This window comes from Pocillopora verrucosa, chromosome 1 (assembly GCF_036669915.1).
Source record: "Pocillopora verrucosa isolate sample1 chromosome 1, ASM3666991v2, whole genome shotgun sequence".
Lineage (NCBI taxonomy): Eukaryota > Metazoa > Cnidaria > Anthozoa > Scleractinia > Pocilloporidae > Pocillopora > Pocillopora verrucosa.
The window spans coordinates 35,850,944-35,904,756 of record NC_089312.1 but is presented as its reverse complement, the minus strand read 5'-3'; the positions used below and the strand labels follow the sequence as shown (position 1 = coordinate 35,904,756).

Below are 53,813 nucleotides of genomic sequence, written 5' to 3'. Positions count from 1 at the left end.
ACGCTCGTGACAAGACGAAAAAACATTTTATCTTATTTTATTTACAAATACCTTCTATGTTGGACATCAAATGGAGAGGTATTTTAGACGTGCCTGTCAGGTGCCTCCATGGACTACGGTGGGGTACTTTTTTTGTAATTTAGGTAAAAACCTCTCGTAGCATCTCTATTATCTTTGCTGTTCATTTTAATTTTTTTTGTCCCTTAGCTTTGCTTTATGTCTCATGTGTAGATGAAATTGTCATCCTTGCCGCCGTATCCTCAATCACCACGAACGTGAAGCCTCCTCCAAACGTTGGTTTGGTGATTCATCCTCCAGATGTGTTGCATTTTCAATGGGCTTCTATTTGGTTTTTTCGCCAGGTTTTGTTTACTGATTGCTGCTGATTCTCAGAAAACGTTTTTTTTTCTAGGAATATTTTGGTTTAAGTAAAATCACTCAGGTCGGATAATAGAGGCACTCTGATTGGTTGAGAACCACGTCGTACCTTGGCCTTTCTTGGCTCCGCACGAGTTTATTATGATAAGTTTTTATATGGACTTTGCATAATACTTGCTGAAATGTCTAAAGAAGAGGATAACACGACATGCAGATGCTCTAATATTCACCTGAATGAAGTGACTAATAAAAATAACTCTCCCTAACCACGATGGAAGTATCCAATATGAGTGTTACTCTGCGGCGGGTCGTAATTTTGACAAAGCGAAGTAAACAATTATTGAACTGTTCCGATCGACATGACCCTACCCCGATGCAAAATTAGTAGGCCTTTGGTTTCTGTTCGACAATGAAAGTGCAATTAACGTTGATGACTTTGACATTTCGCTTGCATTGTCGATAATTACATTAGCTGACTCAGTTCCACGTTGTTTCGTTTTTTAATTCCACTTTCCTTTGTCGGTAGGACTTTACCATGTCTATCACGTTTGAGGGTTTAAGAAGCACTGTGTCAACATTTTGAGTGAACTTCATTATTCATTATTTGTTTCGTGATAGAAAATCAACTTCCTGAATTCTAGGAAAAGCTCCATCTTTCTGGGAAGAAAGACGCCTATCAATCAGACAATAAGAAGCCCGTCCATGAAATGCGATTGGTTACAAATCATGACAGATAATCAAATCAATCCTTACGATTGGTTGGATCTAATCATAATTTTATCGGAAAAAGTAAAGGTTAGTCCTTGAGCTTCATCACAGGGCGTCCGACTTCATCATACAATCTACTTCTTGGCGTTCCAGACGAAAATAAAGGAGAGGCATTCAAGTTATAAGATGAAGTTACTTTTCGTCATTACCTTTTTCCTCTGCATTTCTGTTGGTAAGTTTGAACTCAACCCCTACTTTTTTTCACCCACCAATTTTACTGTTGCTTAAGTTACAAGCTTGGGTAAAATGCACGCGCTCGGCTCTTGGCGCACGACGAGTTGTGGTCGGTTTATATCTTCAATTTTCCTTCATTACCTGGTTTTGTTCGGAATTTACTAATTAGAATTAGTGCACGGTTCTCGGCATAAAGAAAATTGAGGGATTAGGCGCGACTATTTACGCATTTACACTTAACATCCTGTAAAACATACAAGTAATTTACATTCAGCCAGCGCCCATTTCTAGCGTGTTATTTAACTGAACATCAAACTGACGAATTCAAAGGATATTTTGAGTCCAGCCTCGTCAATTATGTCTTGCTCGCCATGGGAAAGCAGTAAATTGACTGATTAAGATATGGCAGAAAAAATTGCGCAACAAAGTGCTTATTAGTCAATTCTTCATTTTTTTTCCCAGCAGCATTGCGTCGATGAAATTCTGTAGCTGTCGCTACAGAATTCTTTATTTTCCGTTTTATTTGAACGTATGCTTGGAGAGGCAACTGCTAATTTTCGTATTGAGTGTAAATTTCGTTGTGGGCGTACATCACAAATGATGTTTCGAAATACGCTAATCGCGAGAATATTTGAGAAGATGAGGATACTTAAGCTAAAACCATTCACTTTCTAGCGGTAATTTCTCGTCCCGGTTGTGTCGCACTGTCGTCGCCATAACCCATCTTATTGAAGATGGAAAGACGAAGAAACCACAATGTTACCCAATAAGTTGTTTGTTCTCCTTTGTTTTAAAGAAGTAATTCCATGATGATTCATCTCAACTTTAAGACAGAATCACGAGTCCCATTTTTTTCTCTTGAAAGGATCCAAAAATCTGTATGAATCAAAGTGAATAACATGCAGCTATTTCAATATAACTTTGCGGAAACAATTTCGTATAACATTTCACAACTGAAACTAGATCTGAAGAGCTGCCAATGAATTAAAAATTATTTTTTCCTACCTTAGGATACGGCTTGAAGTGTTACAAATGTGTGACCACCAAAGGCTGGGATGACTGCAAGGACATCAAAACAGAAATGGATTGTCCTGCCGGATACGATCGCTGCTTCAAAGGATCTGCACACGTAAAAGATGAAGGTGCATCCGTTGAAGAATATGGCAAAGGCTGTATGACTAAAGAAGCTTGCGATACTGACCTGAGCACAATCGGCTTCTGTAAAGGCAAGGGAAAGTGTAATCTGGATTGTTGCTCCGGTGACCTGTGTAACGTTGCCACACTACAGAAAGTCAGCGCTACTGCTCTTATCGCATGCACTTTAATGGCTTTGCTGTATTAGAATGAAAAGATGCAGTTTTCATAGTTGTTGTTGAACTTTGTAGCTATAGACAGAAACTAAAGCAGCTGTTATTAATATCTTTTCCAATGTTTCATTTTTTTAAACATCGCAAGCAATACTTTAACCAAGCCTAAGAAACAGATTATTTTGAAAAGCTGTTTAATGTTTTAATAAAGGTTAGTTTAAGGTTTTAACTGCGATGATCTTTGCATAATTATTACATTACTTTTCTTTAGTAATCATTTCATTCAGTCAAAGGTGAAAGCAAATCTAGGTCAGATTAACCAACAACGTATTTACCCTCTGCTGTTGGCAAGAGGACTGCATAGTATCCCACAACCATCCAGTCAATAGAGCTTAGTTGAGAATGTTTTCTCAAGCCACAAAAGACCAATTCCACAAGGCCATTCCATCCTTCTTGAGTATCTCGCTGATAGAGCTTTTTCGGGAGAAACAGCGAAATCGGCCTCGAACAATTCTACAAAAACCCCATGCCCCAGCATTTTCCTACAATACAGTAAACCCATGACATAAAAGTACGATAGATTGAAAATATTGTAACATGCTTTAAGATTTAAAGAGACTACTCTATCGGATCCCAAAAATAGACTCTGAGAACAAAACCTATAGCACACAAGGCCTCAAGCTTTCGCGCGGGACTTAAGAAACTATAAATATCAGGCTCTGACGTTCACACAATGCATCAGAACCAATAATACCCTTACCCTAACCACCTCCCTACTCCTCCCCTCGATGAAAAGAGTGATATCATACACTGAAAATGCAACATACTAGGACAGAATACAATGTAAGATCCTGAACAGTAAATATCAATCACAGATTCAACATCAGAGCGCACGCTTATTCGCGCGAGACTATTGCTTTTTTTTTTGTGAGCAGCACTAAAATTGCGGGAAAAAGGTTTCGATCTCCTTTGTGTTTCTTCTGACAAGAGTAACGGCCTTATCTAGCAATCAGAAATTATTCGGTAGGTGTTACTCAAAAGTTCTGTACATGAGTGACATCATTTTGTAAATAAACCTCTTCAGGCGGCTGGAAAGACAGCTGATAATATCCACGGCTAAGAGATTGCCTCATCGATCCCTTGATTTCAATGAACTGTAAGTTTATTTACCGGTGAAAGCTTCATCAGAGTAGCGTAGTAAATTCCTGGCACATTTCTTGATGAAAATCGGTCGTAATATAATTTCAAGCCTTCAATATAGTCTTCTTACTTTGCGCGCGAGTTGGTTGGTGTCATGTCTGTACAGATTTTACCAACGTAATAAAAGTAGATGATAACAGTGATAGTAAAGCAAGCTTAAAACGGCAGAAATCGCCAGAAACTACAACGGATACACTGGGTATGAGTGAGTTTTATTGATTTTAGGAGAAAAATCTTCATATTTCGAAATATTTATCGTTGTAAATCGACCTTATTTCGTTCCCTATACTATTGTTCAAATTTTCAACGGTTCCTCTCGTAACTTAATACCGAGTCACACAACGCGTGACGCGTTCATGAATTAATCGTTGGCTTTTTGTCGAGGCGTGAGCTTGGGCTACCTGTGACAAGACAATTGCGTAAAAAATACTTGACATAATAACATTATACAAAAAAAACACATGATTTTGGATTGTGTATTTATTAAAAAAGAATGTCCATACAACTACAACGAAAACAAACGTAAGATTCACCTTTCTGATCGTGAAATTAATACCATTCGCACTGTTATCGTAGCTACGTTCCCTGGCATCAAGTGAATCCAACATGCCGTCTTTCTTTACAATCAGTTTGCATCCACTTGTGCGGTAAAGAATTTTAAAGGGTACCTTCAGATACACACGAACCTAAAAATAACTGATAAACAAACTCGAATGAGGTAAACTAGAGAGGAAAGGGAAACGGTTAGAGATGAAAAGATCACTGAGGTGTGAACTGAACAAATTGGAGAACAAAGGCGGCTTCATTTTAGAGGTGATCTTGGAATACAATTTTGTTTTGTTCCTTAATTATCAACGCCTATTGACAAGCTATTAATGAAAACTTAAAAAAACAAATTGTGCAGATTTCTTGGATTAGCTGAAAAAGTTGAATTACTTTATCTAGATGACGCAGAAAATACATTTTGTCATCTCCTTCTTTATATCCCGCTTGAAGAAGGCGTACGCAATGGGGTTAACAGCAGAGTTTAAAATAAGGATGGGTATTTTATATCCTTCATCATCACATGTTTTTCCTGTTTTGAATAATAATATAAAACCACATCGTAAAGCAAATGTGTTCGCCAGAAGGAAAACTCCTATAACAATTGCCATCATTTTAACTGCAGATTTCTCCTGGATTTTGAACAGAAATAGATGATTAAAGTGGAGCTGCTTTGCTAAGACGCGAGCTGCTCGTTCGTGCTTGTTAACAACAAGTAACATTGAAGCGAAGCAAAAGATAAGTCCACAGCATGGTAGAAACGCCAAAAAAAATATGTTCATCGAAATAATTATGTCATATAGTAAACATTGGCCTAGACAAAGCCGATCCCTTTTGAAAAAAGCCAAAGCAGTAATAACTGGAATCGCCCAAGAGATGAAAATCACCAGGAAAACGCGGCGACGCTTCATAAAAGTCGAATATTTGAAATTCCTTAATGACAGTGGAGACACTGTTCCTGTTCTAAAAATATAATTTCATTGAAACTCAATTTCCTTCTTCTGGAAAAAGTGTATGGCGTTAATGATCTTTACTACGTGGTCTCGGCCTCAACGCAAGTTGGAATGAACGTTTTCGATGTATTACGTTTGCAATGATTTCATCATAACGGCTCTGTCTTGAAATATCATTGTGAATCCAAAACCAAGTTTTTATTTTGCAATAAGAGTAGTTTTACTCATATAACTTTCCAGAGACTTGTCATGGACAAATAATCAGAAGTTATTACTGGGATACCTGTGGTAGCCCAGTCATAAAATGCCTTTGTTTTTTTGTCGTCTTTTTTTTTTTTTACTGGGATACCTGTGGTAGCCCAGTCATAAAATGCCTTTGTTTTTTTGTCTTTTTACTGGGATACCTGTGGTAGCCCAGTCATAAAATGCCTTTGTTTTTTTGTCGTCTTTTTTTTTTTTTTTTTCCTCCGCCACAAAATGGAAAAATTGCGCAATAGTACCCAGAGGTCATTGGGCCCTCAACACCATGACAACTAACTGTGATCCAATGAGGTGTTCACATGCTGATCACGCGTGCTATCTTGATGATGATTGACGTTGTCATGCACGGACAAGGCCGGGTCACATGACGAACACGAGATTTTTGCCCATAAAACTCTTTTGTCAGTCGTATTGTATTTCAATGTGTTTGGATTACGATCATCTGGAGCATTATGGCGCAAACGCTCAAAATACCTATAGACGCATACACAAGTGGTATTGTTCGCGGCCAATCCACACAAAAAGGTGTTATTGAGCGGTAATTTTGGAACGGACTGAATCGCGAACGCTTGAAAGCCATGAAAGCATTGAATGCCTTGTAATTGTCTTGTATGCTAAGTATGCCAATGTCTTAGTTGAAAACGTTACCTCGTTGTAAAAAGCAAAATCTGAAACCAAACTGCATATACCCTATGCAATCTATTGAACAACACTATTACCGTGAGACTGAAGAACAAAATTCAAATGGATGCAAACTGCTTGTGAAGAAAGACGCCATGTTGGATTCACTTGATGCCAGGGAACGTAGCTACGATAACAGTGCGAATGGTATTAATTTCACGATCAGAAAGGTGAATCTTATGTTTTTTTCATTGTAGTTGTATGGATATTCTTTTTTAATAAATACATGATCCAAAATCCCGTGTTTTTTGTGTATAATGTTATTATGTTAAGTATTGTTTACGCAATTGTCTAGTCACAGGCGACCCAAGGTCACGTCTCGAGAAAGAGCCAACGATTAATTCACGAACGCGTCACGCGTTGTGTGACTCAGAGTAAGTTATGCTAGGAACCGTTGAAAATTTAAACATGTTATAAGGAATAGGGAACGAAATATGGTCGATTTACAACAATAAATATTTCGAAATATGAAGATTTTTCTCGTAAAATCAATGAAACTTACTCATACCCTGTGTATTCGTTGTAGTTTCTGGCGATTGTTGCCGTTTTAAGCTTGCTTTACCATCACTATTATTCACGTCATCTACTTTTATTACATTGGTAAAATCTGTACAGACATCCCACCAACCAACTATGTTGAAGGCTTGAAATTATATTACGATCGATTTTCATCAAGAAATGGGCCAGGAATTTTCCACAATAGTGTAAATAATCGTGAAGGCTGATCGCGGAAAAGCGATTGTGTGACGCTCGGTAGGCTGTAAGATGACATGTTATTATATACCAGACGTAAAAACTCTTCAGATTCTCAGTCTGCATTTTGTATCCGGTCTGCAGTCTGCTGTCTACATTTTGGACTAACAGGTATCCGCGGCACCAATACAGTTTATTTTTGGTTACATTTATTCGCACAACACACATAACCTACCACAAAATACCTGTGTGTGAGGTAATTCGACATTTTCATTCTTTCCCGCGTTAATAATCTTCTTTCCTTTTGTAAGAATGTAGACCACTTACAATGTTTCAAGTAATCCACCCACCCTACAAAAAACAACTCTTGCATGCATAGCATGCCTATGTTTTGAGACAGGTGTATGTCTTTGGCCAGACTTGAGCTCACTATTTCAGTATACTAGTCTGACACGCGTAGTATCACTACACTTGATTCCACGGATCCAGTACCATCCAGGTATCCCAGTTACCCTGCTCACAGGGTCTAGTTTTTTTTTTTTTTCTCCGCCACAAAATGGAAAAATTGCGCAATAGTACCCAGAGGTCATTGGGCCCTCAATACCATGACAACTAACTGTGATCCAATGAGGTGTTCACATACTGATCACGCGTGTTATCCCTCAACTCCATGACAACTAACTGTGATCCAATGAGGTGTTCACATGCTGATCACGCGTGTTATCTTGATGATGATTGACGTTGTCATGCACAGACAGGGCCGGGTCACATGACAAACACGAGATTTTGCTTATAAAACTCTTAGGTCAGTTGTTTTGTATTTCAACGTATTTGGATTGCGATCTCCTGGAGCATTATAGCGCAAACGCGCAAAATACTTACAGACGCATATACAAGTCGTATTAATCGCGGCTAATCCACACTTAAAGATGTTATTGAGCGGTAATTTTGGAACGGATTGAGTCGCGATCGCTTGAAAGCCATGAAAGCCTTGAATGCCTTGTATGCTAAGTATGCCGATGTCTTAGTTGAAAAACGTTCACTTGTTGTAAAAAGCAAAATCTGAAATCTGAAACCAAACTGCATATACTCTATGCAATCTATTGAACAACGCAACTACCGTGAGACTGAAGAACATAGCTATAAGGGATGCAAACTGCTTGTGAAGAAAGACGACATGTTGGATTCACTTGATGGCAAGGAACGTAGCTACGATAACAGTACGAATGGTATTAATTTCACGATCAGAAAGGTGAATCTTACGTTTGTTTTCATTGTAGTTGTATGGATATTCTTTTTTTAATAAATACGTGATCCAAAACCCTGTGTTTTTTTGTGTATAATGTTGTTATGTTAAATATTGTTTACGCAATTGTCTTGTCACAAGCGGCCCAAGCTCACGTCTCGAGAAAAAGCCAACGATTAATTTATGAACGCGTCACGCGTTGTGTGACTCGGTGTTAAGTTACGAGAGGAACTGCACGTTATAAGGAATAGTACAGGGAACGAAGTATGGTCGATTTACAACGATACATATTTCGAAATATGAACATTTTTCTCGTAAAGTCAGTAAAAATTACTCATACCCTGTGTATCCGTTGTATTTTCTGGCGATTTCTGCCGTTTTAAGCTTGCTTTACCATCACTGTTGTTCACATCATCTACTTTTATTACGTTGATAAAATCTGTACAGACATCACACCAACCAACTCGCGCGCAAAGTAATAAGACTATATTGAAGGCTTGAAATAATATTGCGATCGATTTTCATCAAGAAATGGGCCAGGAATATTCCTCAATACTGCAAATAATCGTGAAGGCAGATCGCAGAAAAGCGATTGCGTGACGCTCGGTAAGCTGTAAGATGACATGTTATTATATACCTGACGTAAAAACTCTTCAGATTCTTAGTCTGCATTTTGTACCCACTCTGCAGTCTGCAGTCTATATTTTGTATCCGGTCTGCAGTCTGTTGTCTGCATTTTGTACTAACAGGGGATTCCCTGTGGGGTGCCTCAAGGTTCTATTCTTGGTCCCTTATTTTTTATCCTGTATGTTAATGATTTGAACAATGCTTCCCTGCTTGATGCAATCTTGTTTGCTGATGATACAAACTTATTTATCTCCCATAATGATCCTGTTTACCTAATTAACACATTAAATAGAGAATTAAACAAATTGTCAACCTGGTTTGCAGCAAACCGGCTCTCCTTGAATTTAGCCAAGACTAATTTTATGGTATTCAAGCCTTGGCAAAAGAAGCAATCCTTTGAATTTCAAGTTTTCATAAATGAGCAGCCTATTCTTCGTGTTTCTGAGACCATGTTTTTGGGTGTTTTATTAGATGACAATTTGACCTGGAAATCGCATATATCCTTAACAGCAAATAAATTATCCAAATCTATAGGTGTTATTCATAAATCTAGGTTTTTTCTCTCTACTCACTCCCTTCGTACTTTATACAATTCTATGATCCTTCCATATTTGTATTATTGCAATTTAGCTTGGGCTGGTACCTATAAGTCAAACCTTCAAAGAATTGTAACCTTACAGAAACGTGCGTTAAGAAAAGTAAGCAATTCTACATACATTGCCCATACTGGCCCTATCTTTAAGGAACTTAAACTCTTAAAATTTCATGATATCCATTCGTTTCAATTAGGTACTTTTATGTTTTCATTCGTGAACTCTACACTCCCTTCCAAATTCAATAACTTTTTTTTACTGAATAGTCAAATCCACAATTACAATACTAGGAATGCTCAGTCCTTCCGCTTGCCACTGTGCAGAACGAACACCAGGAAGTTTTCAATTTACTTTCAAGGTCCAAACTTTTATAATTCGCTAAATTCTGACATAACTAGTTCTCCCTCCTCCGCTTCTTTTAAAAGAAAGCTTAAGGAATTTCTTCTCTCTAGGTATTAACTTCTGTAAGGCAGTAATTCTTAACTAACTTACTTAATATGTGTGTGCGTGTGTGTGTGTGTGTATGTGTGCGCGGTCAAAGTTAATTACCATAAGTCCATATTGTAATTCTAATATAAGATTAGTTATTTTAAGTGAGAAAGCCTGACTTGTTATAAGCCTCGTGGTTTCTTCCAGGTTTTCTCGCCATTTATTCTTTGTCATCAATTTTCTTCATTTTTTTTTTCCATCTGTAAATGTCGTATATGGCAAAATAAATATTGTATTGTATTGTATTGTATTGTATTGTATCCGTGGCACCAATACAGTTTATTTTTGGTTACATTTATTCGCAAAACACACATAATCTACCACAAAATACCTGTGAGTGAGGAAATTCGACATTTTCGTTCTATCCCACATTAATATTCTTTTCTCCTTTTGTAAGAATGTAGACATCACTCACAATGTTTCAAGTAATCCACCCACCCTACAAAAAAGGAACTCTTACACGCATAGCATGCCTATGTTTTGAAATAGGTGTATGCCCTTGGCCAGACTTGAGCGCACTATTTCAGTATACTAGTCCGACACCCATAGCATCACTACACTTGATTCCAAGGATCCAGTACCATCCAGGTATCCCAGTTACCCTGCTCACAGGGTCTAGTTGGTGTAATAGACACCAACATCGTTTACTCCTGCCACCAAATACAAGTGGAGATAGTGTTCTTCAAGATCTATTTGGAAGAGAATTGTTGTGGAAAATTAAACTCATGTTTGCGTTAAATTTAGCATCCTAATAACCTACAATGAGTTCACTTTATGTATTAGCATATAACAGTAGCTAAACTCTATACAGAGAACTTTTTATTTATTTTTAAACAACAGAATATAAACTGTAAGCGGAACTTATCCCTGTGACCCATGATTGTTTTTTTAGTCTATTTTTAATTTCGCACCACGCTGGGAAGTTATTCTTTTCCATAACTCGAATGATAACGCGGATAACGATCTCGATATCGAGAAAGATGTTTTCGTCTTGTCACGAGCGTGGGACAAAGAGAAAATTCTGAGTCCCCATGAGGAATCGACTCTCAGACCTTCGGATTCCGCGCTCCGATGCTCTACCATTGAGCTACAGAGACTCCACGGTGAGGAAGGGATGGTAAGTTTTGAGCTCGGTAAAGAAATAGAGAAAGGTGTATTTTCGTCTGGTCATATCTTGTCGATATCATCTGTTGTTGCAGTTTCCGGTGTTCAAAATTTAAACTAGTTTTTAAAAACTGTTACCGCTCATTATCGAAACAAATTTCTAAATGTTTTTCTCGTGCACCATTCGAATACTTACCTTCAGTGATTTAAAGACAAACAGATGTATGAATCGTATTCTCTTGTTTTTGAATGTTTATAAGTCTTTTAACAGCGGGATGGGAATATTTGCATTATATCAATCCTCATTGCCTAAATTAGTAGTGAATTCGCAGAAACAGAAATATTTTCAAAGTTACATATCAAAACTGCACTGGAAAAGAACAATTACCATCATGCTGACATCCATAACTATGTCTACGTACTAAATACAAACCTTGGGACCTCCCTAAGGTAAAGTGGGACCTGTTTTGTTTTGTTTTGTTCTTTTTAACGTGCAAAAGACAAGTTTTCGCAAAAAACCAAAGGGAAATAATTGTTTCTTTATTTTCTCTTACCTGAGCTAAACTGACAAAGCGATCGATTGGACTATCTTAATTTGCAAGTCAAGATGGCAGATCAACAGTCAACAAAAAACCCGCGCAGGAATTTAAATCTACTGCCGTTCTTCCTTACATAAAGGGTGTATCAGAGGTTCTTCGCCGCTGCCTACAACATCAAGGCATACGGACCGTTTTAAAAGTCTGACACAATACTTAGGTCTCATTTAGTACGACTTAAAGACGCCCTGGAATCAACAAAAAAAAAACGGTTTCGTTTACAAGATCCCATGTGAATGCGGCAAAGTGTACATCGGTGAAACAGGGAGATCAATGCGAGAAAGGATAAATGAACATGACAGAGACATACGGTTTGCTCGTACTCAGACCTCTGCGGGAATAAAAGAGGAACAAAGTTGAGAGTATCTCCTCGTTCGTCATCTGACATAAAGAAAAGAATTAATTCTAAGCTGGGAACGTTAGGAGTAAGTCAATAACTTGTCATATAAGAAGCAGGCCTTTAAAACATAAAGATGCGCACAGAAGAAAACGTTAAGCAAGTTTTGCAAAACGCGTCTTTTGAAAACTTTTTAGGATAAAAAACAACAGAGGTATTCAAGGAAGAAATGAACTATTTTACGCACGCGAAACAGTTATCAAGGAGGATGGGTAAGAACATGCTATACCCTAATAGAAAAATATTTTGCTTTGCTCATATTGAAAATTGCATCAAAAATACTCTCGACACGCGGTTTTTGCGAGGCAATCGATTATATTCTTAGTTGTGTTTAATCGAGCCTTTGGCTTGCCTTCTGTACATAACATGTTAAAAACCGAACGTTTTTCGCCCTGTTGAACTCCCTCTACCTTGCTACTAAGAAAACACAGTAATCCAACTTCCTGTAATTCCATATTTCTCAGTTGGGCCTGCACACTCTAAGACCAGGTACTAAACACAGCAAATTGAATGTCTCTTTTCATAGGGAGAAATTATTTATTTTTAAACCAAGTCACCCGAGCTATAAACTGACAAAACGATCGATTAAAATATCCTAACTTGCAAGTCAATGGTGACAGATATAATTTCAGCATAACCAGAAGCATTTTATTTCTCTTGTCACCCGAAAAATTCTACTTCTAAAAGTACTTCTACTGAAGTTTGGCAGACGTAATTAATATCAACAACAACGAGTGCATGTCTAACAAAATAATCAATCACAACGAGATGAAAACGTTCTGAAAAAATGTCTTAAATACGCATGATTCATATACAGAAAATCTTGCTGGATAAGTTCTTCCTTTGACAGGTTAAAACGGTTCAATAACGTAAAAAGGATTTACTTATAATCCGAACTTGATTCGAATGTAAAAGCTTCACTGATTAAAAAAACTAAATTTATAACTCTCTCAAAAGTCCACCGGCGGTTTTCCAAGGCAATTTTTTGGTTATCAGTGAACACTTGGCTTCGTGAGACTTTTCTGAATTTGCTCGTCGTGGGGCATTGTTAAAAAAATCTTCCTAGGACAAAACGACAAGTAAGCGGCAAATGATCCAAGGGACGAATGCGGAAGGTGTTTTCAAACGCATATCAGTTGTCCAACTTGATTGTCCAAAGTCTCAAAAATGCAGTTCACGGCACAAGACAAAAGAAATTAAGCGAACCATTTCTTTCGATTGTTTTTCCTTCTTTTAGTCCAAGAAAAAAAAATCATTGTAAGTTAACTAAAATAATCGTATTCACGTTTGCGAACGACAAAATCCATACAGCGCTAGTACTATGTTTCACCCGCTCTCCGTTGTATACACCATCGCTTAACCATTAATTAAGTCCGCAAATAAACACGTTCTGCATACGCCAAATTAACGGTTCATCACGCATCTAAGAGCATATCTGTTTGACTCAGTATCTCCCCATGTTCATTTTAAGTAAGACCTTAATGTTTGATTCAAGATTTAACAATAATACCGTAAGGATAAGTTTGGTGCTAGTCCAGTCTTAAGGTTTAGGATTAACTCAGTAATTCAAAATTGGGTTGTTTGTTATGCAGGATAGCTAGAATTATCTCTTCCAGTAAACCAGCTGATCTCAACCGACATCAACATCAGAACTCATTTGCAATTTATTCCGGAAAAGTACTAATTTTTTTTCATTTGCAGCATATACATACTCTGCCGGGAAAATCTCAAAGAGTCAATTTTTAAAATTTTTAAAATTTTTTATTCTAAGTCCTCCTTGCACTTTTAAAAACCTGCGCAAATTTAGGCCCACCTTTTCAAGTTCCACATGTTACCAGAGTCACTCAGCATGGACAGATAACTAGCTCATTACTCCAACTTCTATGTTCTTGCTCAGTCTTGTTCCTTAAGAAAATTTAAACGCAACTCATTAAAATTAGCTTTTTCGACAAAGTAGAATTACTCGTTTTTCAAAACAACCTGATCTCAATTGACATCGACACTAGAACTTATTCATTTGCATTTTTTTCTCAACGATACAACGTTATTTAAATAAAACACGAGTATAACATTTCATTTTGAGCTTTACCAAATAATTTGAATCCTAAAACTATACAACTTGTTCCCTGCTTATAAACATTAATTTATATAATAGTTAATGCTTGTATTGCGTTATGATCGATCCAATAAGAAAGTTATCAATTTGGACAAAAATCTGTTTCTTGCTTTTACTTTAAACCAGAAAGGTCAGAAAGAACATAAAGCGACCTGTCAGAAATGCTAATATGGGCGAGTTGCGTCAAGCTCTTGTCATATGCAGCGAACTTCTGAAGGAAATTTTGACACAACACTGATAAAATTTTATTGTCGTCGCAGCGATGCCTACTTTAAGTCCGATTCGCACTTTTTGCATCGTGTACATACCTAATGTGAAACTCTTCCGCCCTGTTGAGTCGTATCCTCTTTATTACGGGCGGAGGGATAATTATTAAACTACATGATAACCTTTAAATACTTCGTTATCGCAAGGGCTTCATGTCACAAAGTGAAGTTAACGCTTGCCAAGAGCTTGGACAAAAACATTGAAAAAATAGGAAAAGGGTCGAGTCTTCTACTAACACTCAGAACTGCAGTATGGCGTGTCATGTTTACTTTGCTGGAGGCCAAAACAATTAACTGAGCTCTTGTTTCCTGACAGAAAATCAACTTCCTGAACTCGGAAAAGCTCCATCTTTCAGGGAAGAAAGACGCCTATCAATCAAACAACAAGAAGCTCGCCCATGAAATGTGATTGGTTACAAATCATGACAGATAATCAAATCAATCCTTACGATTGGTTGGATCTAACCATAATTTTATTTGAAAAAGTAAAGGTTAGTCCTTGGACTTCATCAGAGGGCGTCCGACTTTATCATACAATCTACTTTTTGGCGTTCCGGTCGAAAATAAAGGAGAGGCATTCAAGTTGTAAGATGAAGTTACTTTTCGTCATCACCTTTTTCCTCTGCATTTCTGTTGGTAAGTTCAAGTACTTTTTTTCACCGACCAATTTTACTGTTGCTTAAGTTACAAGCTTGGGTAAAATGCACGCGCTCGGCTCTTGGCGCACGACGAGTTGTGGTCGGTTTATATCTTCAATTTTCCTTCATTACCTGGTTTTGTTCGGAATTTACTAATTAGAATTAGTGCACGGTTCTCGGCATAAAGAAAATTGAGGGATTAGGTGCGATTATTTACACATTTACACTTGAAATCCTGGAAAACATACAAATAATTTACATTCAGCCAGCGCCCATTTCTAGCGTGTGATGACTCACTGAACATCAAACTGACGGATTCCAAGGTTATTTTGAGTCCAGCTTCGTCAATTATGCTTTGCTCGCCTTTGGAAAGCAGTAAATTGACTGATTAAGATATGGTAGAAAAAATTGCGCAACAAAGTGCTTATTAGTCAATTCTTCATTTTTTTCCCAACAACATTGCGTCGATGAAATTATGTAGCTGTCGCTACAGAATTCTTTATTTTCCGTTTTATTTAAACGTATGCTAGGAGAGGCAACTGCTAATTTTCGTATTGAGTGTAAATTTCGTTATGGGCGTACATCACAGATGATGTTTCGAAATACGCTAATCGCGCGGATGTTTGAGAAGATGATACTTAAGCTAAAACCATTCACTATCTAGCGGTAACTTCTCGTCCCGGTTGTGTCGCACTGTCGTCGCCATAACCCATCTTATTGAAGATGGAAAGATGAAGAAACTACAATGTTACCCAATAAGTTGTTTGTTCTCCTTTGTTTTAAAGAAGTAATTCCATGATGATTCATCTCAACTTTAAGACAGAATCACGAGTCCCATTTTTTTCTCTTGAAAGGATCCAAAAATCTGTATGAATCAAAGTGAATAACATGCAGCTATTTCAATATAACTTTGGAAACAATTTCGCATAGCATTTCACAACTGAAACTAGATCTGAAGAGCTGCCAATGAATTAAAAACATCTTTTCCTACCTTAGGATACGGCTTGAAGTGTTACAAATGTTTGACCACCAAAGGTTGGGATGACTGTAAGGACATCAAAACAGAAATGGATTGTCCTGCCGGATACGATCGCTGCTCCAAAGCATCTGCAGACCTAAAAGTTGAAGGTGCATCCATTGAAGTATATTACAAAGAGTGTTTGACTAAAGAAGCTTGCGATACTGACCTGAGCACACTCGACTTCTGTAAAGACAAGGAAAAGTGTAAACTGGATTGTTGCTCCGGTGACCTGTGTAACGTTGCCACACTACAGAAAGTCAGCGCCGCTGTTCTTATCGCATGCACTTTAATGGCTTTGCTGTATTAGAATGAAAAGATGCAGTTTTCTTAGTTGTTGTTGAACTTTGTAGCTATAGACAGAAACTAAAGCAGCTGTTATTAATATCTTTTCCAATGTTTCATTTTTTTAAACATCGCAAGCAATACGTTAACCGAGCCTAAGAAACAGATTATTTCGAAAAGCTGTTCCATTTTTTAATAAAGGGTAGTTTAAGGTTTTCATTGCGATGATCTTTGCATAATTGTTACATTGCTTTTCTTTGATAAACATTTCCTTCAGTCGAAGGTGAAATCAAATCTAGTTCAGTTCAACCAACAACATATTTACCCTCTGCTGCTGGCAAGAGGACTGCATAGTATCCCACGACCATCCAGTCCATAGAGCTTAATTGAGAATGTTTTCTCAAACCACAAAAGACCAATTCCACAAGGCCACTCCATCCTTCTAGAATATCTCGCTGACTAGAGCTTTTTCGTGTGTTTTGGGCGAGACAGCAAAATCAGCCTCGAACTCCAGCATTTTCCCACAATACAGTAAACCCATGACATTAAGGTACGATAGATTGAAAATATTATTACATGCTTTAAGATTTAAAGAGACTACTTTATCGGATCCCAAAAATTGCGAACAAAACCCATGGCACACGAGGCCCCAAGCTTTTGCGCGAGACTTATGCAACTACACATATCAGGTTCTGACGTTCACACGCTACATCAGAACCAACTAGACCCTGTGAGCAGGATAACTGGGATACCTGGAAGGTACTGGATCCTTGGAATCAAGTGTAGTGATACTACGGGTGTCGGACTAGTATACTGAAATAGTGCGCTCAAGTCTGGCCAAGGGCATACACCTATTTCAAAACATAGGCATGTTATGCATGCAAGAGTTACTTTTTTGTAGGGTGGGTGGATTACTTGAAACATTGTGAGTGATGTCTACATTCTTACAAAAGGAGAGAAGAATATTGATGTGGGAAAGAACGAAAATGTCGAATTACCTCACAGGTATTTTGTGGTAGATTATGTGTGTTTTGCGAATAAATGTAACCAAAAATAAACTGTGTTGGTGCCACGGATACCTATTACTACAAAATGCAGACAGCAGACTGCAGACCGGATACAAAATATGGACTGCAGAGTGGGTACAAAATGCAGACTAAGAATCTGAAGAGTTTTTACGTCTGGTATATAATAACATGTCATCTTACAGCTTACCGAGCGTCACGCAATCGCTTTTCTGCGATCCGCCTTCACTATTATTTGCACTATTGTGCAATATTCCTAGCCCATTTCTTGATGAAAATCGATCGCAATATTATTTCAAGCCTTCAATATAGTCTTCTTACTTTGCGCGCGAGTTGGTTGGTGTGATGTCTGTACAGATTTTACCAACGTAATTAAAGTAGATGACGTGAATAACAGTGATGGTAAAGCAAGCTTAAAACGGCAGAAATCGCCAGAAAATACAACGGATACACAGGGTATGAGTAATTTTTATTTATTTTACGACAAAATGTTCATATTTCGAAATATGTATCGTTGTAAATCGACCATACTTCGTTCCCTATACTATTCCTTATAACGTGCAGTTCCTCTCGTAGCTTAACACCGAGTCACACAACGCGTGACGCGTTCATGAATTAATCGTTGGCTTTTTCTCGAGACGTGAGCTTGGGCCGCCTGTGACAAGACAATTGCGTAAACAATATTTAACATAATAACATTATACACAAAAAAACACAGGGTTTTGGATCACGTATTTATTAAAAAAGAATATCCTTATAACTACAATGAAAACAAACCTAAGATTCACCTTTCTGATCGTGAAATTAATACCATTCGTACTGTTATCGTAGCTACGTTCCTTGCCATCAGGTGAATCCAACATGTCGTCTTTCTTCACAAGCAGTTTGCATCCATTATAGTTATGTTCTTCAGTCTCACGGTAGCAGTGTTGTTCAATAGATTGCATAGAGTATATGCAGTTTGGTTTCAGATTTCAGATTTTGCTTTTTACAACAAGTGAACGTTTTTCAACTAAGACATTGGCATACTTAGCATACAAGGCATTCCAGGCTTTTAAGCGTTCGCGACTCAATCCGTTCCCAAATTACCGCTCAACAACATCTTTCAGTGTGGATTAGCCGCGATTAATACGACTTGTATATGCGTCTGTTGCGCCATAATGCTCCAGGAGATCGCAATCCAATTACGTTGAAAAAAAAAAACACTTGACCAAAGAGTTTTATAAGCAAAATCTCGTGATTCGTCATGTGACCCGGCCCTGTTTGTGCATGACAACGTCAATCATCATCAAGATAACACGCGTGATCAGCATGTGAACACCTCATTGGATCACAGTTAGTTGTCATGGTGTCGAGGAATAACATGCGCGATCAGCACGTGAACACCTCATTGGATCACAGTTAGTTGTCATGGTGTTGAGGGCCCAATGACCTCTGGATGGTGTTGAGGGCCCAATGACCTCTGGGTACTATTGCGCAATTTTTCCATTTTGTGGCGGAGGAAAAGATTTGAACGGCCTCTGAAAACTAGACACTGTTGAAGCGTTAACTCGAGTTTGCTAAGGGATTTGTTGTGTAGCAAATAGGCAATTTTACATACGAGGTCGCAATAACTGGTGTGCGTAGCTGGCGGTTTTATTGGGGAGTATTTGAGCAAGTTGCGAAGCCGCAAGGGGTATAAAATTCAAAGATTCACGCCCCAAGAGCAAATTAGCGCACAAAGTGTTTGCGTGACAAAAAGAAAGGTCAGTTCACTAAAATGGAATCTGTAAAACGTCAAAATATAGTTAATAAGCTGCCAAATATGTGTAAAGTATAGCCATTCAGATACGCGAAATCAACTTGAACAAAGAATAAAATCGCTCAGAAAGCTCACATCAAATGAAATCTTTAAAACCTCAAAATATGAAAAATCGGCTGCCAAATATGTGTAACATATAGCCATATGGCAGCGAAATAGATGCGCGAAAATCAACTTGAAGACAAGAATTAAAATGGGCATGTGGCTACTGATATAATATAATTTCTATGGCGTTGAAAAGAACTAGAGGTCGTACAATGACGCCAGAAGGTAGTGTTGCAGAATATTTGTCTCCCATGCGAAAAAAAAAAAACCCTGCGCATCCCTCATAGTTATAAGTACACTGTTCCACATGAGAAAGAAGATTCAAGAATATAGTGATATTTGGCCAATAATTAAATGGTAACAAATAATCATATTGAAAATGATGATATCGATAACAAAAGTAATTTGATAATAATTAAAAGCAGCTGGCTCGAAAGCCTCATGGTTCCCATATTCTCTGAGCGCCAACAATTTCGACTGTTATTTTCTTATTTTATAGCAGTTCCATTTTGTGAGCCTTTTGTTTCATACAATAAGGCAATCCTTCTTTTTTTTTTGGATATTCCGTAATTTCACGTCTTAAGATATTCCGCCGTTCCACCGTTCCTCCGTTCTATCATTCTCTTAAATGACTTCGCAGCTTGCTCGCCTCGCAAACTTAGCAGCTCTTTTTGGCATAGGTCGCTGATTCAAACGGTAAAATACTCTCTTTCCAAAGAAGAAAATTTTGCTCAAAGCTTTTATGATGTGCAGATCAATTCTACTGAGATATTTCTGCAAGGAAAAGTGGTGGATGACTGTTAAATGATTTTCAGATGTTTTTCGTCTTTTGTAGTGTCACGGCAAGAACTAAAAAGTATTTATCTTCGGGTCTACATTATTCTCTGATTCTCTATTTTTGACACGCTGGAGTGGTGGTAGAGCATCGGAGCGCGGAATCCGAAGGTCTGAGGCTCGATTCCTCATGGGGACTCAGAATTTTTTCTTTGTCCCACGCTCGTGACAAGACGAAAAACATCTTTCTCTATTTCTTTACCGAGCTCAAAACTTACCATTTCTCTTATTCTATTTATAAACATGACGCTATCGACATTGCTGATCCTAGTATGTAGGACGCGTGTCATATGAAATTCGTAATAGACCTCGCTTACAGTAGAGTCTCTGAGGCTTAGTGGTAGAGCATCAGAGCGCGGAATTTCGATACCTCTTGGGGACTCAGAATCTTTTCTTTGTCCCACGCTCATGACGAGACGAAAAACATCTTTCTCTATTTCTTTATCGACCTCAAAACTTACCACCTCTCTTATTCTCTCCATAAATGATTTTGTCGCATAATGTAACTTTCATTTTCAGGGCACTGCTTGACGTGTTACCAGTGCATGAGTGCCAAGAGTTGGGATGACTGTGGAAGTAAAGCGAAGAAACAAACCTGTTCGCCACTACATAGTACATGTGCCAAGTTTCAACAAACAATTCCAAGTTGGGGAGGAACGTTGTATGCCAAGGGTTGTACTAGCACCGAACAATGGTGCAAAAATATTGTGAAACGTAAGGATCTTTGTAACGATCCGTCCCCAAACTTGTGTTCCGCCTACTGCTGCAGTGGAGACCGGTGTAATAGATGAACACTGCCAACAGCCAGCACCATCACGTTTCTGGCATGCACATTTGTAGCCTTTATTAATTCGTTTAGTTCGTTGATTAAAGAACTACTCTTCTAGACAGGCCAAGTGAAATGGAGCACTTTTTGTTGCAACAATTTTTGGATTCAGGCCCGTAATTTCATATATCTAAAATCATCATTCATTACTTGGATGGTTTATTTGGTCCCAACACATTGACCAGCTCCCAGTTGGCTTGTTAGCTCAGTTGATAGAGCGCTGCACCGGTATCGCAGAGGTCATGGGTTCAAATCCCGTACGGGCCTGAATTTTTTCAGGTCCTATTTTCAACTACTCGTTTCAGTAGTGTTCTTAGCTGCAAGGATCTCTTAATTTCATCTCTTCACCGCAGTGCAAATATATGAATTTCATATATCTAAAATCATCAACGATCCAACGATGTTGTCAGATGTTGCGTTGAAATGCTGCGTTCGTTTGGCCAGGCCTTTACTCGTTACCACGGCCACTTAGATGATGTCCATGAAAAAATTGCCGTTATCTGTACAATCTTTCGATCTGACTACCAGTTAAGCTGGGAATTCCCTTAATATGAACTAAAATCTAAAGATAAACGTATGTGTTCGATCAATCATGCCATGTTAGGCTAACAAACTTACAATCCAACAAAATTAGCGTGAAACTGCCAGTTAGGGTGAGGAGTCCTCTATTTTGGACCAAAAGAACAGTTAGAATACTAAGTAGGTGCAAATAACAATACGTAAGCAGTAGTTAAGAGCAACGGTACTTATCTACGAGTCACCGAAGTCAAACACTGAAAAGCAATTTACATCAAACAGCCTAAGTCAAAGGCACATGTAAAAAACAGAAAACTAAGCAACCGCTAACAATGTGAGAGCGATTAGAACGGAGATCAGAAAAAAACCTTCCCAAAAAATTCCGATGGGAAAAATAGGCAAATAGACAAAATATTAATATCCGCTGTTTGAACTGGCCTGGGCGAGGAATCTGGCAGAATCTTCTCTTGATTGGAGACTTAAAATGTAAGCAGAAATTCTCGCAAGCTTTATACGGATGGAATAATCACTGTCCGCTATTTTTGTTTTGGTTTCGGAAATCGCGCGCGTGAAAGGAAATCGCATATTATCACCAGAGCAAATCGGCAAATTAGCATTTGCTTCCATATTTTGGACGCAAATGTTCGAAGATCTTCGTCAAGATCGCAAGTTATTCTTTTCATCCCAAACAGGTTCGATTTGGTCGAGAATCTTTGTTGCAATATGTTGCCAAGTAATATGTTCATAACAAATGATTTTCTTTTCTATCTAGACCTTTTCATGAACCATCGTCCAGTCACCTTATTTTGGAGAGCACTGCTCCTTCAGAGCAGAATTCACGAGCGTTAGATCATCCTTTCATAGCCTGCGCTTTTCAAGGTCGCGAGTTTTGCTGTTTCCTGTTGATTCAAATAACTTTAGGCTGAAATCGAGATTTTTTAATGATCTTAATCTCCATTAGTTATTTTTAACTCTTTTTTTTTGGATAAACTTACAAGATTGCAACTCTCAAGCTGACTGGCAATTTTTATAGCGGGCCCATATTTTCACATTAATTTCATTTTTCTTAAAGCTTAGGTTTGTTTCTTGTTTGCTGGTGATCGATCGAGAACACATTGCTGAAACAAAGATATGATATGAAATACATACAGACATAACAATATGCTATCATTACTCACAGATTTATTGATTATCAGTGATGTATTTGGCGGAGAGGAGTAAAAACTGCTGTCAGAGCCAGTTAGCTGACGCCAACTCAGTATACGGAAATAAGGGAGACACATTTGTATGCAGGGAGGAACGCAATAATAATATTACTAATAAACTTTATTCAAGTGCCAATACACTTTAGCTATATGAGCTAATAGGGGACAACGTAGAATAAAATTCATGTGCTACACAGTGTTCTTGGATCTCGCTACTTTTCCTGGTATAGGACGTTCAGAAACTGGGAACTGAACACCAGCCACAAGAGTGACCACTTTACTTGAAATTAAATAGATGACTTGAGCTACTGTTTTCAAACGACTGGAAACCATTCTTTGGAGACAACATTCAAAAATTCCATTTTCAAATCGTAAAATGCGAAGTTATACACAGCTTTACACGCTGTCAGAGAGTGCTTCTTAGATGCTTCAAATGGCAAAACAAATCTAGTCTCAGTACAATCAAAGACTGGGAAATCGAAAGACAAGCTCAGCCATTGTGGAGCAGATATAACTTGGAAATGACTAAGAAGACTTATAAGGAAAAGGGTCGAGTCATTTACCAACACCCAGAACACACGATCGTAGACTGCAGTATGACGTATCATGTTTTCTTTGCTGCTCACATCTGTAAGGAAGCCAAAACAATTAAGCTCTTGTTTCGTGACAGAAAATCAACTTCCTGAACTCTCGGAAAAGCTCCATCTTTCTGGGAAGAAAGACGTGTATCACTCAAACATTTACAAGCTCGCCCATGAAATGTGATTGGTCAAAAATCGTGACAGATGATCAAATTAATCTTTGTGATTGGTTGTATCTAAACTTAATTCAATTGGAAAAAGTAAAGGTTAGTCTTAAGATTTCAATGAACTGTAAGTTTACTTGCCCGAGAAAAGGAAGGTAATAACCGCTTGTGGTGATATCGTATTTATAAACAAAGAGTCCCCCGCGGTGCTTCTCTTCCCAGTCCACCTGGGCTAAAGAGGCTAAATCACATGACGAAAACAATTCAATGGATTCTCCAAGCAAATGGGAAATGTTTTAGTTTGAGAACGCTTAGGCCATTGACTATTTGCGTGAATCTCTTAACATAGTTTTTTCCTTTGCTTTTTTGTTTTCATCGCGATTTCAGTTGTAATTAAGTTAGACTTGTTTCACATGCTTTTACCTTATATTTCGGAAGTTTTCGCCTCGATTAATAGGAATTAGTTGTATTATTATTTCAGTTTGCGGTCGTTTTCAGCCACTTGGTTGTTTTAGCTACATGGTCGTCTTAATATAGTGGTCGTTTTAGTATTCTGGTTTTCAACGACAATAAATCTCCGTTAACCGTCACTTTGGTTATCGTGATTGCGACCCATAAAATAGTCCCAAACACCTTGGTAGCCACCCGCACGAGTTTATTATAATAAGTTCTTAACTGGAAGTTGCGTAATACTTTTTGAAATGTCTAATGAAGGGGATAACACGACATGCAGATGCTCTAATATTCACCTGAGTAAAGTGACTAATAAAAATAACCCTCCCCAGCCACGGTGGAAGTATTCAATATGAGAGCTACGCCGCAGGCTGCGGCTGGTCGTAATTTTAAAAAAGCGAAGTAAACAGTTATTGAACTGTTCCAATCGACTTGGCCCTACCCCGATGCAAAATTAGTGGGCCTTTGGCTTCTGTTCCACAATTAAAGTACAGTTAACGTTGATGATTTTGACATGAAATGCGCCAGCGTTGTCGATAATTACTTTAGCTGATGTAAATGAACATTTCGTTGTCTTAATACCGCGTTGTTTCGTTTTTAATTCTACTGTCCTATGTCGGTAAGACTTAATTATGTCTATCACGTTTGAGAGTTTTGAAAGCGCTATGTCAATATTCAGTGAACTTCTGTAAGACTTTGAATAATTAGTTTCCTATCCGTCATTATTCATGCATAACTCTCGGAAAACAAGAGGCTACACGAAGCCCAATTTCTGGCCGGATTTGCGGTTCAGAGGGAACAAATTGAAGGCCTTGCGGTTTTTAGTCGATGCCATGACAAATTGGAAATACTAAAATCGCTAGATGAAATGCGGGGACTAACGTAAGTACTGCGCCAAAGTTAACAGAAAAAGAATAAGTCACTTTCAGAATAAGTCCGAAATGTGAACATTTTACACTCCTTGTGTGGCCGTTGCGGTTTCAGGTGATTTCTGGCATGAGACGGCTAGGAAATGTACAAAGTTCTAAAACATACATGTTTCGCTTTTGAGCTTTCTGCCATGAACGCGACCCCGGCTAGGCGGGTTACCCCACCTTGACACGTTTACATGGCAAATTGTCACAAATTGTCATAAACCTCTTCAGACGGCTAGAAAGACAGCTGAAAATGTCCACGGCATGTTTTGACTGAACGCACAATGTCACTTGCAGGTTTGAATAAGTTATTTTTGCACCTGATGCGCGCGCTTTGCCTCTGCATAAGTATGACTAGCTATCTCGTATTTTTTCATGTATATTATTAACACGTTATCACATGATTTTTCTCGTGCAATTTGGAATAAATAAGCCTTGTAAATTTTTTCAAAGACCACAAATTGCACTCCAACGCATTGTAGACTGCAGTATGGTGTGTCATTGTTTTCTTTGCTGTTTACATCTGTAAGAAGGCCAAAACAACTAACTATTTCAAGAAGAACGAACACATGTAACTTGAGGCTGCCCTCTACCATACAAATCTCTTACATGAGAATCAAATATTTTGAACCCCATATTTTTATTAAAGTAATACACCCTACTGTTAAAATGAAATTGGTCTAGCTTTCAAATATGAGTGACTCAAAGGCTCTTGGTAAAGATGTACAGTACTGATATCCCTCTATAGCAATTTCTTGGTGAACAGTACCAGAGTAGCTTTCACTGTATTCCAGTTGATAATCAGTATCAAACACATTTAATGCTGTTGGTAATTCTGACTGCATTAAATATGCCTGTCTGGCTAATCATGACAAACTTGAATAAAGCTGATTTTCAATATTCATTATTTGTATAAGATCATTTGCGGAGCTGATCCCTTGTGTGTCATTGTAAATCAAAGAACACAAACTCATTGCAACACATTGTTGTCCTGCATTCTGTCCAAAAACTAACTCGTTACCTTGACTATAGGAAGCTACTATTATTTTGTTAGGGTCAACATATGTTGGAGTGCCAAGATTTTTTTCTATGTCTCTACTTAATTTATAGTTGCAATAATTTGCTACACGAGCCTCATTCTTGCAAGAACACATCAGTTTGTTACAAGAAAACAATTTTATATATCGACTGGCACAATATTTCACCTTTCGTATACATTGACGAATTCTTTCACAACAGGTAAAGTTAAATGTCTTTTCATTTAATAGTTTTTTTAGCGTTAACATAACAGTATAATGTACTAGATAACATGAAGATACATGGGAAACAAATTGCATAGACAAATTTTTCTAACCTTTCTGCTCTTGTTCCTTAAAATTTTCAAACTTCCTATCGGTATTCTGCTTGGTTCACGATCACGTCTACATACACGATGAGATTTGCGTCTATACTTCTCTCGATTAACATTAGATAGCTCAGTCGATAGAGCATGTTTCTCGATGAAAGGTTCACTCATAAATGTTCGCTCATAGAGAGATATCTCATAAAATTCACGGACCGACCCGTTCCGAAAATGTTCGACATCTTTTAGTGTGGGTCTACCGCGAACGATGTGAGCATATTTTGCATGCATTTTGAGCGCCGCGAGAGCTTCTCTTCGTCCGCCATTACACCATCCTGTGTGCTCATTAGTCAACACGTCCCGCATGAGTCAGACTCGAAAGGTCACCCATGCGTGATGAGGACTTGACTGCGATTTGCGACCGTACGAAAAAAAAACAAACAAAGCCGGAATTTCAACTCGGGTGTTTCCCGTGGAAAGCCCGAGTAATTACACGTAGGTGGATGCAACTGTTAAATAATTTTGAGACGTTTTTCGTCATTTGTTGTGTCACGGCAAGAACTAAAAAGTGTATAATTATCTTCGGGTCTACATTCCTCTCCGATTCTCTATTTTTGACATGTTGGAGTGGTGGTAATAGAGCATCGGAGCGTGGAATCTGAAGGTCTGAGGTTGGATTCCTCATGAGGACTCAGAATCTTTTCTTTGTCCCACACTCGTGACGAGACGAAAAACATCTTTCTCTATTTCTTTACCGGGCTAAAAACTTACACTTACCATTTCTCTTACTCTTTTCATAACTGATTTTGTCTCATAATGTAACTTTCATTTTCAGGGCAGTGCTTGACGTGTTACCAGTGCATGAGTGCCAAGAGTTGGGGCCACTGTGGAAGTGAAGCGAAGAAACAAACCTGTTCGCTAGGATGGAGTGCATGTGCCAAGTATCAACTTAAACTTACACTTTGGGGAGGAACGTTATATGCCAAGGGTTGTATTGAAACCGAACAATGGTGCAAAGATGCTGTCGACCGAATGAAGTGCGGCGATTCGTCCCAAAACTTGTGTTCTGTCCACTGCTGCCGCGGAGATCACTGTAATAGAGGAACACTGCCAACGGCCAGCACCATCACGTTTCTGGCGTGCGCATTTGTTGCCTTTATTAGTTCGTTTAGTTCGTTGATTAAGGAACTGCTTTTCTAGACAGACCAAGTCATAATCTACTGTTTTGCAGCTTTTACAAAGTATGAATTTTTTTTCTAATTAAGTTAGATTTGTTTCACATGCTTTTATCTTATATTTCGGAAGTTTTCGCCTCGATTAATAGGAGTTAATTGTATTATTATTTCAGTTTACGGTCGTTTTTAGCCACTTGGTTGTTTTAGCTACATGGTCGTCTTAATATCGTGGTCGTTTTAGTATTCTGGGCCCAGTTCTTCGAAGGCCGATTAGCGCTAACCCACTGTTAAATTTTAATCTAGGTTTCTATACTTCTCTGTTCAAAAGCTGTTTGAGGACAATTTTCTTCATTTATTTTTAGAGCATTCAATCAACAAATTGAGGACAAAAAGATTTAAGCTGAATTTTTTTTCAAGCTTTCAGATCTTAAATAAAATTTTACACTAACCCTGGGTTATCTTAGCCCAGCTTTGAACAACCCGGCCTTGGTTTTCAACGACAATAAATCTCTGTTAACCGTCACTTTGGTTCTCATGATTGTGACCCATAAAATAGTTTAAGAGGCTGTCCGCGTAAGAACGGATAAGGCAAATTTGGCCGATCACCGATTTCCCTAAGTTTTCCAGTGAAAGTCGAAAAGTCTATCCCATGTAAAAATATCACATTTATTTTGATCATTTTCATTCTTTTTATTTTTTATGAGACAATTTTAAAGGTCACCCCAAAACTGCCCAATTTGCCTTCTGTGACCCCTATTATTAAGCTATAAATATCGAGCGATACCAAATCCCTATTTCCCGATCAAGAAAGCTGATTATTTTACATATTTAAGAGTGACTTTATTTCAATACTTTAAAGGTAAAATGATCGCATTCTATAAAATTTTTACCGAGTTATGAAACTTTCAGAATACCTTATCGTGAGCATTGAAATTTGTGAGGAGTGAGGTACATGCGGTTGAAAGCTATTTTCTCTTATGTGGGACCTGATCTAGAGTCAAGTCTATTGCAGCTTAAGAGTACTTAGAAACGTTAAAAGTTAAACATAGAATAAAACTTTTGGGCACTCCTCATCCTGCTCCGTAAAGAGCTTGGCGAATTTCATAAATATTCGCCATCTTGATTGAAACCAACGATAAGGCGGTCCGACTTGCAGACAGGTTTTTAAAGCGTAACAGCCCTAAAATACTTGAAGGTGCCGCAAAGATTATCTGATGGAGTATCAAGATCGATATAATTCATCATTTTGGCCATTTTTTCACGAAATGGCTCAAATTTTCCGGAAAAATACTTCGTTAATAATTCCTATATGCAAATTAGCTTCATGCGTTCGTGTTATAATACGCGTCAACTAGACCCTGTGAGCAGGGTAACTGGGATACCTGGATGGTACTGGATCCTTGGAATCAAGTGTAGTGATACTATGGGTGTCGGACTAGTATACTGAAATAGTGCGCTCAAGTCTGGCCAAGGGTCTACACCTATTTCAAAACATAGGCATGCTATGCATGCAAGAGTTACTTTTTTGTAGGGTGGGTGGATTACTTGAAACATTGTGAGTGATGTCTACATTCTTACAAAAGGAGAGAAGAATATTAATGTGGGAAAGAACGAAAATGTCGAATTACCTCACTCACAGGTATTTTGTGGTAGATTACGTTTGTTTTGCGAATAAATGTAACCAAAAATAAACTGTATTGGTGCCACGGATACCTATTACTACAAAATGCAGACAGCAGACTGCAGACAGGATACAAAATATAGACTGCAGGCTGCAGAGTGGGTACAAAATGCAGACTAAGAATCTGAAGAGTTTTTACGTCTGGTATATAACAACATGTCATCTTACAGCTTACCGAGCGTCACGCAATCGCTTTTCTGCGATCCGCCTTCACGATTATTTGCACTATTGTGGAATATTCCTGGCCCATTTCTTGATGAAAATCGATCGCAATATTATTTCAAGCCTTCAATATAGTCTTCTTACTTTGCGCGCGAGTTGGTTGGTGTGATGTCTGTACAGATTTTACCAACGTAATGAATAACAGTGATGGAAAAGCAAGCTTAAAACGGCAGAAATCGCCAGAAAATACAACGGATGCACAGGGTATGAGTAATTTTTATTGATTTTACGAGAAAAATGTTCATATTTCGAAATATGTCGTTGTAAATCGACCATACTTCGTTCCCCATACTATTCCTTATAACGTGCAGTTCCTCTCGTAACTTAACACCGAGTCACACAACGCGTGACGCGTTCATGAATTAATCGTTGGCTTTTTCTCGAGACGTGAGCTTGGGCCGCCTGTGACAAGACAATTGCGTAAACAATATTTAACATAATAACATTATACACAAAAAAACACAGGGTTTTGGATCACGTATTTATTAAAAAAGAATATCCAGACAACTACAATGAAAACAAACATAAGATTCACCTTCCTGATCGTGAAATTAATATCATTCGTACTGATATCGTAGCTACGTTCCTTGCCATCAAGTGAATCCAGCATGTCGTCTTTCTTCACAAGCAGTTTGCGTCCATTATAATTACGTTATTCGGTCTCACGGTAGTAGTGTTGTTCAATAGATTGCATAGAGTATATGCAGTTTGGTTTCAGATTTCAGATTTTGCTTTTTCAACAAGTGAACGTTTTTCAAGACGTTGGCGTACTTAGCATACAAGGCATTCAAGGCTTTCATGGCTTTCAAGAGTTCGCGAGTCAATCCTTTCCAAAATTACCGCTCAATAACATCTTTCAGTGTGGATTAGCCGCGATTAATACGACTTGTATATGCGTCTGTAAGTATTTTGCGCGTTTGCGCCACAATGCTCCAGGAGATCACAATCCAAATACGTTAAAATACAAATCAATTGACCAGGGAGTTTTATAAGCAAAAATCTCGTGATTCGTCATGTGACCCGGCCCTGTCTGTGCATGACAACGTCAATCATCATCAAGATAACACGCGTGATCAGCATGTGAACACCTCATTGGATCACAGTTAGTTGTCATTGTGTTGAGGGCCCAATGACCACTGGGTACTATTGCGCAATTTTTCCATTTTGTGGCGGAGGAATTGATTGTGAGCTAGTTGGTTCTCGTGATTAACGCCGTAGAGATTTTTAAGCGTGACTGTGGACTGCCGTGAACTAGCCTAGTCACGCAATACTAGCATTAAAATATTGTCTCACGGCTGGTGAACTCAAATTAAAGAAACATTTAGTTCGGCATTTATATCATGATATGTTGATGTTTCTCCATCGAGAGTATGAAAATCTCCCGGAAGAAATTGAGAAATTATGCAACTGATAGAAATTGGTATATTTAATTTAATAAACGTTTCCAAAAGTAGGTAAGCGAATTTAGTAATTTAAGTTAAAGGCATAAATCATTGCGAAAATTTCGAGGAGGCAATAGAGAAAATCTCTTTTGTAAATGCTCGTACATGCTATAGAGTGAGGGTCAACATGACTCACGGTCACGGTAGGCTTATGATTTTTTTGTTTTGACATTACAGGTATGACTACAAAATAACAGGCGCCAATTTTAAAATGATTTTCACAGGTTTAATTACATTATATCAATTTCATTCATCGATATAGAACTGTAGATCAGGGTACCTAGAGGCGGTGCACATTGCTCTCCAACAAATTCACTCTAAATGCCCTATCACTGGCCATGGTTTGTCAGGGCTCCATGCTGACAGTAATCCCAACCGCGGCCCGTGTGTCACACTTCATTGAAGCATTGACATTCTTGTATAAAGGACATCAGTTGCTCAATCAGGTCTTTTGCCTGTCTCTTGATTTAAATGGTATTTCAAAAAAGCGAAAGATTTCTTTAAGCAGTGAAACATTAAAAAGACTCAGCTTATCATCCCTCGCACACTCGCACAAGTTAAAGGCGTCGTAAGACAGAGGGTGTAGCGGCCTCAGTTCGTTAGAAATGTGCGCCATCAGCTGTTGTCTTTCAGCTTCTTTTTCCTCCAGAAATAGTTCCTTTGGATTTTGCTCGATTTCTGAGTGTGCTTGTTGCCTTCTTCTGCTCGCTGCAAGGCGAGAAAAGAAACCCTGTACTTGGCTCTTGGTCAACCACTCGTCTCATTCAAACAACCTTCTATTCTGCTCATCTCTTGTCTTGCGCATATCATTTGAGATTTGCTGAGGGTCAGCTTTTAGCCTGATTGTTCCCCTAGGTCAAACTTTGCAGTTAGATATTTCTTAACTTTGTCACTGAATCTAGTGGATCCTGCTCGTGGCCAGTGTAGGGCCCAACCCATAATGACGGTGTGCAACGCGGGTATTGAGACATTTTTACTTTGGCGGATATTAGGTTCAGACGGTTCATTTTCAGTGACGTTGACTGATGTAGTAAACCTGTCTACCCAATCTCTACGAAGCTTATCATATGGCGTTTCTGACGGCATCATCTTTGACGCAATGATTCCCTACGTCCAAATGTGACTCGAGCTCTGAAAATGTTTGGAAACTCTTCACGCATCCAGGATCGGAACATTCAAACATGCTTATATTCGAATCGTCCCGGTCATTCTCTTCTTCTGAACTCTCTGTCACAGAATCTGAGCATTGATAAACACGTGCATCATGAAGAGGGAAAATATTTCACTAACAATGATACCAGTGTCCCCTTAGCCCTTTAACACCAGCTGGTCAAAAGAGATTTCCTTACCACGCCCTATTCCGTACGACCTCCTCACACGAATACCTTTCTCCTCAAACTGGACATTGTGAAGCTTGCTAAAACCATCTATCTTGTTCACTTCTAGGGTCATCTTCGTTTCGTCAACTTCGTAAACGCATGCGGATGTACCTTTCAGTGGTTTTCCAGAAAGTGCCCTCCTCATGTCTCCCGCTAATAGAATGTCGTGTCCTTCGTTGCAGAAACGTTGGATGCATGTTTTCATCGGACACAGAATTCGATCACATACATCCTTGCCATGATGTGGCTCTGAAAAGTCGTACCGACAAACGTCCAAACCAACCCGCTTACCAATTCCTCTTGCCGCAGCAACGAGGGAGTTATTATGATAACAGACAGCTTCGTCTGACCTCTGATAAACCCGGGTGATGTGAGGCTTTTCGGTCTTAATTTCTCTCAGTGTGCTTTCTTCGATGGAACATACGGCGAACCAGTCCTGCTGGTATGCGTCAAACAGATGGGCATATGACCGCAGTTCTAGCCTTCCTTCAAGGTTCGGATCACGTGTGATCACCGTCGAGATGTACCAAGTCAATCCTCTCTTGCCAAACCAATCTGACTGCTTCTCACGATATTTAATCTGAAGGAACTTCATTGCCCAGTCTGTTATTACCAGTGCACAGTTCAGGTTAGTACTTATCGTCCTCAGCTGATCTTGCTTTGCTGCTTCCTGGTGTACAGAGTGAACAATGTGAATCTTCCACTCAAAAATATCTGTCTGTGCCAGTTTGAAGTCATATAGCAGATCGTCTCGATGTTCACTGCCGTAAGGGATCCAAAATGGACCTCGAACTTTGTCTTCGACTTCATCTAAGACATTTCGCAGATTTTGACACTCGTTACAGTTTTCTGTGTGTTGATGAGAGCATTTCTCCTGGAAGTCGGGATCTTGTTCGTCACTTAAAGCGAACTTGCGGCAATGATCAGGACATAAAGCTTCCTCTGGATTGCAGTGAACGCGATAATTGGTCTTTAAGTAGCGTTTTTCACTCGGAAGCCTTTCCTTAACCTCAGCGCAACATTGCCTATTCATTCCTCCTTCTTTAGATCATCGACAATCATTTCAATTTTCTGGAAATCAGCAGAGCCATCGGCAGCAGTATTGTCGAGGCCTTGTAACGACTTTCTCTGTGAGGCTTGTCTGACTTCTAGGATCTTGAATAAAGTGGTGCGACTGAGAGGTTCAAACTCCTCTTCCTGACAGAACTGTATGTACTGGCCAATCATCGTAGACCGCGTCACGGTACGCACCACGTTCCGCATCTCGATGGTTTTGCCACTGTCTAGCTTAAGGAATTTAGTTCCGTAAGACACGTCTTGACAAAAGTATGGGCGATTAATGAACTCGACGAAATGATCGACTTTGGTCATATCAATGCGAACACGATGATGTATCTTCTCCTCAGGCACCTGGTTGACTGAAATTTTGGTAGAACTGTGCCATCCCAAACCCAACAGTCGCTCAGAATGCTCCTTTTGGCAAGTGTGTAAATAGCTATAAAATTGCATCAATACAACTCATTAATAATTTGTCGTCTTCATCATTGTCATCGTCATCGTCTAGCTTAGCCTAAATCATTTGTAATAGAAATGCCAGGCGTTTCAAACACATCTAGGAGGCCTATAGTCTCTATCGTCCGTAGCAGTTGTCGTTGTGGGTGTGAGATAAAGGAAAAGTGTTTTTGAAATGTAGAGACGAGTAAAAGAGGGGCGACATCATGCGAGGCATGGGAAGGAGATGCAGATTCACTGCTCAGGACTATATTTGTGTCCTTCATTGCCATCAACCAGGCTGTCCAGTAGTCTTAGTGTAGCAATAGCATTAAAGAATTAAAGAAATTTCCTTGGTTGATGATAAAAAACGCATTTTTGTATTTACGACTGCGACACCAATAATTAACCAAGGGAAATGGACATTTGACCAACAACAACAAAAACTTATAAAAGTATTGACAATTGAGGAAACAGAACTAGAGAGAGCCAAAAGGCTATTGGTACTTACGTGATCTTACAGCGGCGATTTCTTAAAATATAAGTCTTATTTCGTCAGCTATTAGGAAGGTTATGACGTGGCTGCCTGCCACACTTGTAACTTTCCCAGTATGGCCAGGGTATTGGCACGATCTTGGACCTCGTTAGAATCTTCCTAGTAAGTGTCTGTGCCTCGGGCAGATGGTCAAGACAAATTGAGCAGTTTTGGGGTGACCTTTAAAATTGAAAAAACCAGGAAAGATTTATTACTCGACGTTTCGGGGTCATCGTGACTCCATTATCAAGAGACTAGTTTAAAAACATGCAAATAAGGAAAGGTACAAGAATAGCATAAATTAGAATGAACGGCTTAAACAAACACCTTGGCGCGGATGGAATCCGTTTGCACGTTCAGTGTTGGCTTACGCATGCGAATATACAACATTTCATTAACAAGGCAATCAAATTTGCCGTTACATTTCGCGATGACGTTGAATTGCTCGATCAAGCGTTCAGGCATTTCACTATTGTGCTGGAGGTGGTAGTGTTTGTAGATAGAAGATGATTTCCTTGTGTGCCCTTCTACGCGCTCGTGTAAGTGACCACGAGTATAGCCCACATACCCTGCATCACACAGGTTACATTTAAATTCACAAACGATACATTGTTGGTTAACAATAGGGGGCTTAATTTCGTGTTGCTTAAGCTGTTGATCGAGCTTAGGGCTAACGAACACTGGTTGGACAGTCACGCTTAACTTCGAGCTTAGACTGTTCAGTTGTTGTTTAACATGATTAGCTGACGACTGGTCCTTGAAGGGTAACACTAATCTCACAATCTCCGATGGTACGTCTGGTGATGGACAGGGCTCTGCAGATGAAATCCTTCTCTCAACGAACCGCTTGATTGCAGTTTCAACCAGTGGCTTTGGGTATTTCAAGTTATGAAAAACCCCTCTAAGGCGGTCACATTCCTCGGAGAAGAAAGACCAGTTAGAAGATAATCGATAAGCGCGATCCACCATGGTGTTAACTAGGCTGCGCTTGTACTTAATATCAACATGACTCTGGAAATGCAGAAGGAGACCCGTGTTGGTTCTTTTGATGTAGACCTTGCTCTCAATCTTTGGTGCACGGTTAAGCAGTTCAGTTCCTAGAAAGGGAAGGGATCCTTCCCGTTCGACTTCCATGGTAAATTGGAGGGAGGGATGGGTAGAGTTAAGGGTGTCTAGAAACTGGCCAGCGGTCACCCTATCAGGCATTACGGTCAGGGTGTCATCGACGTACCTCCGGTAATAGCGCGGAAGTTGACCGTGTTGTTCGAGGTTTTCCTCAATCGAGCACATGAAGACGTTAGCCAGCAACGGTCCAAGGGGAGAACCCATAGCGACTCCATCTGTCTACTCATATAAAGCACCGTCAAACTGGAAAAGCTGGTTTTTCGTAGCTGCTCGGAGGAGGTCGATTAGGTCCGCTTTAGAGATGTTCAAGCTGTGCGTCTCGTTGAACCAATCCTGGGCAAAGGCTTTTACAGCTAAGATCTGTATTGTTTCCTCCAATGGTACATTTGTAAACAATGAGGTGACGTCATAGGAAACTAAAATTTCGCCGTTCTTGATCTCGAAGCCTCGTACTTCATCAGCAAAGCGGAATGTGTCTGTCACTGTATATTGGTTGCACGACAGGGGTTTCAATTTGTCGTCAAGCCATTTCGCTAGCGAGTAATTGTAGGTGTTAGTAGCAGAGAGTATTGGCCGCACGGCCAACTGTTCTTTATGTGTCTTCGGCAAGCCATACAAGTGTGCGAGTCTCCGCCCGAAAGGGTCCAGACTCGCACACTTGTATGGCTTGCCGAAGACACATAAAGAACAGTTGGCCGTGCGGCCAATACTCTCTGCTACTAACACCTACAATTACTCGCTAGCGAAATGGCTTGACGACAAATTGAAACCCCTGTCGTGCAACCAATATACAGTGACAGACACATTCCGCTTTGCTGATGAAGTACGAGGCTTCGAGATCAAGAACGGCGAAATTTTAGTTTCCTATGACGTCACCTCATTGTTTACAAATGTACCATTGGAGGAAACAATACAGATCTTAGCTGTAAAAGCCTTTGCCCAGGATTGGTTCAACGAGACGCACAGCTTGAACATCTCTAAAGCGGACCTAATCGACCTCCTCCGAGCAGCTACGAAAAACCAGCTTTTCCAGTTTGACGGTGCTTTATATGAGTAGACAGATGGAGTCGCTATGGGTTCTCCCCTTGGACCGTTGCTGGCTAACGTCTTCATGTGCTCGATTGAGGAAAACCTCGAACAACACGGTCAACTTCCGCGCTATTACCGGAGGTACGTCGATGACACCCTGACCGTAATGCCTGATAGGGTGACCGCTGGCCAGTTTCTAGACACCCTTAACTCTACCCATCCCTCCCTCCAATTTACCATGGAAGTCGAACGGGAAGGATCCCTTCCCTTTCTAGGAACTGAACTGCTTAACCGTGCACCAAAGATTGAGAGCAAGGTCTACATCAAAAGAACCAACACGGGTCTCCTTCTGCATTTCCAGAGTCATGTTGATATTAAGTACAAGCGCAGCCTAGTTAACACCATGGTGGATCGCGCTTATCGATTATCTTCTAACTGGTCTTTCTTCTCCGAGGAATGTGACCGCCTTAGAGGGGTTTTTCATAACTTGAAATACCCAAAGCCACTGGTTGAAACTGCAATCAAGCGGTTCGTTGAGAGAAGGATTTCATCTGCAGAGCCCTGTCCATCACCAGACGTACCATCGGAGATTGTGAGATTAGTGTTACCCTTCAAGGACCAGTCGTCAGCTAATCATGTTAAACAACAACTGAACAGTCTAAGCTCGAAGTTAAGCGTGACTGTCCAACCAGTGTTCGTTAGCCCTAAGCTCGATCAACAGCTTAAGCAACACGAAATTAAGCCCCCTATTGTTAACCAACAATGTATCGTTTATGAATTTAAATGTAACCTGTGTGATGCAGGGTATGTGGGCTATACTCGTGGTCACTTACACGAGCGCGTAGAAGGGCACACAAGGAAATCATCTTCTATCTACAAACACTACCACCTCCAGCACAATAGTGAAATGCCTGAACGCTTGATCGAGCAATTCAACGTCATCGCGAAATGTAACGGCAAATTTGATTGCCTTGTTAATGAAATGTTGTATATTCGCATGCGTAAGCCAACACTGAACGTGCAAACGGATTCCATCCGCGCCAAGGTGTTTGTTTAAGCCGTTCATTCTAATTTATGCTATTCTTGTACCTTTCCTTATTTGCATGTTTTTAAACTAGTCTCTTGATAATGGAGTCACGATGACCCCGAAACGTCGAGTAATAAATCTTTCCTGGTTTTTTCTATGCCTTTGCTTTAGCAAATCCCTGCTGATCAAACCTTTAAAATTGTCTCGTAAAAAATAAAAAAATAAAATTGATCAAAATAAATGTGATATTTGTACATGGGATAATATTGTTGACTTCCAGTGGAAAACTTAGGGAAATCGGTGATGGGCCGAAATTGGCCTTATCCGTTCTTACGCGGACAGCCTCTTAACACCTTGCTAGCAATACGCCCAAAGCGACGCCTCGCTTCAATTTTGTTTTAGTCGCCGCAAGCGTAACAGCAATTCTCAAGCTTTAAGCATTGCCTTGAACTGAAAAAGCTTTTACTGATAATAAAGACTACTGACTGTAGGCGCAAGAATTCGTATTATTATTATTTTTTGTTGTTGTTGTTGTTGTTTCATAGGTGTTTAGTTTCTCGTCTTCATTAGTTACCAGTTTTGTACTTGTTATATTTATTTGCTTATTCTGTTCGCACGTAATTTATTTGGTTAGTTGTCTAGTTTACGGAACATATCGGAACATATCGTGCTCTGAGTTTCATTTTTTCGTCTTTCGGTTTGGTCACATTCGTCTTGTAAGTGTCCTTGTTTATTTCGCTTTGTCGTTTTCCAGTACTTTCACTCATACGTTATAAGTTATTTTATGCTCATTCACGTGTTTGTAATTTTGTTATTTTCAGTTACCGTGTTCAACAATGTGTCGTGTCAAGTTTGTTAAATTTTTAAATACGAGTGAGTAATGTTTGCGGCTATACTGACCGCTGAATAAACGTTCACTGAATTCTGAATGGAAAAAAGAGAATCGATGTTAATGAAATGTTGGTTATCAGAAATTTAAAGTTTAGCAGATTGTGAAACGGCGGCAAAATTCGACATTGGAGACTTCTTCAGAGAAAATTTAGTCTCCACTAAACAGCACACAAACAGCAAAGGTTGTTGACAAATACGTTTTTTTGGGGGGGAGGGGGGCCTGGCAAGAACCAACCCAAAACACCATACGACATTACAAAATCTGCGAGAGCCTATGGGTGCGTTCCTTTAAGAGGATCCGGGTTTGGATTTGTGATCCAAGATCACAAAAATCACGGTGCATGAAAGGAACGGAGTTTTAGGGTGCGTTCCTTTGGAAGTATGCACTTGGGTTATTGAGCTCTTCCCTGAATGGCTCGTCTAACTGCACGGGCTTTCAGCGCGCACTATTGATTAGAAGCGCATTTTTCCATTGTAAACTCAAACGATGGAATTAAAACAGAAGCAAGTATTAATTACGATATGGATTCTTGGGAACCCTGAATGCCTGCGATCAGTGGCCCATCGATTTAAAATTACAAAATCGATTTTATTTCGTGTTTATCGCAGCATTTGTGGAGCGATTGACAACAATTTTTTCCGGTCAATATATGAAGTACCTAATTGTTTGAAATTGAGCACCGCTGGGCAAAATGATTGATTTTGGATCCTTCGCTCAAAGTAACGCGTTGGATCACTGACCCAATGATCCGTCTTTAGATCACGCAGATCAGTGATCCGATGAATCCTTGTCCAGAGTGGATTTGATAGATCACTGATCTGAAAATGGATTTGCTCGAAAGGAACGCCACAGATCGGAAATCCTGATCCGGATTCTCCCAAAGGAACGCACCCTACGTGAACAACGTAAAGTAATTACCTAGAGCAAACATCAATCGTTGGTCCTTGAGAGATATAAAGGCCCAGCCAAACGCACACAACATTTCAACGGAACATCTTGCAACTGTGTTACGCGCAAGGTATTGCACACGTTTGGCCACAATGTAGCAACGTATTGCACATGTTTGGCCACCCTGTAGCAATGTGTTGCAACATGTTGCAAGTTATTGGATATTGTTGAATCAAGTTTGAAAATGGTCAATTTTTGTTGCATTAATTTTTTGGATGTTCTAAGATGTAGCGCTTGTTTGGCCAGCTCCTTCACACAAGACGATCTAACAATATTGTAAGATGTTGCGTTGAACAGTTGCGTGCGTTTGGCTGGGCCTTAACACGTTGGATGATGTCCATGAAAAACTTGCCGTTATCTGTACAATCTTTCCGTCCGACTACCGATTAAGCTGAGAATTCCACTGATAGGAACTAAAATCTAAAGATAAACGTACGTGTTCAATCAATCATGCCAGTTAGCTAACAAACTTACAATCCAACCAAATTAGCGTAAAGCTGCCAGTTAGGGTGGGGATTCCTTTATTTGGACCAAAAAAACCCTCATGTAAAGGTGCACAAACGAAGCTTGCCAGTTAGGCGAGAAAACTGCCAAGAAGGATATCAAGCAAGTGCAAATAACAATAAGTAAGCAGTCTATAGTTAAGAGCGACGGTACTTATCTACGAGTCACCGAAGTCAAACACTGATAAGCAACTTATATTAAACAGCCTAAGTCAAAGACACATGTAATAAAACGAAAAACAAAGCAACCCCTGACAATGTGAGAGCGACTAGAATGGAGGTCAGAAAAAAATAACTTGTCCAAAAATTTCCGATGGAAAAAAAATGGGTAGGAAATCTGGGCAGGAGCCAAGGTTCTAGCTCCAAAAACTATTAGCCATCCTGCGGAGGCTTCACAAAGAGAAAAAAAGCCCATATTAAAGCAAGACGTATCTGAAAAATAAAGTTGAACTAAGTGGAGCTCTGAATTGGGTTAATACATGCAGAGACCTCGATGATTATCGTGTGCTGTACTCCTTCTTATATACCTCTGGTTTGCTGCCCATGACGCACCGACCTGGTACCCAGGCTGAGTAGTGTCTTGTGCCGACAGGATATTTGTTTCAGCCTTATTCGCGAGCTTATTCGTCAGAAATAAGATTTGGTATTATAGACAAAGTCTTATGTGGGAGACAAATATTAATATCCGCTGTTTAAACTGGTCTGGATGGGGAATCTAGCAGAATCTTCTCTTGAATCCGGCAGAAATTCTCGCAAGCTTTATACGGATGGAATAATCACTGTCCGCAATTTTTGTTTTGGTTTTCGGAAATCGCGCGCGTGAAAGGAAATCGCATATCATCATCTGAGTAAATCGGCTAATTAGCACTTTACTTCCACATATTGGACGCAAACTTTCGAAGATCTTCGACAGGACCGCAAGCTATTCTTCATACCCCAAACAGGTTCGATCTCGCTTATTGCGTAGATATTTAGACGAGAATCTTTGTTGCAATATATATGTTGCCAAGTAATATGTTCATAACAAATGATTTTCTGTTCCATCTAAACCTTTTCATAAACCTTCATCCAGTCACCTTATTTTGGGGAGAGCAGAATTCACGAGAGTTAGATCACTCTTTCATAGCCTGCGCTTTTCACGGTATGGCTTTTAAACATTTTCTCGAGATCAATTGACCTGATTTTGCTGTTTCCTTCGAATAACTTCAGGCTGAGATCAAGATTTTTTAATGATCTTAATCTCCACTAGTAATTTTTTTAACTCTCTTTTTCTTTAATAAACTTAAAAGATTACAACTCTCAAGCTGACTAGCAATTTTTATCGCGGGTCAATATTTCACATTAATTTCATGTTTCTTCAGAAAAGCTTGAGAACACAATGCTGAAACAAAGATGTGATATGAAATACATACAAACATACCAATGCTATCATTACCTACAGATTTATTGATGATCAGTGATGTATTTGGCTTAGAGGAGTAAAAAGCGCTGTCAGATGATATACGGAAATAAGGGAGACACATTTGTATGCGGGAAGGAACGCAATAATAATAACAGTAAACGGTTAAGAATTTATGAAAGTCATATGAAACCAGCTCCCAGTTAGCTTGTTAGCTCAGTTGGTAGAGCGCTGCACCGGTATCGCAGAGGTCATGGGTTGAAATCCCGTACAGGCCTGAATTTTTTCAGGCCTTATTTTCACTACTGCCCAAGTAGTGCAAATTACTGCGAGGATCACTTTTATTCACGTCATTCAAAAATAATAACAGTACTAATAAACTTAACTCAAGCGTCGATACACTTTAGCTATATGAGCCGATAGGGGACAACGCTGAATAAAATTCATTCGCTACACAGTGTTATTAGTTCCCGCTACTTTTCCCGGTATAGGACGTTCTCGGTATAGGACGTTTCCACTTCCCAGAAACTGGGAAGTGGAAATCAGCCACAAAAGTGACCTCTGTACTTGAAATTAAATAGATGACCGTGACTCGAGCTATTGTTTTCAAACAACTGGAAACCACTCTTTGGACATAATATTCAAAAATTCCGTTTTCAAATCGTAAAATGCGAAGTTACATCACGGTTTTTCACGCCGTCAGAGAGTGCTTTTTAGATTAGGGGATACAGTTCAAAAGCTAACTTTCAAATGACAAAAAAAAATCTAGTCTCAGTATAATCAAAGGCTGACAAATCGAAAAACAAGTTCAGCCATTGTGGAGCAGATATAACTTGGAAATGACTAATATGACTTGTAAGAGTAGCTTATATATTCCAAAGGGGTTGTTATGAAATAATAAAACATTTTTCTGATATAGAAATATTGATTAACGTTATGACTAGAAGAAAATTATTGGTTAGTAAAAATACCTGTATCGGTAACTGTTATTATATATACACAAAAAAACCATTAGTAACAGCAGACATCAATCTCCCTTCAGCCACATCACAATTCAGAGAGTTTTCATCAAACAAATCAAGTTCTTTGCAAGAAACGGCAGCTTTGAGATGAAATCAGTCCATTTCATGTTCGCTCTCTCTCTCTGTATCTCTATTGGTAAGTTTCTGATTGGCCAATCTTTACTCAGTTTAATTCACATGAACATGGCTTTTCCAACACAAAACGCTTGCCAAGCACAAAAACAAAGGCGTACCGAGGTAGTCATATAGATAATTAGTCAGGCAATGTTTAAATGATACTAATTACTACCACGAGGCAAGTCCTTGAAGGATCTACGTACCATTTTAAATTAAGGAAGGACTTTCTATCCCTGAATATTCCCGGGGTTGTAATTTGTCACAGTGCGTAACAACAAATAGAACTACTATATAGAACTGCAGGTCGTTACAGAGACTGAAAGTCCATCAAATCAAAAGCGAAGACGCGCCGTGAGCGAGCGTCCGCAATTTGTATTGACCTCTACTTTATGTTTCTTTTACAACTTCAATTAGATTCTACATTAAGTGAAGAGGTTCTTTATTTCGTTTTAATTTCTTGTCCCCTACAAAACTCGAGTTTTTTGCGATATATCATGCATTCTATAAACACCAACTGATCAATGTCAAATCTGGAATCAAGAATATCCGCTGGCACAACTGTGAGCATTATTTTTACAAAAAAAAAACATGCTCGTGATCTGAGAAGTTTCGGCTGAGAGGAAAGTTTCCTAACGTAGTTTCCACTTCAATTTTATTTGACTGTTGAAGGCTACTTGTTAAAACAATTTTTTCAATGCTGAATCAAAACCGTAATTTTCGAGTGACAATATTGAACCCTAAACGTTGTATTAAATATGATAGGTTTAAGATTAGAGCATTCGCCGATCAACAGAATTATCAGAAATACCTCTTTTTTTTTACCTGGGATGATGCCCTTGAACACCGAAAGAAAGGTTTTTTGAAAAAAACTTTTGTTGTAAAAGTAGTTTATGGCCACATTATTTATTTCAATATTGTCTTTCCCAAAATGCCACTGAAAGACAACATGCTAAGATTTTGTCATTTTCAACAAGCGTAAGATTGGTATGAAGAGCAGAAGGTACTTGACAATTTCGAAAAAAAGACGCAGCGGTTTTAAATTTTGAAATTTGTCATCTCCTATTTGACTTAACATGGTAAATTATAAAAAAACTTGAACTTGATTTCTGATATTCAGTATTAGTAATAAAGCGATGAATTTTTGGCGGACTCAGTCCTAGCGTGATTCGACTATGGCCACCAGCAAATGAAAAGCATTCGAATTTGTTTTGATCACTTGATATTACTGAGTTTGATTAAATAGATTTCAAGTTTGATAAGAAGGGCAGATAAATTTCTGAAATTGTTGCTCGCTTTGAACACGCCGAGACCAAATATCACACTGATTGTGGCCTTTGCCCAACGCCTAACTAAATTGAAAGTGACTCAATTTTCAATTCTACAGTGATTGATTAAGTATTTAAGACTAGGAGGAAACTGTTTTCCATTTTGTAACGAGCACAGGACAAAGACAAATTTTTGATTCCTCTTGGGGACTAGAACTTTTTCTATGTACGATCACTGCAATACAGAAAAAATATTTTCTCTGTTTCTTTACTGAGCTAAAAAATACCACATTCCTTATTCTCTTTAAACTTATTAAGTCGTATTGGTGGGGTTAGCGACATATTTTCAAATCGCAGAAATAATTTATGCGAAAGTTTTCCAACGTAGTTGCCATATAAACGCATGTTGTGCACGAAATTGCATAGTCGCTTTTGGGTAGTCATTAATTAAGTTCAAATTAGTTCAATTGTCATTAAGTAAATGAGCTTATTCTTAATGGACAAGCTATCTGGCGCTTGTTTTTCCTGTTTACTATTTAACTTAAAGAACTTTTTGTTCGTTCATTTGTTTGTTTTTTGCATAACTTTTTTTCTACTGTAGTTATGTGAAATCATATTTACGAACTGCGGTTAAGAAATGAGCATTACAGCAATAAAATTAATAAAATTAATTAATTAAAATAAATTAAAGCGCTTTCATATTCATAACTCTTTTTTTCAAATAGCTGATCGACTTAATGATTGGTTGATTGATTGATGGTTTGTCTGTTCCATTTGAAAGGATATGCCCACAAATGCTATCAGTGCTATAGCACTAAGAGTTGGGAACACTGTGCGACCAAAGAAGTGACTTGCCCGGGGGAAGAAGATCACTGTGTAAAAGTTAAAATAGACAAAAACGACACCCAGCATTTCTCCAAAGGTTGCAGTGCGAAATCTAAATGCAAAGCACATGAATCCTGCAAGTCATCTGATCCTCAAGTCGAATGCAAGCTCCACTGCTGTAGTGGCGATTTGTGCAATGTAGCCACTGTCCCAATGGTCAGTGCCATCATGCAATTGGTATGCGCTCTCGTGGCTTTTATTCGTGAAGTCTCCGTTTGGTGAACCTCACAAGAGATGTATTTCCAGCCAAAAAATCAAATTACTGATTAGTGTAAAACACGTGCTACCACTGTAAGTCGACCGTAATTTGTAACAAACAATAATAATAAAACAGTTTGAAAATAGCCATAGAATCATTCCGTTATTGCTAAAGTAATACTTTCGTACAAAGTGGACATCATTGTAAACATTCCCAAGTGCATGATTATTACAAGTGTTTTAAAATAAAAAAAATACCTCGGGATTAACTACACAATTCTTACTTTACAATGGTTTGCTGACAATGACCAAATTGAAGTGTATAAAAAGAGCTGTAATCCAAATCTCTGAAAAAGGTGGCTACAAATGTGACGATATAAGAGTGAGTTATGAAGACGGTCAGGCAAGAGCAGGGCTTACAAAAACTATACAAGACTACCTGAAAATAAACCAGCGACGAAAGATGGTGATGTCAACAATCACATTTTGACTATCACTGACACTTCAACTACATCAGTTAAGGTGTATGTTCTTAGGTTTGGCAAAGCCGGATGAGATTGTGTTTTAAAAGGAAATATTTCTTAAACTGATAGCGGTAACAAAAAATTTTTTTTTTAGCTACGCGTTTTTCTTAATATGAGCCAGTAGGTCCCGGTTGTTATCTAATGCATGTTATCTAAGAGAAACCAGACAGTGGACCTGAAGACGACACTTGTGGCAAAATTCATGTACAGGAAAGAGGTTTGAAATTCTTTATACTGAAGTGCCTTTTACTGCAAAACCAATAAAAGAAACTGACAGCATTACTTCACCATTTGCAGTACACCACAATCAACTTTTCACTATAAAAGGAAAGGCAGCCAACTTAGTGGCACTAAAAAGGTAAACACAGCCAACGGTGTAGAGAAAAGCTAAGGCTGACTGCTGTATGAATGACCCCACTAGAACAATAAAAGTAACACTACGGCAGAATTTCACCATTAGTGTTCAGGATGGCAGAACATATACATTTTCCAATGTCAAAGTTCTAAAAGAGTAAAAGTCAGAGAGGTTGATGTTGGGTACATCCCTCTACAATTGCAGCATGTCAGAATCACCAGAATTTGCCCACCCTGAGGCTGAACCTCTGGAGCTGCCAGATTGTTTAACAACCACAGAGACAAAGGTACATTGTAGACATTATTGGTGTCACTCGGGCTGGAAAAGAAGAACTAAAAAAAAAAAAGCACTACAAGAAAATATCTGATGGATCTTGTGTTTCCAAAATCCTGTAGTCTCATTACTGTAGCCTTACCCTGAAAAGGAGCAAATGCAAAGAAAAGTGCAAAGTCCAAGCCAAAGAGGCACAAGATGATATTTAGTTCGTCATGACATTTTTTCCATGAGGAAATTCAAGAAATATTTATCATCCTAAGTCATGAAATCTCACTATGTCTTACTAGAAGAGGCAGTCATTTCAGAAACTCAGTTAGATTCTTCAGAATTATAAGTCAGTTTTGAAAAAAAATCTGAATTAGAAAAGGTTGTGGTTATTCATAGTGGTTAATAACAATAAAAGCTAAGTTTTTCGTTTGTCTCACGATATAGTCACGTGTGATGTAGATCGCGACGTTTCGACTGCACACTGCCAGTCTTCTTCAGTCATGCGTGATCTTATAAAGCATGATCCTCTGCTGTGATTAGTTGTTTTTCAACAGCTCTGATTGGTGCATTTCGATCCCCGCTGTTCACTCGGTGATGTGCTCCCTCAGCGGTCCGCTGTCGCACGGCTCTCCTGTTGTTGTGTTTTTTGATCGTGGGCATCCACGCTTCTGGAATTTCTATTCCACTATCCCTGTTGATGTTATTAGGGTGAAGCCTTATATGAATTGCCTCTTTGACCCTACGTGTGTAGTAATAAGGGTCACGATCAATAAACTTTACTTCGTTCCAGAGTGCCTTGTGTCCGGTATTATGACATGCTCTGAAACGGCGGAGGTCTCGGTACGGGCGAGTCGAATGTCTCGATCGTGCTCCTTAATTCTGTCTTGCATAGGTCTTTCAGTCTCTCCGATGTACACCTCGCCGCATTCACATAGAATCCTGTAAACTACGCCATCTTGTTTAGCCGGGTCGACAGCGTCTTTTGTTCGTACTAACTGAGATCTTAGCGTAGTCTCCGACTTGAAAACAACGCGTACGCCTTGTTGTTGTAGGCAACGGCGAAGCTGTTTAGACAGACCTTTGACATAAGGTAAAACCGCAGTAGCTTTAAACTCGTTGGCGGATTCGGTACTGTTGTTTGGTTTTCCGGTCTTGGTAAGTTTCTGCAAGAAAGAAAAAGGATAACCATTAGAAACCATCTTAAATAGCAGAGGAGAGGCGACCTTTTCTGAAATAGAAAAGTGTGCTTCTCCATGTTTAAGACATGTGATTACCTCACTAGACCTTGAGCAATGTTGGATGGGGGTTACTCAAGATCGAGGATGTTAAATCAAACATTTTCATCTGAAGACAACAATGATGTTTTGTTTACATTCGATTACACTGAACTGCTAAAGGACTGTTAAAAGATTACTACAATCCTTGTCTACAATCGTTGTGTCATTATGTCCCTTTATAAATGTTAAAGTGTCTCTCTATGTTGAAAACATGTGATGGCCGCATTTGACTTTGAGGGAAAACAGAGGAAATCGTTGATTAGATCTAAAATAGTCAAAGTGTTACAATTTTTCTGTCCCGGTGGGGATCAACTCCAAACACTACAGAAAACGCTATTGTAGCCAAAATTGTCACTTAAACCACGCCAATGTCATTTCAAATTATACGGTTTTCTATTGCAGGTGCTTAAAGATCAGTAATTACGATAGGAATATTAAAACAATGAGTCAAAGACGATCACAAGCGGCGAGACACTTGAACACGATGGGCGCAAAAGCGAAATTAATGTTTAATCGATATTTACTGTACAAGACTCGTAAGCATTTTAGTTTGGTCTTATCTTTTATTCCATAGTTCCGATATATTCTTTTCCTTATTTTCTCTTTTTACTACTTTTTTCAAAGTTTTATCTCAACGCTATTTGAGGATCACAATAAGGTTAACTGGAAGGCAGAGGGTCTAAATTTGCTGTTGAGCGTAAAAATCAACAAATTTCAACCTTTAGTGTAGTCGTAAAAGAAGTTAACCAAAAAGGAATTTCCTTTAACCGCAACGCATAGAAACAAACCTTTAGCCTTAAAATGGCCGAAATTTTAAACGTTAGCTGTAAAAAACCATTGGGACCCTCTTTTTCCTTGCTGTGAGGGTTTTACGTTGTACCATTAGATACATTTTCCTCCTCCTTTTCTCGCATTTCTCAGAAGGAATGAATTTGCAATCCTCAAAAGAATATAGTGCATTGAAATTCAGTGGTGAATTTATCTTATTCTTTTTGCATTATTTTTAATTCCATCCTGTTTGAACATAATTTACTCATTTACTCCTTCCATTCTTTCCCATTCCCGAGAACACGTACCGGACATAGAACGGATATAGCAGTAAGTTTTTTTGTCTTAATCTAAACCACATCCCGCTTCAGTGTTTAAAAAAACCGAATACGTTCTTGGAAAGAGGCAGCGCCTTAGAAATAAAAACAGTATTGATTTTGGTAAAATTTCCGTACAGCCCCATACTACATTACGCATTCAGTTCTTGGATAGAGAAAACAATGACAAAAACAATACGTTGTCAGTGGGAAAACAGATTTGTTTTGCAATAGTATGGGGCTGTGCGGAAATTTTACCTTGATTTTCCTCAGTCTCCCACTATACATTTCTTTCGGTAAGTTTATGATTCTGCAGTTTCCTGAACTTAGCATGCACATCGTCCTCAAATCTATCGATGTATTTGTCGCTCGGTGCAGTTTATAGCTGAGGTTTTCAAAAGCATGTGATCTAATGGTTGAAGATGCGACATCTTGAAATTTCAGTCCACGATTTCATTCGGCCACCTCAGTTCGCTAAGAGCAAAACTGCCAGTGAATGCCGAAGGTTTCTAACATCTTGAGTAATTTTTGCTATCAATTTTTTTTATCAAGTTTTCGTTTAGCACCATTTTAAGAAGGCCAAATTATTGCTGCATAACAAATCAAACCATTAAAGATAGGATGTACGTGTCAATAATTCTTGAGCCGAGTCTCATGGTGTTGAATATAACTGAACAATTTACACCAAATATTTCGTACTATGTTTTGTCTTGTTTTGACAGCTTATGGCGTCAAGTGCTACCAGTTTGCCGCCAAAGGATGGGATAACTGTGAGAAAATACAGACAAAGGTGACATCAGGGACGCAGCACCCACACATGTAGCATAGAGGGAAAGAGTGGTCAAGTTTCAATGTCCATTTACGGAAAAGATTGCACTAACTGGTCTCAGTGCAGTGCTAAATCATCTACCTTCTGCAACAGTAAAGACCCTTCTTTGATAATCACCGACTGCGAAGTCAGCTGCTCGTGGTAGCGACGATTTGTGCAATGGAACCCAAGTGGCAATGGTCAGCGTCATCTTACTGTTGGCATGCGCTGCTGTAGCTCTTTTTCGTAAGTGTCCCAGTTGTGAACATTACGTAGTTTGGAATTACAAACATTACCAGTCTACCGATTTCGCATAATGATCAAGATCTGTGTAGTAGCCGATTCTTTCTCATTAAACATGAGCGGCTATTGTGAGCTGACCTTGTTTAGTTGTGACTAGCTTTGGCAATAAAACCGTTTGATGTAGCCCTTCTGTGAAATAATTTGCAACCCAGTTAGTTACAACTTTTTTTTTTGAAAGAATTGCAAGGGAAGAACATAAACAACTTATGATGTTTCAATATGGGCTTTTTAGTGCCATAAAAAGTTCATGTCAAATGTGACGTGAATCGAGGGATCATAGGATTTTGAACTTCAAACATAAACATTCCGGGCGAAATTCTTCGTTATTTTTGTACAAAATGCCACTGAAGGACAGAATCCAAAGATTTTAAAAACCTCTTCTGTTTTACCCTCATAAATCCAACACCAGTTTTTTTCTTTCCAATATCCTCCACGTGATATGGCTGATACAATGCTCTTTAGCGATAAAGAAACAAGTCTGGTCGGGTCGACACGAAATGAAAAGCGAAGTATCGTCATGAGGATGAAGGCATTGATACCTAAAAAATTAAATTTGACAATTTCAGAAAGTTTATGAGGCGCATTGTTGGGATCCTTGGAGGAACCTAATAGAATATCGCGGTGGAGTACGGAATTATCAGCTGGTTCTGTTTTCATATTCTGGTGTCTGATGTTAGCCCTGCGAAGTAATATCGATCACAAAACATTTATTAAGTCGACCTCACATTAACTTGTATTGTGCTTAAGGAATTTAGATTATTAGATCCTCGTAGGTTCAGTCCGAGGAAACTTTCATCAAACACTAGTACGGCGTTACCTTTAGTTGCTATCGACCATATCATTTGGATTCAAAGGGGTGCAGTTTGGTCAGAGTATATAATACACTCAGTCGACTCGAACTATCTCGGGGGAAGATTTATAGTGTCCGTAATAGCGGGGTACGAGGGAGAAATAGATTGTTTTGTCTCTAAACAGATTTTAAATAATATGTAACTACGCAAACATAAAGTTTCTAACATGGCCTCATGAACCAGAAAAAGATCCAGCCGCAAGGAATTGAAGAATGGTTTCTTTACTTTCCTTTATCGTAATGTCGCTTTATATTATGTGAGTCGGGATTTTGGACGAAGTACTTAAATGTCCCTATAGCGAAAGAAAAAAAACAAGAGAAATGTCGCGCGCTGGGGGGAGGAGCATGAAAGTGTCTGCATTTCCGTATAACGATAGTCCGTAATAACGGGAGTTTATTTCAGTCATTTCTTTATGCGTTTCGGTGGTAAGTCTTCTCACATAAATCACTATTGAGTTTTTTTGTTGTTGTTCAAAGTCGAAGTTAGTGTTTCTTTTTAGTTAGTTTTATAGTGAGAAAGCAACAAATATGCAGCTGTGCTCTGGTTGGCGTCACGTACGTGTATCATGAGTTAGTGATAAAATCATGGTTCGGTAACTATCTCATGCTAAGTGATAAAAATAGAACTAGATTTAATCTGAAATATTGTAAGGGTTTCCTTATATTGGTGTTGGGAAAAAAAAATGGAAATATTATATTACTTTAAGCCATTTGATACAAAAATTATAATAAGACAGGTTGATTATTTCTTATTCCTTTTGTCGATCTCATCTGAGTACAATTTCTTACACCTTTTTCTTATTGCGGTTGTGAATTTGGTACGGAAACAGTTGCTCCGTTTCTACGGTGATTAGACCTTGTTGTACTATTTTGTAATACGCTATGTTTTTAATTATGTCAATTTTCTAGTTGTAATCTCTCTGGTAAAAGTTAACCTCGCACAGGAATTCCTGGAAACTTCTGCTTCTTTTACTATTGATTACTATCAGACTGGTTTTTTTTGGTCAAATTCTAAGTCAAATTCACGATTCCAGAATATTTCTTAAGTTTTAGGTTAACACCTTCAACACCTCTTCTTAAAAAGGTGACTCTGATTGTAAATAGCTTATGCTTTTTCATCTCCGTATTGAATTTGTAATTATATAACTTATGCGAATAGCACGTAGTTTTCTTAGGGGCGGTACCATGGGTACGCCCCTTCTCCGAATTTTCTGTTTACTCTGTTGTTATATAACAATCCTCTAAGGCTATTTTCTCGTAAACTATCTTTTCAAGCGTAATTTCAATTCTGCCAATAGGTTAATTATAATTTTCATATTATCTTGTCTTCGTTCTGGCCGATCTTAACCGTAAAATTAAGAAATTTAAAATAGAAGATGATTTTATGATTGCGTAAACAATTCGAAGATGCATACTTAGTATGCAGGAACTGTTGTACGTACTCTGTTGTGATTCGCTGGCTGAAACGGAGCGATCGCGATGTAAGAAGATTGACAGCTTAGAAGTATCATCTTTGGTGTCACCTTTATAACCTGGCGCACGGCGTCTTTCAATCAGAGAATATAGCAAAGTAGAACAGTGTGGACTTATGGCGAAAGGAATAAGTTGAACTGCGGTGAATGAGATCAAGACCGGCTAGTCCCCGAGAGTAAGAGCCAGTGTAATAGGAGCTCATCCGGGAAATAAAGGAAATTCAACCGAGTGTTATAGAGAAAATACTTCTAACACTCAAAACAGAGATGAATGAGAATCTTGACGTTGCTGTCTTTGCACCCCGATTGTCCAAAGTTGAGACAAATTAGATGTCTAACACAAACAACGGCATCAGCTTTTAAAACTGCATCACTGACATATTCGTGATTATGTTAATAACAACAGAACAAAATACATACTGATAATTATCTCAAACCACGAGCAGAGCTGCATGCTATTACTAACATACTGAAATATACATGGAAGTCTATAAAACAACGGCAATCGTCGTAATTTGCGTTACTAGTAACAAATGAGCGCGTAATCTCTCACGACTTGCCTCCAAAGAAAAGAAGAATACCTCATTAACTTGACAGTTTTCTAGAACATTATCCAATTAAATACGACACTCTTACAGCAATACTCCTATAAAAGAATACGTAAACTATCAAAACTGCATCCGTAAAGTTTAGCGTTTATGTTTACTCATCTACACTGAATCAGAACCATCTGCTCTCACTAACGTAACGAAAAATCGATAAGACGAAAGTCTCTAAAAAAACATGTTCAAGTTGTATTTTGATACTACCAAAAGAGAGAGGAAATTTAAAATTGAGAGGAAAAAGTGTTTATAATCCCTCCTCACACTTCAATTGCAAAACTGAGACACGGGAAGGCTTCTCTTATTGACCGCCATGTCAACTTGCTACCTTCTGCAATGTATATTAGCATCATCGTTTTGCTGATTCATCAAAACAGACATCGGCTGTCAACACATATAAAAAATATCACCCAGCCGAGCGGTTTTCGTCCTTTCCATATGAATGACGGATTTAAAGTTATTAACGAACTGTCATATCATCATGCAAAACTTAGGAGATTTTAAGTAACACTAAATATTACCGCTTTCATCTACAATCACGCGCTTGTCACGAAAGTTGGTGATTAAATGACCAGTTCAGTGACCTAAAAATTTTGTTGATAAACTGGTTGACATCTCTTTATTTGACTTCTTTATTTTGTTACTCAGTATTGTCCCAGACATGATACACTTTAGTATACTTAAATCATATTTCATAGTGAAAACCAGTGCTGGTCGTGCTTTTCTTCCGATAGTTGGGAAAACTGTGACAGGGTACATTCAGCGATGAACTGTCCGTCCGGTTACGACCGTTGTGGAAAAGCTTATGTAGAAAGAGAAGGTACTGGAATTCATATAACAGGTTACAGTAGAGGCTGTACGAACCCCAAGGAGTGCAATCCTGTAACAAATACTGTGTGTTATACGGATGATGGGTCAACAAAAGTCACCAAATGTGATATCTACTGCTGCCATGGCTCCTTGTGCAATGGAACCAAACTGTCAGTGGTCAGCACCATACTGTTTTTGGCATGCGTTTTTTGCTGTTTTTTTTTAGTAGATTATAAATTGTGATTAACCATCAGATGGTTTACAATAGCGATTCGTTACATTTAAAATAATAATCATAATCCTTTTTCCAGTTGTTATGAGCTCCAGTAAACTTTTACGCGATATTTTATATGGAGTTTTCTCAGTAAGACTGCTTTAGCAAAAATTGCCATTTACAGCAGTTGTTCTTCCGCCACTGATTAAGCCTATTAAACGGACGTTTTACTTATCATCGTGCGATCCCGAAACAGCTACTCATTAAAGCTTAGAAGAAAAAGCTTTATTTTCCCCCTCCCCCCTTTCCCGAAAACGCGGCAAGGTATTTTACTGTAGTTTTAGTATCAAATAGTTGCTGTTATTTCAAGAAACGAAGAAAAAAAAGCGACGATTATTAGCGAATCATATGGCTTCCGTTGATGTTCCTTGAGTAAACACCCTTTGGAGAAAGAAGCAAAATTAAATTCATGATCTTGTTTAACGTCAGAACTAACATTCCATGCCGTCAGGAATTTTAAAAGTCCCATCAGCCAAAAGACCGTTTGTAAGAAGACGAGACTTTTCTGATTGTCAACTATTTGTCAGATTCTTTCAGTTTGATCACTTCGCCAATAGGTCATTTCAGTGACGTAATTAAATAATTTACGTAATTTACATAGAAATAAAATACCCTTGAGTGACTCAGACATGTAGTTATTTTACTTTGTTACGTATTGTTTTGTCGTATCTCAGTTCATGCAGAACATCATGTATCGTTCAGCAGGTTACAGTCATAACCTTGGCAGCAAGGCCGTCGTCAGCAGGTGACTCGGAGAGCTGGGTGACCAGCATTATTTGACACTTTAACGCCTGGGAGGGGGTTCGGAGGCTATT

The 53,813-nt window shown here is 38.8% G+C and overlaps 3 protein-coding genes and 1 pseudogene across 3 annotated transcripts; 2 read left to right on the top strand and 2 right to left on the bottom strand.

Annotated features, from left to right (window-relative positions):
- The first annotated feature begins 14,872 nt into the window (after window positions 1-14,872).
- Window positions 14,873-16,805, top strand: LOC136283365 (CD59 glycoprotein-like). The gene is made up of 2 exons (XM_066172046.1): window positions 14,873-15,028; window positions 16,027-16,805. The coding sequence occupies exons 1-2, from the start codon at window positions 14,983-14,985 to the stop codon at window positions 16,356-16,358; spliced, it is 378 nt and encodes a 125-aa protein (XP_066028143.1). The 5' UTR covers window positions 14,873-14,982; the 3' UTR covers window positions 16,359-16,805.
- A 14,588-nt stretch (window positions 16,806-31,393) lies between these two features.
- On the bottom strand, window positions 31,394-32,083 carry LOC136279794 (uncharacterized; annotated as a pseudogene).
- A 2,084-nt stretch (window positions 32,084-34,167) lies between these two features.
- On the bottom strand, window positions 34,168-35,369 carry LOC131769127 (uncharacterized). Its single transcript, XM_066161928.1, has one exon. It carries the CDS (start codon window positions 35,291-35,293, stop codon window positions 34,280-34,282), a length of 1,014 nt encoding a protein of 337 aa, XP_066018025.1. The 5' UTR covers window positions 35,294-35,369; the 3' UTR covers window positions 34,168-34,279.
- Window positions 35,370-36,151: 782 nt separating this feature from the next.
- Window positions 36,152-37,318, top strand: LOC136278349 (uncharacterized). The gene has a single exon (XM_066161924.1). The coding sequence runs from the start codon at window positions 36,162-36,164 to the stop codon at window positions 37,173-37,175; it is 1,014 nt and encodes a 337-aa protein (XP_066018021.1). The 5' UTR covers window positions 36,152-36,161; the 3' UTR covers window positions 37,176-37,318.
- Window positions 37,319-53,813: the final 16,495 nt, after the last annotated feature.

Coding starts and splice junctions, on each gene's coding strand:
- LOC136278349 (XM_066161924.1), top strand. CDS start 36,162: ATGGGTTCTCCCCTTGGACCGTTGCTGGCTAACGTCTTCATGTGCTCG.
- LOC131769127 (XM_066161928.1), bottom strand. CDS start 35,293: ATGGGTTCTCCCCTTGGACCGTTGCTGGCTAACGTCTTCATGTGCTCG.
- LOC136283365 (XM_066172046.1), top strand. CDS start 14,983: ATGAAGTTACTTTTCGTCATCACCTTTTTCCTCTGCATTTCTGTTG. Junction 15,029..16,026: donor TTTCCTCTGCATTTCTGTTG/GTAAGTTCAAGT, acceptor TTCCTACCTTAG/GATACGGCTTGAAGTGTTAC.